The 72,089-nt window shown below is 46.6% G+C and overlaps 2 long non-coding RNA genes across 4 annotated transcripts; both read left to right on the top strand.

Moving 5' to 3' along the window:
- Nucleotides 1-43,394: 43,394 nt before the first annotated feature.
- On the top strand, nucleotides 43,395-46,792 carry LOC119960988. The gene is made up of 4 exons (XR_005459561.1): nucleotides 43,395-43,573; nucleotides 45,827-45,830; nucleotides 46,470-46,471; nucleotides 46,663-46,792. It is a non-coding gene; the product is annotated as an uncharacterized LOC119960988 (long non-coding RNA).
- A 2,791-nt stretch (nucleotides 46,793-49,583) lies between these two features.
- Nucleotides 49,584-54,496, top strand: LOC119960984. Of its 3 annotated transcripts, none has more exons than XR_005459556.1 (3): nucleotides 49,584-50,041; nucleotides 50,712-50,818; nucleotides 51,260-51,551. It is a non-coding gene; the product is annotated as an uncharacterized LOC119960984 (long non-coding RNA). The 3 variants fall into 3 exon arrangements; XR_005459555.1 differs by lacking the exon at nucleotides 51,260-51,551 and adding an exon at nucleotides 53,970-54,496 and having other exon boundaries at nucleotides 49,587-50,041; XR_005459554.1 differs by lacking the exon at nucleotides 51,260-51,551 and adding an exon at nucleotides 53,961-54,496 and having other exon boundaries at nucleotides 49,588-50,041.
- Nucleotides 54,497-72,089: the final 17,593 nt, after the last annotated feature.

Here is a 72,089-nt window from a genome sequence, read left to right as displayed (position 1 = left end):
GCCAGCAGCATGTTTCAATTCCCATACTAGCCTCCCTGAACAGGCGCCGGAATGTGGCGTCTAGGGGCTTTTCACAGTAACTTCATTGAAGCCTACTTGTGACAATAGCGATTTTCATTTTTCATTCATTTAACCTGCAGAAACACCACCGAGTTCACAAGCGATTACAGGGGTTGGATACTGTTATTGCTGCTGTTAATCACATCCAGGACTGAGCCGTGTTCATTCTGACAGTTGGAGTTTGTTTCAGTTGATGTTAATCATTCCGGTGATTCGGCCGGAGTTTAATATTCTGTATATAGATTAATTAAATTAGCTTTGTGTTAATGACAGTGTTCCGGTCCTTGATTTCTCTAAAATAGGAAGAGACTGATTGATGTCCTGTTACCGACTGTTCCATTGTTGGATCTTTTCTCATTTGTTTTGAAAGATGTGGTAAAGCAAAGAGTAAGACCAGAGAGAAAGGTAAGAACATGGGAAATGATAAACAGACTGAAGCAGGAAGAGACAGAGTGAACACATTTAAAATTACATCAGATAAACGCGACAAAAATAATAAAATGACAAAACTAAAAGGCTCTGTATCAAAACACAAGCAGCATTTGAAACCAAACTGATGAATTGACAGCACCTATAGAAATAAGTCAGTATGATCTGATGGCCATTCAGAGACATAGATTGGGACCTGAATTGTTTTATATTAATTCATGGCATGTCGGTGTCGCTGGCCAGTCCAACATTTATAATAATAATAATCTCTATTTTCGCAAGTAGGCTTCCATCAACACTGCCATGAAGTTACTGTGAAAAGCCCCTAGTCGCTACGTTCTGGCGCCCTTTTAAATGTGTTCTCGAGTACACCGAGGGAGAATACAGAATGTCCAAATTTCCCAACAGCATGTCTTTCAAGACTTGCTGGAGGAAACCGGAGCACCCGGAGAAAACCCACGCCAACACGTGGAGAACGTGCAGACTCACCACAGACAGTGACCCGAGCCGGGAATCGAACCTGAGACCCTGGAGCTGTTAAGCAACAGTGCGAACCACTGTGCTACCATGATGCCCAATAAATAATAAATAAATAAGTCCCAAAAGACATACTATTAGGTAAGTTGGACATTCTGAATTCTCCCTCAGTGCACCAAACAGGCACCGGACCAGGGCCTTATCACAGTAACTTAATTGCAGTTAAGCCTACTTGTGACAATAAATATTATTAATATTAATTTATTATTATTATTAATTGTAACAGCACAGTAGGACATAGTGTTAAGGAAGAGATAATGGGAGTTTGTCAGAAAAGGTACAGCGATAATCAAGGGGGATTTTAGTCGACTTATAGACTGGAAACATCAGATGGTTGAAGGTAGCGTAGGTGAGGAGTTCACAGAATGTTTTTGTGATAGTTTCTACAATAAGCACATTTTGGAGCCAACCAGAGGGCAGGTTATACCAGGCTTGGTATTGTGCAACAAGGATTAATTGATAATCTCATGGTGAAGACATCCCCAGGTAACAGCGATCATAATATGATTGAATTTGACGTGCAGTTTGAGGGGAAGAAGATTGAGCACAAAGGCAGATTTCAGGACAGAACATTGGGCAGATTATAAAGAATAGAATATAAACACAAAAATATTAATAAGGAGGGAATAATTGGGCTAAACAGGTGGCTTGTAATTCAGAACAAGGCCAGCAGGGGGTTGGGATGGCTGGATTTACACAGAAAACTCAAACCAAGAGAAATGTGTGTCTCTTCTCAGTGTTTAATCTTGGACTGACAGTGTGATGATTTCTGTTTACAGGACGTTGGAAGAGCAGAATTTGAAGACAGAAAACACAAACCAAACATCAGATCAAAATGTGACAGTCACTCGATTCATCAGAACCGAAATGTAAGTCTGTAGAAAAAAATATTCAAACATCTGTGTGACTGGAAATGGGGATGAGCAATGTCATGGAGAGAACAAGTGAAATGAAAATCGCTTATTGTCACAAGTAGGATTCAAATGAAGTTACTGTGAAAAATCCCTAGTCACCACATTCCGGTGCCTGTTCGGGGAGGCTGGTACTGGAATTGAACCCGCTCTGCAGGCCTGCCTTGGTCTGCTTTAAAAGCCAGCGATTTAGACCTGTGCTAAACCAGCCTCAGATTTGATAAGAAAGGTGAGAATTATAAATTGAGTTGCTGTTTGACCAGGACCCTGTGTTGATCAATGAGGACAGGGTGATGAGTGAGTGAATGGAAATTAATGTAGAGGCAGAGGCAGCAGAGATTGGGATAAACTCAAGCTTGTCACAGGTTGAATGTCGGAGGCTGGTCATAAGTGCAGGAATTGAAGTCTCGAGGTAATAAAGGAATCGCAAATCTGAGACAGAATCAAGTCCAGTGATGTGAATGAGACGAAAACTCATTTGAGGAGTTGGCAGAGATTGTGGTCTGAAACTCAGCTGCCGGCTCTGAAGATGTCAAATGGACTGAAACGTTAACTCTGTTTCTTTCTGCACAGATACTACCAAACTTATTGAGTTTATTCAGCATTTTCTATTCTTATTCAGCATTTTCTATTTATATATGGAATATGATGCTGTTCACATACGCCTGCCACCCTGGTCTTTCGAGGTGGTGGAGGTTGACGGTTTGGAAGATTCTGTCAAAGTTCTGGCTGAGTTTAGATATATACAATCCACTCCCCCATGCTGCTCCCACCTCTGTCTCTTCCCCGATAGAGGCGAGTTGTCATGCATCGGCCCAGACCACAGCTTCTCTTCCCTGAAGGATATTAGTGAACTAGTAGAGTTTTTACAACAATCCAGCAGTTTTCATGGTCACTTTTTCCCAGTGCCGGCCCCACAAATGACCAGAATCATTCAGCTCAATTTCACAACCTGCCTTTGTGTTTTTCTGGGCTCTCTCTCACTCCTTTTTCTGTTTTAAATTAATTTCTCAGTGTATTAGGAGAGCATTTGCAGCCAGGAATCTGAAACCAAACATCACATCAGGACCTGACAGTCGCTCAATTTTTCAGAACCTGAATATCATCGTATTTTGAAGTTGGAAATAAAAAGCACAGTTCACAGTGAGGAGAAACCATGGAGATGTGGAGACTGTGGGAAGGGATTCATTTACCCATCTACACTGGAAACTCATCGACGGACTCACACTGGGGAGAAGCCATTCACCTGCTCCACATGTGGGAAGGGATTCACTCAGTCATCTGATCTGCTGAGACACCAGCGAGTTCACAGTGGGGAGAGACCGTTCACCTGCTCTGTGTGTGGGAAGGGATTCACTCAATCATCCAACCTCCTGGCACATCATCAGCGAGTTCACACTGGTGAGAGACATTATAAATGCCCAGACTGCGGAAATGGCTACGTAAATTTCCAGGAACTGGTATACCACCAGCGTGTTCACACTGACGAGAGACCATTCAGGTGCTCTCACTGTGGGACTGGGTTCAAGAGATCAGCTGCACTCACTATACACCAGCGCACCCACACTGGAGAGAGGCCGTTCACCTGCTCCGACTGTGGGAAAGGATTTAATCAGTCTTCTTCACTCCGAACACACCAGCGGCATCACGCCAATGAAAGGCCGTTCATCTGCTCTGAGTGTGGCAAGGGATTTATAGATTCACCCAGCCTGGTGACACACCAGCGAGTTCACACTGTGGAGAGACCATTTAAATGCCCAGATTGTGGGAAGTGCTATAAAAGTTCTGGGGTTCTGATGCACCATCAACGTGGTCACACTGATGAGAGACCATTCAGATGCTCTCACTGTGGAACGGGATTCAGGCGATTATTTGAGCTTGTTCTGCACCAGCGCACTCACACTGGGGAGCGGCCATTCACCTGCTCCGAGTGTGGGAAGGGATTCAGTCAGTCATCCAATCTACTGAGACACCAGCGAGGTCACAAGTAACCACAGTGATGGGATCTTGTTGTTAATTACATCCAGGACTGAACCATGTTTTTTGGGGTCCAGTTATAGGGTTTATATCTGCATAAAGCCAAATAAACCAACTGTGTGTTAAGCAGTGTGTTGAGTCTTTTTCATATCCCAAACATGAATTAGTTCCTTTTGAAGTGTTCTCCCTGTCCCATCTCCAAAATCCTCACCTCCAACAAGTGTGAGGAGCTGATTGAGATTCTTTGTCACTGAGATTGAGACAATCCGATCAGCTGCCTCTCTCTCTCCCACTAACCCACCGGGGGCAGACTTTTGTTTCTGAGCCCTGAACTCACTCCTTTCTCCTGTTTCTCTGCCGTCTTCTCTTGTGCCCTCTCAGTGCTCATCTTGTCCATTAGACCCACCTTCTGCTGCTTTGACCGTATTCTCACTGAACTACTGATCACCCAACTTCCCCGTGTTCACTGATAATGTCAACAGGTCTCTCTCTCTTCTGGTACTGTCCGTCTCACCTTTAAATGCACCGACATCACCCATCTTAAAAAAGGATCTGTCCTCGGCCCCTCCTATTTCCCATCTACACGCTGCCACTAGGTGACATCATCCAAAAGCACTGTGTTAGTTTCACATGCACACTGCCAACACCCAGCTAAACTACAAGCTTATATTCCTAATGTCTTGGTTACATTCCATAGATAATATTCTAAAGCTACTGGAATGATCAGAATCAGCAACACAAACCCTTCAGCTGCCACCAAGAATAAATGTAAAATCTTTTCCAGTAAAATGTGATCATTATTGACTGAGTTTTAATTTCCCCACCTGCACTCCATCTCTCACAATTCTAAATTCTTGGCATCAGAAACACATCCGGTTCAAACAAAGGTTCATGCACAAACTTCAAAGATTCTCCAGCTCCCTGTTCACCTGCATCGACCTTGTGGAGATTAGATATCTCTCTCCACTTTAATTTCACTCCCTCTGATAGATTCCAGTGAGTTTAATTCTGTCCTGATTGTTTTAGTCAGATTCTCTGTGCAAGATATGTCAATGTCTTGATAACTTAACATGCTATCTCATTTTTAAAAATAAATTTAGAGTCCCCAATTCTTTTTTCCCAATTAAGGGGCAATTTAGTGTGGCCAATACACTTTCCCTGCACATCTTTGGGTTGTGATGGTGAGACCCATGCAGAAAAGGAGGAGAATGTGCAAACTCCACATGGACAGGGGCCAGGATTGAACCCGGGTCCTCGGCGCCATGAGACAGCAGTGCTAACCACTGTGCTGCTCATTGAGGCAACGGTGCTAACCACTGTGCCACCATGCCTCTTCTGCTCTCTCATTCTGCGTTAATCTCTCAATGTTGTTCTCTCATTGTTTAGCTGAACATGTCTGGGACCTGTTCTCCAGTGCATGGTCACCATGTGTTTCCACAAATTACTGACACTACATGTAACATATCACATCTGCACACTTCACATCTGAATCCCAATAGGATGTTCCATAAAGGGCAACATGGTGTCTAACTAAGTAGCCGCTCTGCGCATGCTCTGCATTACAATTCCCGACTGATTGACAGCATCTCCGGCCCAATAGGAAAAGGGGGTGGGGCTGGAGGACCGAGTGGGAGTGGCTGGTCCTCCAACCAATCAGTGAATGAGGGGCGGGGCTGTGCCCGGATCTCCCTCATTGGCTGAAACTCTGCATTATTTTGAAAGCAGATTTGTCTCAAACACCAGGAGAAAACTGGACCTTTCTGTTTGTGGCTTTAAACAGATGAAACCCTGTGGGTGTGGAGCAAACAGGTAGGGGCTGGTTTAGCTCACTGGGCTAAATCGCTGGTTTTTAAAGCAGACCAAGCAGGCCAGCAGCACGGTTCGATTCCCGTACCAGCCTCCCCGGACAGGCGCCGGAATGTGGCGACTAGGGGCTTTTCAAAGTGACTTAATTGAAGCCTACTCGTGACAATAAGCGATTTTCATTTCATTCATTTCAACATTTGTTACTGAAATGTGGCAGCAGGATGGAATAATTCACAAGCAATTTAAGGGCTGAGTTAAAAGAGTTAACTGGGTAGAAAGCACATGTCACCATTAGGGCAGCACGGTAGCATTGTGGATAGCACAATTGCTTCACAGCTCCAGGGTCCCAGGTTTGATTCCGGCTTGGGTCACTGTCTGTGCGGAGTCTGCACGTTCTCCCCGTGTGTGCATGGGTTTCCTCCGGGTGCTCTGGTTTCCTCCCACAGTCCAAAGATGTACAGGTTAGGTGGATTGACCATGATAAATTGCCCTTAGTGTCCAAAATTGCCCTTAGTGTTGGGTGGGGATACTGGGTTATGGGGATAGGGTGGAGGTGTTGACCTTGGGTAGGGTGCTCTTTTCAAGAGCCGGTGCAGACTCGATGGGCCAAATGGCCTCCTTCTGCACTGTAAATTCTATGATAATCTATGATTAGAACAGGGATAGTCCCTGGTTTCAATAAATTGTCTCTGGTTTCAATAAATTATCCGGCAGAAAGGTTAGGACAGGTGAGGAAGGTTAACAAGACCAAATGAAGTGGGAAAAACTCAGGTGCTCTGCCAGCATCTACCACGAGAGAAACAGAGTTAATGTTTCGAGACATGGAACCTTCGTCCGAACAGAGGAAGAAATTCAATACCGTTAATACTAATTCTGGGGGGTGGAGAGGACTGACTAGGGGAGGGGAGGAACATCGGGTATCGCTGTATGCGGATGATCTACTGCTGTACGTGGCAGACCCAGAAGGGGGAATGCCGGAGATAATGGAACTATTAGCAGAGTTTGGGGACTTTTCGGGGTACAAACTAAATTTGGGCAAAAGCGAGGTTTTTGTGATACACCCGGGGGACCAGGGAGAGGGTATTGGGAGACTCCCCTTCAAGCGAGCAGGAAAGAGCTTTAGGTACTTAGGGGTGCAGGTGGCAAGGAACTGGGGGACCCTCCACAAGTTGAACTTTTCCAGGCTGGTGGAACAGATGGAGGAGGAATTTAAGAGGTGGGACATGGTACCGCTGTCGCTGGCGGGGAGGGTGCAGTCAATCAAAATGACGGTCCTCCCAAGGTTCTTGTTTTTATTTCAGTGCTTGCCCATCTTCCTCCCCAGGGCCTTCTTCAAAAAGGTGACGAGTAGCATCATGAGCTACGTGTGGGCGCACGGCACCCCAAGGGTGAGGAGGGTCTTTTTGGAGCGGAGTAGGGACAGTGGAGGGCTGGCACAACCCAATCTCTCGGGGTATTACTGGGCGGCAAATGTGTCAATGGTGCGCAAGTGGATGATGGAAGGGGAGGGGGCAGCTTGGAAACGAATGGAGAGGGCGTCCTGTGGCAACACAAGCCTGGGGGCCCTAGTAACGGCACCATGGCCGCTCCCCCCCACGAGGTACACCACGAGCCCGGTGGTGGCGGCCACCCTCAAGATATGGGGGCAGTGGAGGCGACACAGGGGGGAAATGGGAGGTCTGTTGGCGGCGCCAATAAGAGGGAACCATAGATTCATCCCGGGGAACATCGACGGGGGATTTCAGAGCTGGTACAGGGTGGGCATACGGCAGCTGAAGGACCTGTTTATAGAGGGGAGGTTTGCGAGCCTGGGAGGGCTGGAGGAGAAGTTTGAGCTCCCCCCGGGAAACATGTTCAGATATTTACAAGTGAAGGCATTTGCTAGGCGGCAGGTGGAGGGGTTCCCCCTGCTCCCCAGTAGGGGGGCGAGTGATAGGGTGCTCTCGGGGGTCTGGGTCGGAGGGGGGAAGATATCAGACATCTACAAGATAATGCAGGAGGCGGAAGAAGCATCAGGGGAGGAGCTGAAAGTCAAGTGGGAAGGGGAGCTGGGAGAGCAGATAGAAGACGGGACGTGGGCGGATGCACTGGAGAAGGTCAATTCTTCCTCCTCGTGTGCGAGGCTGAGCCTCATTCAATTTAAGGTGCTGCATAGAGCTCACATGACGGGGACAAGGATGAGCCGGTTCTTTGGGGGTGAGGACAGGTGTGTCAGATGTCTGGGAAGCCCAGCGAACCATGTGCATATGTTCTGGGCATGTCCGGTGCTGGAAGGGTTCTGGAAGGGGGTGGCAAGGACGGTGTCGAAGGTGGTGGGGTCCAGGGTCAAACCAGGATGGGGGCTTGCGATCTTTGGGGTCGGGGTAGAACCGGGGGTACAGGAGGCCAGGGAGGCCGGAATACTGGCCTTTGCGTCCCTAGTGGCTCGACGAAGGATATTAATTCAATGGAAGGACGCGAGGCCTCCAAGCGTTGAAACTTGGATTAACGATATGGCTAGCTATATTCAGCTAGAAAGGATTAAATTTGCCCTGAGAGGGTCGGTACAGGGATTCTCCAGGCGGTGGCAACCTTTCCTTGACTTTTTAGATCAGAGATAGGCGTACGGGGTCGTGGCAGCAGCAACCGGGGGGGGGGGGGGGGGGGGGGGAGGGGGGGAGGGGGGGGGGAGGGGGGTGAGGGGAGGGGAAGGGGGGGGCAGCAATGGTCGTGGGGGGACATGCACGACTGTAACGCGGGCAAGTCTGCTCGCTGCTCATGTCTGAAACTGTAGGCTGCCTTGTTTGTTAAGTTGTTGCTTGGGGGGGGGGGGAGGACTGGTGCGCGCGAGAGGGCGGGCGAGGGAGGGATATTTGCCTAGAGGGATTGTGTTGTAAATAATTTAAAAATTAGTAGGGGTAAATGTCTGTATGGAAAAACTCTTTCAATAAAAATTATTTAAAAAAAAAAAATACAAATTCTGTATAGCATGCAAGAATTAATACTTTTCACTGTACACTAATACATGTGACAATAATAAATCAAATCATCATTCAGAAAAGCACAGGTGATAAATAAGGAACTGATCTTAAAGACAATCTCTTGTAGTTCGTCTGGAGGGGGATATGAGGAATCAGTTTTAATGGGGTTTTACATTTGTTCATGGGATGTGCACATTACTGGCTAGACCAGCATTCATTGGCCATCCCAAATTGTCCTTGAGGTGATGGGGGCTGCCTTGTCAAAGTGAAAATTTGGGGTTACTATCAGATCAGCCATGATCTTATTAAATGGCAGGGCAGAGTTGAGGGGCTGAATGACCTACTTCTGCTCCTATGTTTGTATATTCACCCATTGCTGTTGGCAAGACCAATGTAAATATTTAAAATGGAGGCCAGAGGTGTGTTGGAGGCACACAAGGAATTTGTGAACTATCTGAGGATAATAGTGAGGGGAAAGGCAGCGACCTGGAAAGCAGCAGACTCTTCATGTTGTTCCAGGAGAAGTGGCGTCTGATTGTGCAGATGTCAGGTATGACACAGCACACGGTCAGTCTGTGGATTGGATTTGTTTATTGTCACGTGTACCGAGGTACAGAGAAAAGTATTTTTCTACGAGCAGCTCAACAGATCATTAAGTATATGAAAAAAGAGAAAAAAAAGAAAATATATAATAGGGCAACACAAGGTACACAATGTAAATACATAAGTCCCGGCATCAGGTGAAGCATACAGGCATGTAGTACTAATCAGGTCAGTCCATAAGAGGGTAATTTATGAGTCTGGTAACAGCGGGGAAGAAGCTGTTTTTGAGTCTGTTCGTGCGTGTTCTCAGACTTTTGTAACTCCTGCCAGATGGAATAGTTGGAAGAGTGAGTAAGCTGGGTGGGAGGGATCTTTAATTATGCTGCCCGCTTTCCCCAGGCAGCGGGAGGTGTAGATAGAGTCAATGAATGGGAAGCAGGTTTGTGTGATGGACTGGGCTGTCTTCACGACTCTCTGACATTTCTTGCTGTCTTGGGCCGAGCAAGGCCCTGTAAAATTGCGGCAAGACATCCCTGCCCCTGTACATAAATCCTCTCGCTAAGAAGTCCAACAGACTCATTTGCTTCTTTACTGCCTGCTGTATCTGCAATGCTTACCGTCAGTGACTGGTGTACAAGGACATCCAGGTCTCGTTGCAGATTCAAACCGAAGGACCTCTGCATTCTCCTCACAGCTCACCCTCCCACCCAACTTGTGTCATCTGCAAATTTGGAGATATTACATTTTGTTCCCTCATCTAAATCATTAATGTATATTGTGAATAGATGGGGTCCCAGCGCCGATCCCTGCGGTACCCCACTGGTCACTGCTTGCCACTCGATAAAATACCTATTTATTCCTACTCTTTGTTTCCTGGCTGCCAACCAGTTTTCTATCTATCTGAATACACTACCCAATCCCATGCGTTTTAATCTTACACGCTAATCTCTTATATGGACTTTGTTGAAAGCCTTCTGAAAGTCCAAAAAAGCCACATCTACTGACTTCCCCTAATCAACTCTACTAGTTGCATCCTCAAAGAATTCCAGTAGATTTCTCAAGGATGAATTCCCATTCATAAATCCATGCTGACTGTCTGATACTGCCACTGCAAAAAGTCTTACACCAGGTTAAAGTTCAAAAGGTTTGTTTCAAACACTAGCTTTTGGAGCACTGCTCCTTCCTGAGGTGAGGCCAAACCTGTTGGACATTAACCTGGTGTTCTAAGACTTCTTACTGTGCTCACACCAGTCCAACTCCGGCATCTCCACATCATGGCCAGTGTCACTGACTGTGAATCACTTTGGAATGTTCTGAGGGTGTGAAAGCTGCTAAATAAATACAGGAACTTTCACCTTCACCTATATCCACAGGGGAGTTCTCCTGATGCAGTGTGACCAACATTTGTGTTTCAACTAACACCCAAAAAACACTGGATTAAGGGGCAGCACGGTGGTGCAGTGGTTAGCACAGCTGCCTCATGGCGCCGAGGTCCCAGGTTCGATCTCGGCTCTGGGTCACTGTCCTTCTGGAGTTTGCACATTCTCCCCAAGTTTGCGTGGGTTTCGCCCCCACAACCCAAAGTGTGCAGTCTAGGTGGATCGGTCATGCTAAATTGCTCCTAAATTGGAAAAAAAATTAATTGGGTGCTCGAAATGTTTTTTTTTAAACATTGGATTAATCAGTCACTGGTCTGCTTGCTGTTTGTGAAATCTTAGTTTGCATAAACTGACTGTGGTGAAACAATAACAACTTGTATTATATAACACAATTAATGTAATAAAACATCTCAGAGTGTTTCAGCTAACATGGGGAAAGTAGGCGGTCAGCAGTTTAGTCAGAGTGGGATTGAGGGAGAAGGCAGGTCTCATGGAGAAGATACTGAAGGAGCTAAAAGATAGGACAGAAACTGGATGACGATGCGAGTTCGGGGCTTGCACAAGCCAGAACTTTAAGGAGGCAGTTTGATCCCGTGGCAGGGAGGGAAGCAGCAGAGGCAGCTGATCGGATTTACTCAATCTCAGTCACAAAGAAGCTCCACAAGCTCCTCACACTTCTTGTTGGAGGCGAGGATGGAAGAGACAGGGCAGAGGGAGAGCACCTATTTCATAAGTTCATAAGATATAGGAGCAGAATTAAGCCATTTGACCCACTGGGTCTGCTCCGCCATTCGATCATGGCCAATCTTATCCCGGCCGTAACTCCACCGTGCTGCCCATTCTCCATAACCCATCACCAATTGAAACTCTGTCTAACTCCTCCTTAAGTTTATTCACTGTCCCAGCATCCACCGCACTCTGAGGTAGCGAATTGCATTTCACAACCCTTTAGGAGAAGTAGTTTCCCTTCAATTCTGTTTTAAATTTGCTACCTCTTATCCTAAGACTCTGACTTCTCATTCTAGAATGCCCCACAAGTGGAAGCATCCGCTACAAAAGGAACAAAATTCTATGAGAGTTATTGAAATAACTTGTATGAGTTATTGAAATATTCAGCACACTGTGTATTGAAAATAAAGCGGATTTATTCTTCAAAGAGAAATATTTTTAAATGTAAATTTAGAGTACCCAATTATTTTTTCCAAAAGGCAATTTAGCATGACCAATTCACCTACCGTGCACAGCTTTGGGTTGGGTTGGGGTGTAGGGGGGGGGGGGGGGGGGGGGAGGAGGGGAGGAGACCCACGCAGACACGGGGAGAATGTGCAAACTCCTCACGGACAGTGACCCAAAGCCAGGATCTAACCTGGGACCTTGGTGCCCTGAGGCAGCAGTGCTATCCGCTGCACCACATTGCTGCCCCGTTATACGGAAAATTAATCATTCTAATCGGGTTGGCCTTTATTAACATTAGCAGAAACAGACTCAATTAACATGGTTCAATCCTGGATGTGATTAACAACAAAATCCAGTCACTGTGGCTACTTGTGAATTCGCTGGTGAATCAGCAGGGTGGAGGGCTGGGTGAATTTCTTCCCACACTGGGAGCAGGATAATAGCCTCTCCCCAGTGTGGACTCGCCTATGTTTCTGCAGGGTGGATGAATCAATAAATCCCTTCCCACACACAGTGCAGGTGAATGGCCTCTCCCCAGTGTGAATCCGCTGGTAAACAGTAAGTTGAGAAGCTCGTCTGAACCCAGTCCCACAGTCAGAGCACCTGAATGGCCTCTCGTCGGTGTGAGCACGCTGATGGAGCATCAGGTTCCCAGCACTTTTATAGCATTTGCCGCAATCTGGACATTTAAAAGGTCTCTCGCCAGTGTGAACTCGTTGGTGTTTCAGCAGCATGAATGAGTGTTTGAATTTCTTCCCACACACTGAGCAGGTGAACGGCTTCTCCCCAGTGTGAACGCGCTGGTGTGCAATGAGTTCCGAAGATCGCCTGAACCCAGTCCCACAGTCAGAGCACCTGAACGGTCTCATCGGTGTGAACACGTTGATGGGATATCAATTCCCAGGAACTTTTAAAGCACTTCCAGCAGTCTGGACATGGGAACGGCCTCTCTCCAGTGTGAACACGCTGATGGCGTATTAGCTCCAGGGAACCTTTATAACATTTCTCACAGTCTGGGCATTTGAACGGTTTTGCGTCTGTGTGAACCTGCTGGTGTCTCTGTAGGTGCTGAGATCGAGTAAATCCCTTCCCACATTCAGAGCAGGAAAATGGCCTCTCCCCTGTGTGAACTCGCTGGTGTCGCAGCAGTCCTGATGATTCAGTGAATCCCTTCCCACACTCTGAGCAGGAGAAAGGCCTCTCCCCAGTGTGAACTCGCTGTTGTGTCTGCAGGCTGGATAACCGAGTGAATCTCTTCCCACACTTTGAGCAATTGAACGGTCTCTCTCCAGTGTGAATTCGCTGATGTACAGTGAGGTCAGACGATCGCCTGAACCCAGTCCCACAGTGAGAGCACCTGAACGGTCTCTTGCGAGTGTGAAATTGTTGATGGGGCATCAATTCCCAGGAACTTTTGACGCAGATGAATGGTTTCTCCGCTGTGTGAACCTGCTGGTGTGCAATGAGATCAGGTGATGAATTTAACCTCTTTCTACAGGATTTGCAGTTGGGGCATCTGAAAAGTCTCTCTCCGGTGTGAACTCGCTGGTGTCTCTGCAGGGTGAGTGACCGAGTAAATCCCTTCCCACACTCAGCTCGGGAAGTGGTCTCTCCCTTCTGTTACTGCACCGATGAATTTCCAGCACAGAGAGAGATCCAAATTCCTCCTCACAGTCCCCACGTTTCCACCATTTCTCAAAACATCTGATGATATTGAGATCTTGACGTGATGTTTGGTTTAAGTTTTCCACCCACAAATCTTCTTCTTTTAATGCCCTGTGAAATTGATTTAAAACAGAAAAAGGAAGTGAGAGAGAGCCCACAAAAACTCAAAGGCAGGTTGAGTTGAGTTGAATCAATCTGGTCATTTGTGGGGCCGGCACTGGGAAAAAGTGACCATGAAAACTGCTGGATTGTTGTAAAAACCACAACTGGTTCATTAATGTCCTTCAGGGAAGGGAACCTGCCACCCAGTCTGGGCCCACACAAAACTCTGACCTCTGCTGGATCATAAGAAATAGGAGCAGCGGTAGACCATTCGGCCCATCGGGTCTGCTCTGTTAATTAATACGATCATAGATGGCTTTGGTCTATTCACATCATCACCAAGACTGCCTATTTCTGCCTTAGTTAAATCACTCACCTCCACTCTGCTGCTGAAACCATCACACATTCTTTTGTTACCTCGAAATTTAATAATCCTAAAGCACTCCCACATTCAACCTCCTGTATTCTGAAGGGCATCAAAATCTCTGCTGCCCATGTGCTTAGTCACACCAAGTCGTGTTGCACCCCTACAAAGGTGATTAAGAAATCACTCCATCCTTGGTGTCCATTCCCCAGCTTCCAAGCCTATAAACTCTGGAATGTCCTCCTTAATCCTCTCCCGCTATCTTCCTTTCCTACTTTAAAATATTCCGTAAATTCTATATCCTGGGCCAAACCTTTGACAATCTGTCCTCATGTGTCCCTACATACTTCTGCAGCAAATATTGCTTTATAAAACTCCTACGAAACACCTTGGAATGTTCCATTGCAATAATGGTATGATATAAACACACATTGTTATTGTATGAGACAAATATCGCTGTTCCTTCAACATTGTTGCATGAATAACCTGTAACTACCTATCGAACAGCATTGTGGGAGCAACTTCTGCAGCGGTTCAAGAAGGTCAGATATCAACTTCTGCACAGGTAACTGGGGATAGGGAATATTTGCTGCTGGTCTTGTTAGTGAAAGCACAGGGGAGTGGGACGAGCTGCTTTGCTCTGGCAGAGAACTGGCACTAACAGGAAGGCTAAACAGTCTCCTTCTGTAATGTAATCATTCAATGATTCTACAACTTAACGAAAAAGAGACAAACATTGGAAGCCAGGTACTAACTTCTGGAATGCATGCCAACTGCCCCAAATAAAGATGGCACAGCACATGCGCCCTGCTGCCCATTGCCCCCAATAAAGATGGCGGCCGCGCTGCTCACTGTTGTGGAAAGATGGCGGCTACAACATCGGTCCCAACAAAGGGCCTCGATGTTCTTATTTGCGGTTGAGGTCTTCGTCCGGTGTTTATGAAACGTTCCATTCCTGCACCGGGTGTTTATGAAGCCTCCCTTCTCACACAGCGGCTCCATTTAACCTCACTCACCCGCTATCTCCAATTATTTTTTGCTCTGCCTGCAGCTCCAACAGATCCCGCCCGAACACTTCCAACACCCGCACTGCGCATGCTCCAGTGAGAGAGACACTGCGCCTGCGCAAATACTTCTGTACTGAAGATGGGGCATAATTTACTCTCGGTAAATGCTGGGTAACTGCATCTCCATGGGCAAGCCGCATTGTCCAATATAAAATCATCCGTCACCAATTAGGATTTCAGACATAGATATAAAAAAAATTAAGTAAGCTGATACAGCATCCCAGTGAATGGGATCCGCTCCATAGTTCTAGCCTGGATTTGATTAAAAGCAGTAAAAACCAAATGTCAGATGCCAACTCATTTGAACCTTAGCAGATAATGTGAACAGATGTCTCTCTTCTCACAAAGAGAATATTAAAGCGTCGCCTTCGCACTCATAAGCAGTGACTGTATATTAATTGCTTTGGACTTTCAAAGCTCAAGTGTTAACAGGTAGAGAAATGGAATAAATCTATTTGCATATATGAAGTTCCATCGTTAAACAAAAGCAAAATACTGCAGATACAATAAATATGAAATACAAATAGAAAATGATGCAAATACTTCAGAATTTGTGCAACTTCCAGGTCAAAACTTGAATTGAAGTGATGTGTCACAACTTTAGCATGTAGAAATTGGTGGGCATTAATATGATTCACAGCAATGGCATCTGCAGTAAATGCAACACCAGGAATGTCAGCTCAGGGTTGAGCTGTAGCCTGAACTATAGAAATTAAACTGCATTGGGGAAGCAGAAAGTTTCCTGGATAATTTTATCCAGAAAGTCTTAAATTACATAATTTATGATTTAGTGTCTAGTCAGGGTTAGGAGGATCATAGAATCCTACAGGAGGCTATTTGGCCCATTGAGTCTGCACTGCCGCTCTGAAAGAGAATGACACCTCTGCCCAAATCCCACACTATCCCCGTAATCCTACCTAGGGCCAATTTAGCATAGCCAATCCACATAACATGCAAATCTGGGACTGATTTAGCACAGTAGGCTAAACAGCTGGTTTGTAATGCAGGACAAGGCAGCAGCATGGGTTCAATTCCTGTACCGGCCTCCCCGAACAGGTGCCAGAATGTTGCAACTAGGTGCTTTTCATAGTAACTTCACTGAAGCGGACTTGTGAGAATAAGTGATTATTATTATAATTATTATCTTTGGATTGTGAGAGGAAACCAAAGTACCATGCAGACATGGGGAGAAAGTGTAAACTCCACACAGACAGGCACCTGAGTTCAGAATCGAACCCGGGTGCCTGGCAGTGTGAGGCAGCTATGCTAACCACTGTGCCACCATGTGACCGCACTAGGCATACTCCAGTAAGAGAGGCACTGCGCCTGTACAACGACATTTGTAGTAATGATAAAGCATATTCACATTCTTGGTGAATGCTGGGTAACCGTATCATTGTGGGTTGTGATTACTAGTGAAGCAGGAATGTGTATCTAGAAGGTAGCACTGGAGGAGTTTGCAATTGTCCAACAAGTTCAAACTTCTTGAAAGCTTTGTGGACAGCAGCATGATGGAGGAACAAACTAACCACAGTACCAAGCTCCAGGTGAGAGTAAAACGAAATGCAGTAGCTAATAGTGTGAGCCCCGTTGTGCAGCCTGCCTGATAATAGAGTCATAGAGGTCTATAGCACAGAAAAGTCCCTGCCACCCTTCACATCTGCGTTGGTCAAAAATAACCATCTAAGTATACTAATCCCATTTTCCGGCAATTATATGATTTAAGTACATTTTAAAATTTACTCATGGGATGTTTCCATTGCTGATAGGGTATCCTTGAGGACATCACATTGCCGTGGATCTGGAGTCACATGTAAGCCAGATCAAGTGAGGGTGGCAGATTTCCTTCTTTAAAGAGGATTAGTGAACCAGTACGACAATCATTCCAGGGCCATTCTTAAACTTTTAGTAACAGATTTTATTGAATTCAAATTTCACCAAATGCCTTAGTGGGTTTCGAACACTGGTCCCCAGAACATTACCATGGGGCCCCTGCATTATGAATCCAGGAACAATTCCACTGGCCACTGCCTCACCGAATGGCCTCCTTCTGCACTGTAGGGATTCTATGATAAATGTTCTGACCGTGAGAAGAGCTTTAAAACTACAAGGGACCTGCTGATGCACCAGCGAACCCCCAGCCAGGAGAAACGCCCTTCCTGCATCCACCCTGTCGAACGCTAGATTCGCCTTTGCTGTGACCTCTGTTTGTCCCTGGCATTGTTCTAGTTTCACCTTTGCTGTGACCTCTGTTTGTTCCTGACATTTCTCTAGATTCACCTTGGCTGTGACCTCTGTTTGTCCCTGGCATTGCGCTCGATTCTCGGGCAGCACGGTGGCACAGTGGGCTAGCACTGCTGTCTCACTGCGCCGAGGTCCCAGGTTTGATCCCGGCTCTGGGTCACTGTCCGTTGGAGTTCGCACATTCTTCCCGTGTTTGCATGGGTATCGCCCCCACAACCCAAAGATGTGCAGGATAGGTGGATTGGCCAGGCTAAATTGCCCCTGAATTGGAAAAAAAAATCGAATTGGGTACTCTAAATTGAAAAAAGAAATGCTCTTGATTCTCCTTGTCTATGACCTCTGTTTGTCCCAGGCATTGTTCAAGATTCTCCTTGGCAATAACCTCTGTTTTTCCAGAGCATTGCTCTAGATACTCCTTGGCTGTAACCTCTGTTTGTCCCTGGCATGGTTCTAGATTCTCCTTGGCTATAACCTCTATTTGTCTTTGATTTGATTTATTATTGTCACATGTATTAGTATACAGTGAAAAGTATTGTTTCTTACATGCTGTACAAACAATGCATACCGTACATAGGGAAGGAAGGAGAGACTGCCTCAAACTTTAGTATCTTTTTCCTGACAGAAGAAGGTGGAAGTCCTTGGCATTGTTCTAGATTCAGCTTGGCTATGACCTCTGTTTGTCAGGTATATGCTGCCCTTGCCCTTCTCGATCATAGCAGTCATGGGTTTGGAAAGTGCTGTCGAAGGAGCCTTGGTGAGTTCCTGCAGAGCATCTTGTAGATGGTACACACTGCTGCCACTCTGTGTCAGTGGTGGAGGAAGTGAATATTTGTGGGAGGGGTGCCAATCAAATGGCTGCTTTGTCCTGGATGGCGGCGAGTTTCTTGAGTGTAGTTGGAGCTGCACTCATCCAGGGAAGTAATGAGTATTCCATCACCCTCATGACTTGTGCCTTGTAGATGGTGGGCAGGCTTTGGGGAGTCAGGAGGTGAGTTACTCACCACAGGATTCCTAGCCTCTGGCTTGTTTTTGTAGCCACAGTATTTATATGGCTAGTCCAGTTCAGTTTGTGATCAATGGTCACCCCCAGGACGTTGATTGTGGTGGATTCAGTGATAGTAATGCCATTGAAAGTCAAGGGGCAATTGTTTGATTCTTACTTATGGCCGATGATCATTGCCCGGCATTTCTGTGGTGCGAATGTTGTTTGCCATTTGTCAGCCCAAGCTTGTATATTGCCCAGGTCTTGCTGCATTTGGACAAGGTTTGCTTCAGTGTCTGAGGAGTGGGGAATGTGCTGAATATTGTGCAGTCACCCACAAACATTCCCACTTCTGACCTTATGATGAAGGCAGATCATTGATGAAGCAGCTGAAGAGGGTTGGGCCTAGGATACTGTCCTGAGGAACTCCTGCAGTGATGTCCCGAGACTGAGATGACTGACCTCCAACCATCACAACCATCTTCCTAGGTGCCGCTTCATAGCGCTGTTGATGACCCCTTCCATCACTTTACTGATGAGATTAAGACTAGACTGATTTGGTGGCAATTGGCTGGGTTGGATTTGTCCTTTTTGTGTACAGGACACGCCTGGGCAATTTTCCACACATAATAATAAGTAGTCTGACATTAATGCTGCAATGAAGTTACTGTGAAAAGCCACCAGTCGCCACACTCTGGCGCCTATTCAGGTACACAGAGGGAGAATTCAGAATGTCCAAATGACCTAACAGCACATCTTTTGGAACTTAAGCAAGGAAACCAGAACACACAGAAGAAACCCACGCAGCGACGGGGAGAACATGCAGACTCTGCACAGACAGTGACCCAAGCCAGGAATCGAACCTGAGACCTTGGTGCTGTAAAGCAACAGTGCTACCCTCCAGTTGCCGGGTAGATGCCAGTGTTCTAGCTTTATTAGAACAGCTTGGTTAGGGGTATGGCATAAGTCTTCAGTTTATTGCCAGAGTGATGTCTCTGCGGTATCCACTGCCTTCAGCCATTTCTTGACATTACGTGAGGTGAAACAAATTGGCTGAAGAGTGGCATCTGTGATCTTGGGGACCTCTGGAGGAGACCAAGCCGGATCACCCACTCGGCACTTTTGGCTGAAGATTATTGTGAATGTTTCAGCCTTGTCTTTTGCAGAAATGTGCTGGGTTCCTCCAATATTGAGGATGGGGATATTTGTGGAGCCTCCTCCTCCAGTGAGTTGTTTAATTGCACCACAATTCAAGATTCGATGTCGTAGGACTGCAGATCTTAGATCTGATATGTTGGAAGACCTTCTCCATTCACCTTTTGCCCTGATGAAGGAGCTGCGCTCTGAAAGCTAGTGACTCCAACTAAACCTGTTGGACTTTAACCTGGTGTTGTAAGACTTCTTACTGTGCCCACCCCAGTCCAACGCTGGCATCTCCAATTCTGATATATCAGATCGATATTGTTGTGACAGTGCCGTCTGGCGTGTGTAATTGGATTGAATGTCCAAAGAGCCAGCACAGGGATAAAGAGCCGCATGATTTCCATCTATAATGGAATGAACAGTCAATATCAGGGAATAGAGAGAAAAAGAGAGGGATAGCAATGATTCTGGGACAGGGACCAGTCCAAATAGAATCCAGGGAGATGAAAGCAAGGTTGGAAACGTTTAAAAACCTCACCTTATTCCCAGAAATAAAATATAAGAGAGCACTGCGATGGAATGGTGGTGCGGTAGTTAGTACTGCTGCCTCATGGTTCCGAGATCCTGGGTTCAATCCCGGCCCCGGGTCTCATTCTTCCAGTGTCTGCATGGGTCGTACCCCCACATCCCAAGAATATATGTAGGGTAAGTGGATTGGCCACGTTAAATTGCCCTTTAATTGGAAAATGTATATATATAAGCAAGCACCTATTCACAAAAATGGATGTGTTTTTTTTTGAAAAGCAGTTGATCTCAATTGGGTAACAAATTTATTTTCTCTGCAGTTTCATCGTTCAATGGCGCTGTAATTACCCAGTATTCCCTGCGTATGTGCAAGTGCCCAACTCACGCCACAGGAGCCCACCGCGCAGGCGCAATGCTGGGCTGTATGTGGAGCATGCGCAGTGTCACTTTTCTCGGGGTCCTGTGCGTGCGGGAGACGCTTTTCTGAACGGGTGAGAGTCGGTGGGCCAGAGGGAGGAATGGAGCCGGGAGTGGGGGTGGGGAGGGAACCGAGGCTTCATAAACACCCAGTGCAGGTCTCACAACCTCAATAGGAACCTGGAGGCCCCGGGTTTGTAACACCCAGGCTTTTCCGCAGGAACAGGCCCAGGTGACCGGCCGCCACCTTGGATCAGTGAGGAGTGAAGCGCATGCGCCGTTTTGGGACGCAATAGTGTGGGCGGGGCCTCAGGGTTCCGGTGACCAGGGGAGAGTCTCCTTTGCGACCTTTCTGTTCTCAGAGCTGAATTCAGGTGGACGCAGAGGCGACACTGGTTCAGGTGTGATGGACATCCTGGTGCATCCTCAGCCACCGAGAGTAAATATACAACATGTGGATTTGAAAGAGAGAAACATGCCCCAATTTGATGCATTTTTTTAATGAGGCATCGAGGTGTCGCTCAATTCCAGTGGCGTGCAGAGGTCTGGTGATGCCCGGGGCAAATCTTGATTGTATGCCCCAAAGACTCAAGTATAAGGCCTAATATACTGAGAAATATTATGAGAAAGGAAAACATTTTGAATATATAAACACAGATGAAACATGAAATAAACGCTTTATTCGATTTTAATATAAATCAATCAAATTTATTAAGTTCTTTTCCCCAAATGATACCTCCTGTCACAAAACACCTGAACTACTTCACTTTTTACATCAGCTGTGAGAAATTCTTTTTCAATGCTTATTAAAGCCAGGTTGGTCAGTCGCTCCTGTGACATAGAAGACCTCAGATATATTTTTATTAATTTCAGTTTTGAAAATGACCTTTCACAGCTTGTGACTGAAAATGCGATTGTAAGCAGTAATCTGTATGAAACACACAGCGTCGGAAAGACATCCCTCCCATACTGCAGTAAAGACTCCAGAGCATCTTTAGGATCAGGGGGAACTCTATTTCCTCCAGCTCGAAGGAGCATCACAAAATCAATAATTTTGTCATATAACTGAATTGCAACCACATCATTGTCATAATAATTTGCAAAGTCTGAACATTCCTTTTTTAATTTCTCTCTTTCTTGTTCATCTTCAATCACTCCTGAATTCAAGTTCAGAAGAAAAGAAAATCGGTCACTGAGTCTTTGAAGACGGACACTGCGGTATTCAATTTCAGTTTTTAATCTGTTTACAATCTCTACCATTACTCTATTCATTTCTTCTTGTGCCGTCAGTCCACTATCTCTTGCTGACTCTCCAGGCATTATTCTTCTTCTCCTTGTTCGTGCAATTGGTATTCCCCAATTTTGACAATATTCATTGGCTAAATCTATTGCATTGTGGATAATTTCGTCATTCTTCAAATTCAAGATATGAATAAGTCCGCTCAGATCACAAGAAGCTTCATGGAACCCCATTTTCGGATCCTGCAAACGTTTTGAGACTTTATCCACTGATGATAAAACTGAGTACCAAAAATTTAATAAAGCTATAAACGGGAACTGTTGAATAGAGTTCAGTAGCGATCCTGCATCAGATTTAGTTTCCCTTGAAAATTCTCCTTCCAGCAGGTGTTGAAGGCTTGCAATAACGTTGTCACACTCTTCGTGGATTACTTGCACAGCATCATGGCTGGAACTCCATCTTGTGTCACACTGTCTTTTCACAGTCCGAGTGACAAATGATTTTAACACTTCCCAACGAGAAGTAGATGAAGAAAAAAAAGTAGAGTTTTTCTAGAATGCCAAAAAATGTAACAACAACAGGTTGCACCTCACTTGCATGGACACAGGACAAATTGAGGCTGTGGTTCTCGCAGTTCACAAACACAGCTTTTGGGTTAACTTCAAGAATTTTTTGTTGAACACCTCCTCTCACTCCAGCCATAACTGCTGTGTTATCATATGCTTGACCACGACAGTCATTCATGGAAATTTTGTCTTCTTCCAATTTTTCCTGAATTTTATTTACCAGGCTGACTGCATCTTTCTTGTTGACTTGAAAAAATCCCAGAAATGTCTCCTTTATTTCTACTTTTCTGTTTTCATCAATATGAATGTAACGCAGAATTTCAGAAACCTGATCTTCATGGGCAATATCTGGAGTTGAATCCAGCATTATGCTAAAATATTTTGCGTCCTTAATTTCGGAAATTATATTTTTCTTGACAGTTTCACCAAGAAGATTGATTATTTCGTTTTGAATTCTGTTGGACAAGTAGGTGACACTTTTTGGTTTCTCTTTCCCTCTCTGCAAGTGTTTTGCTAAGATGTCATCATATTTGGCCAAAAGTCTGATTGTTGCTAGAAAGTTTCCTGTATTTTCACTGACTGTCTCCCCTGGCTCTGATAACCCAGATATTCCTTCTCCTCGATGTCCACGATAGGCCAGATTCTGTTTTGCCAGAAAGGATATAACCTCGACAATCCGTTCAGTTATAGCTTTCCATCTTTTCTTTTCAGCAGACATTTGCTGTTGAAGTTCAGCATCTATCGTAGTTGAATGATGGAGTCGAACTACAAGGTTCAGGTATTCCCTCATGTCAGCTCTATGAGAAGGGCTTTTCTCATGGTCAGGTATTGTTGGATTTAATTTTCTCCAAGTGGAGAAACCGCCTTCCTTTCCAAAGTTTGACACAGACGACAAATGCTCCTTTGAAAACAAAAAGCAAACAAAACAGTAGCATGCTTTCCGATATGGAGAGTATAACAACCATTTTCTCTCCACAATTTCTCCGTTTGTGGAAACTTTATCAAACCACTGTTTGGAAAATGATCTCCCATCCTTCTCAGCAAATGGACCACTTTTATTATGATATCTTTCAGGGCCATGTTGTAATATTGTCATCTTCAAATGATCTGGAATCGGTTTCTTCAAACAGCCAAAATCGCTTCTTTGCAAAAATATGCAAATATCTTCTTTATTTTCTTCACATGGATCATCATCCTGACAACGAGACTGAGGAGAGAGAGTATTATGTTCTGACCGAGCTGAATCCGTATCAGAAAAATCCTTCTCTGCACCCACATCATCTTTTACTTCTCCAGCTCCTCCTACTTCTTCTTTACTTCTTTTTATCCATGCATCTAATGCCCCTCTTTGATGGGACTCTTCTTCGACTCTGGCCCTCTTTTTTTTCCTGTTCTGTGCTCCACTCGGTTGTACACGAAATACTCGTAACATTTCATTTTCTATCTCAAAAACCGTAAGACGCATGAGAAAATGGGAAGAAAATGGTAAACAATCGGTCAGTTGCAGACGGATAAACCATATTTCATTTCTTTGTTCCTTCGTATCAAATTATTTCACACTGATTCTCCACTGATAATTTTATGCAATTTATATCATAGACTTGCAAATTAGTGGTATCTGTATTCGAATATTAGCATGTTAAGGAATAAATGTCTCCTATTCCGAGATTAAATGCCATAGCAGTCCTCTGATCATCCAGGCTTCACTCTTACTACATCCCACGTAAATATTTCATTAAATATCGCCAAAAAACCTATAAAAACCGTAGTTGCACCTGTTCTAGAGCTATTCACTGACCTGAGTAGGTAAAAGAACTAATCTAGATGCACAAAAAGCTGAAGAAAAGACGAGTTATGACTCGAGGAAACGCAGGAACGAACAGCCACGTTTGCTTGTTGCTTTTGATGGTTGGACCACGTACATCATGCGCATGCGTGTGGGGGGGATGGGGAGAAGGACCATTTTCTCTAGACAGAAAGGGTACACCATGTTAAAGGAATAAAGGGCTAACAACTGCCTCTGCAGTGTGGTGAGCCTCCAAAAATTGATTTATCACCGCTGAAATTTTAAAATTACTATCTTATTTCCTTCTCTGGGGCAGCACGGTGGCCTAGTGGTTAGCACAACCGCCTCACGGAACTGAGGTCCCAGGTTCGATCCCGACTCTGGGTCAATGTCCGTGTGGAGTTTGCACATTCTCCCCGTGTCTGCGTTGGTTTCGCCCCCACAACCCAAAAAATGTGCAGAGTAGGTGGATTGGCCACGCTAAATTGCCCCTTAATTGAAAAACATAATTGGGTAATCTAAATTTTAAAAAAAATTTAAAAAAAAAAAAAAATTTTTTTTTTTTTTTTCCTTCTCTGATTGGATGCCCCCATCAAATGGATGCCCGGGGCCAACGCACCGTCGCCCCCCCCCCCCCCCCCTCTGCACGCCACTGCTCAATTCTCAGCAACATTTGACACTGAGCCATACAGGGAGATATCAGAGTAGGTTAACAAAAGCTTGTATACAAAGTAGGTTTTAAGGAGATTCTGAAAATAGGAAAGTGAAGGAGTGAGCAGGAGAGGTTTAAGGAAGAATTTCCACAGCTTGGCTCTCAGGCAACTGAAAAAACAGGCACCAGTCATCGTCATTAATATTGCAAATGCTAAGTACAGCATTGTGGCGCAGTGGGTTAGCCCTGCTGCCTCACAGCGCCGAGGTCCCAGGTTCGATCCCGGCTCTGGGTCACTGTCTGTGTAGAACTTGCACATTCTCCCCGTGTTTGCTCGGGTTTCGCCCCCACAACCCATCTTTGGTGGATTGGCCACGCTAAATTGCCCTTTAATTGGAAAAAATGAATTGGGTACTCTGAATTTATTTTTAAAAAAGCAAAAAATATTGAGAATGCTCATGACCATAACATGTAAGACGTAGAGCAAAGTAGGCCATTCGGCCCATCGAGTCTGCCCTGCCATTCCATGAAATGGTGGCTGATATGATATCCTCAATTCCACTTTCCCGTTTTATCCCCATAATTCCCTTGATCCCCTTCCTGATTAGCAATTGTCTATCTCAGTCTGAGTCCAGAATTAGATGAGAGTAAACATCTCAGTGGCTGGATGAGATGACAGAGATAGGGAGACACAACCCTGGAGGAAAAGGTGCTTCTTAAATGGGAAATTTTATAGGTCAGTAAGCCACTGGATTAACTCAATATTACAGGGGAGTTGAATGTGGGGGGTCATCTGAGGGTGCGTTAGGATAGTTGGGTCGAGTGGAGATAAAAGAATAGATTGGGTAGCACAAGTTGATAGCACTGTGGCTTCACAGCACCAGAGTCCGAGGTTCGATTCCCCGCTGGGCCACTGCCTGTGCGGAGTCTGCACGTTCTCCCCATGTCTACTTGGGTTTCCTCCGGGTGCTCCGGTTTCCTCCTACTGTCCCAAGATGTGCATGTTAGGTGGATTGGCCATGCAAAATTGCCCTTATTGTCCAAAAAGGTTAGATGGGGTTATTGGGTTACGTGGATAGGGTAGAAATAAGGGCTTAAGTGGGTCGGTGCAGACTCGATAGGCCGAATGGCCTCCTTCTGCACTCTATGTTCATGTCGGCCAAGGATGGCAGATTTTCTTTTCAGTTCATTCACGGGATGTGGGTGTCGCTGGCTGGGCCAGCATTCACTGCCCAGCCCTAATTGCCCTTGAACTGAGGGCATGTCAGAGCATTTTAAGGGTCAACCAGCTGACTGTGGATCTGGAGTCACATGTAGGCCAGACCAGGTAAGGATAGATTTCCTTCACTGAAGGACAGGAGTGAACCAGATGGGTCCTTATAACAATCAACATTGGCTGACCAAGCCACTCAGTTTAAGGGAAATTAGGGATGGGCAATAAATGTTGGCTCAGCCAGTGACTCCCACAAATCATAAAATATCACCCTGGAGTCTCCAGTCAGTCAATCCGGGAGAGTTGGCATCCGGTCCAGGCTCGCAGCGCATGCCATCGTGGTCATCAGTAGACTTCCAATGAATTAAAATGTTACCTTCTGCCTTGGTGAGATTCATGCCGGGGTCTCTAAAATCATTAGAACAGTAAAAAAGATTTTTGGGTCTCTGAAAAAAATAGTTGGCCCCTCAAGCCTGCTCCTACACACAAATTAGGAGTCGGCCCCTCGAGCCTGCTCCTTACATACAAACTAGGAGTCGGTCCCTCGAGCCAGCTCCTTACACACAAATTAGGAGTCGGCCCCTCGAGCCTGCTCCTTACGCACAAACTAGGCGTCGGCCCCTCGAGTGTGCTCCTTACACACAAACTAGGAGTCGGCCCCTCGAGCCTGCTCCTTACGTACAAACTAGGAGTCGGCCCCTCGAGCCTGCTCCTTACACACAAACTAGGAGTCGGCCCCTCGAGCCTGCTCCTTACATACAAACTAGGAGTCGGCCCCTCAAGCCTGCTCCTTACACACAAACTAGGAGTCGGCCCCTCGAGCCTGCTCCTTAATACAAACTAGGAGTCGGCCCCTCAAGCCTGCTCCTTACATACAAACTGGGAGTCGGCCCCTCGAGCCTGCTCCTACACACAAACTAGGAGTCGGCCCCTCAAGCCTGCTCCTTACATACAAACTAGGAGTCGGCCCCTCGAGCCTGCTCCTTACATACAAACTAGAAGTCGGCCCCTCGAGCCTGCTCCTTACGCACAAACTAGGAGTCGGTCCCTCGAGCCTGCTCCATCATTCAAAAATTTTAACCTCAACTCCACATTCCTGCCGACCCCGATAATCTTTCACCCTCTTGCTTATCAAAAATCTATCCATCACTGCCTTAAAAATATTCAAAGACAGGGCAGCACGGTGGTGCAGTGGTTAGCACTGCTGCCTCACGGCGCCGAGGTTCAAGGTTCGATCAAGGCTCTGGGTCTCTGTGTGGAGTTTGCACATTAACCCTGTAGTTGTGCAGGTTTCATCCCCCACAACCCAAAGATGTACAGAGTAGGCGGGTTGGTGACGCTAAATTGCCCCTTAATTGTTAATAAATGAATTGGGCACTTTAAATTTTTTTTTTAAAGTATTTACGGAATCTGCTTCCACTGCATTTTCAGGACAGAAGTTCCAAAGTCATAGAATCCCGACAGTGCAGAAGGAGCCCATTCGGCCCATCAGGTCTGCACCAACCCTCTGAAAGAGCACCCCACCCAGGCCCACCCCATCCATGCCCACTCCATCCTCATAACCCCACCTAACATCCACGTCCTTGGAGATGAAGTGGCAATTTAGAAAGGCCAAATCCACCTAACCTGGCCAATCCACCTAACCCGGCCAATCCACCTAACCCGGCCAATCCACCTAACCTGGCCAATCCACCCAACCCGGCCAATCCACCTAACCTGGCCAATCCACCTAACTTCGCTAATCCACCTCACCTGGCTAATCCACCTAACCCGGCCAATCCACCTAACCCGGCCAATCCACCTAACCCGGCCAATCCACCTAACCTGGCCAATCCACCCAACCCGGCCAATCCACCTAACCTGGCCAAATCCACCTAACCTGGCTAATCCACCTAACCTGGCCAATCCACCTAACCCGGCCAATCCACCCAACCCGGCCGATCCACCTAACCCGGCCGATCCACCTAACCCGGCCGATCCACCTAACCCGGCCGATCCACCTAACCTGGCTGATCCACCTAACCTGGCCGATCCACCTAACCTGGCCGATCCACCTAACCTGCACATCTATGAACTCTGTGAGGAATCCGGAGCACCCGGAGGAAACTCACACAGACACAGGGAGAACGTGCAAACTCCACAGTCACCCAGGGCCGGAATTGAACCTGGGTCCCTGGTGCTGTGAGGCAGCAGTGCTAACCACTGTGCCACCTCCTGTCTTACAACCCTCAAGAGAAAAAAATACCTTCATCTCCATCTGAAATGGGTGACCCCTTATTTTGCACCAGTGACGCCTTGTTCTAGATTCTCCCACAAGAGGAAACATCCTCTCCACATCCACCCTGTCAAAACCCCTCAGGATCTTGTATCGTTCAATGCAGGTTTTACCCAAAACTTTAAATCTGTGTCCTGACTGCTTGTACGATCAGTGAATGGAAACAGAGTTTCTCTGTCCACCTGATGGAAATCAGCCATAATCTTGTGTCCCTGAATCAAATCTCCCCTCAACCTCCTTTGCTGGAACCATTCTGGTAAATCTCCTCTGCACCTTCTCCAAGAACCTTCACATTCTTCCTGAAGAGTGGTGACCAGAGCTTTATAAAGATTCATAGAACGGAATTGGAGCCATAGAATTCCTACAGTGCAGAAGGAGGCCATTCGGCCCACCGAGTCTGCAGTGATTCTCGGAAAGGGCACCCTGCCTCGGCCCACACCCCTACCCTGTCCCTGTAACCTCATAGCCCCACCAGACCCGCACATCCCTGGACACTAAGGGACAATTTATCAAGGTCAATCCACCTAACTTTCCCTTCTTTGGACTGTTAGAGGAAACCTGAGCACCGGGTGGAAACCCACGCAGACATGGGGAGAAAGTGCAAACTCCACACACACAGTCACCAAGGCCGAAATTGAACCCGGGTCCCTCGCGCTGTGAGGCAGCAGTGCTAATAATCGTGCCACCAGAAGCATAGTTTTGGGATCAATATTACTGCTTATGAATAAAAGCAAATTACTGCGGATGCTGGAATCTGAAGCCAAAGAGAAAATGCTGGAACATCTCAGCAGGTCTGGCAGCATCTGTAGGGAGAGAAAAGAACTAACAAAGGACCATCTGGACTCAACATGAGATCTTTTCTCTCCCTACAGATGCTGCCAGACGTGCTGAGATGTTCCAGCATTATCTCTTCGGTTATTGTTTATGAAGCTCAAGATCGAATTAGCTTTGCCATCTATTCTCTTTAATATGACTTGCAGATGGACAAAATCCCTCTTCACCTCTTTCTCACTCCTCCCAAAGAGGCCAGTTGGGTTTTTGTGACAATCCAGCAGTTTTCATGGTCACTTTTTCCCAGTGCCGGCCCCACAAATGACCATATTCATTCAGCTCAATTTCACAACCTGCCTTTGTGTTTTTGTGGGTTCTCACTCACTCCCTATTTTCTGTTTTCAATCAGTTTCACAGGGTGTTCGAAGGGGAGGCTTCAAAGTCCGGAAACTCAAACCAAGCATCACATCAGGATCTGACAGAGCCCTCAATTTATCATATCCGGAATATCACCGGATTTTGAACATGGAAGGAAAAAGCATCGTTCACAGTGGGGAGAAACCGTACACATCATCAGGCCCCATGAGACAGAAATGCAGCCGCACTGAGGAGAAACCGTGGAAATGTGCGGACTGTGGGAAAGGATTCATTTACCCATCCAAGCTGGAAACTCATCGACGTGTTCACACTGGGGAGAGACCGTTCACCTGCTCCACGTGTGGGAAGGGATTCACTGAGTCATCCACACTGCGGAAACACCAGCGTGTTCACACTGGGGAGAGACCGTTCACCTGCTCCACGTGTGGGAAGGGATTCACTGAGTCATCCACACTGCGGAAACACCAGCGTGTTCACACTGGGGAGAGACCGTTCACCTGCATCGAGTGTGGGAAGGGATTCACTGACTCATCCACACTGCGGAAACACCAGCGAGTTCACACTCTGGAGAGACCGTTCACCTGCTCCACGTGTGGGAAGGGATTCACTGAGTCATCCACACTGCGGAAACACCAGCGTGTTCACACTGGGGAGAGACCGTTCACCTGCATCGAGTGTGGGAAGGGATTCACTGACTCATCCACACTGCGGAAACACCAGCGTGTTCACACTGGGGAGAGACCGTTCACCTGCACCGAGTGTGGGAAGGGATTCACTCGGTCATCCCACCTGCTGATTCACCAGCGAGTTCACACTGGGGAGAGACCATTCACCTGCTCCACATGTGGGAAGGGATTCACTCAGTCATCCCACCTGCTGATTCACCAGCGAGTTCACACTGGGGAGAGACCGTTCACCTGCTCCGTGTGTGGGAAGGGATTCACTTGGTCATCCCACCTGCTGAGACACCAGCGGGTTCACACTGGGGAGAGACCATTCACCTGCTCCACGTGTGGGAAGGGATTCACTCAATCATCCAACCTGCTGAGTCACCAGCGTGTTCACACTGGGGAGAGACTGTTCACCCGCATCGAGTGTGGGAAGGGATTCACTGAGTCATCCACACTGCGGAAACACCAGCGAGTTCACACTGGGGAGAGACCATTCACCTGCTCCACGTGTGGGAAGGGATTCACTCAATCATCCAACCTGCTGAGTCACCAGCGAGTTCACACTGGGGAGAGACCATTCACCTGCATCGAGTGTGGGAAGGGATTCACTTTGTCATCCCACCTGCTGAGTCACCAGCGTGTTCACACTGGGGAGAGACCGTTCACCTGCTCCACGTGTGGGAAGGGATTCACTCTGTCATCCCACCTGCTGAGACATCACCGAGGCCACAAGTAACCACAGTGATTGGATTTTGCTGTGAACTCACATTCAGGACTGAACCATGTTCATTTGGGTCTCTTTCTGCTGATAACAAACTCCGGCCCATTTACAGGGGCTAATATTCTGGCTGAAAGTTAAATAAATTAGAATTATGTTAAATTCAGTGTTGAAATGTTTTAATATCTCTGACACAAGTTAGTTCCTTTTGAAGTACTCTCGCTCTCCCCTCACCTCCAACAAGATGTGTGAGGAGCTTGCGGAGCTTCTTTGTGACTGAGATTGAGTAAATCCGATCAGCTGCCTCTGCTGCTTCCCTCCCTTCCACGAGCCCACCGGACCGAACTGTCTCTAAATTTCATCCTTGTGACTTCTGGTGGCGGCCATGGAGTAGGAGGTCGCGCATTTGGGAGCTCCCGCTCGTGACGGACCCTTTGAACCTTTTCTCCCGATTTGTTTCGGAATTCTATTAGAAACATCGGTGGAGAGTGAGACAGTGAGGAGAAATCCCCACCAGTATGTGGAGCCGTGGACCAGAAATGGTCGTCCAAGAAGAAGGAAGTGCAGTGGGGGAGGGGGTGGTGAGCAGGTGGTAAGTTTGTTAAGGGGGGTTGGGATTCTTGTGCTGCTAAGAGTGGGGCGGAGGGGGAAGAGGGAGCTGCTCTGCTGACAGAGGAGAAACTGTTGCTGAGAGACAAAAGGGGAGGTCGAGGACAGTGAATGCCCGAAGTCGGGCCAATGGAGGTGAGGGACACGAGCTGGAGGCTGGCCTAAGAAGGGTGATCAGTACATGGAACGTTAGAGGGCTGAATGGGCTGGTTAAGAGGGCTCACATGTTCACACATTTGAAGGGATTGAAGAAGAAAGTGGCAATGTTACAGGAGACACACCTGAGAGCAATAGATCAGACCAGATTTAGGAAGGGATGGGTCAGCCAAGTATTTCATTTCAGTGCTGGACTCTTAAGACGAGGGGGGGGGTCGCCATCCTGATCAACAAACGGGTGGCATTTGAGGCAGGGAGAATAGTGGTGGACGTAGGGGCAAGTTCATCATGGTGAGGGGGGGGGGGGGTTGAGGTCAACGACAGGGAGGGTGCCAGCAGTAGCGAAGGAACTAAAGGGGTTCATGGAGTAAATTGGGGGGGGGGGGGGGGAAAGAGATCCGTGGAGGTTCGGACGGCCAAGAGTGAAGGAATTTTCTTTTTTTCTCCCATGTGCACAAAGCGTACTGCCGGATCGACTTCTTTATTCTGAGCATAGTTCTGCTGGTGGGGGTGGTTGATACCAAATATTCGGCAATTGCTCTGTCGGACCATGCCCCACATTGGGTGGATTTACGGGTGAGTAAGGAGAGAGGCCAGCGCCCGCAATGGAGGTTGGGTGTGGGACTGTTAGCGGATGAGGGGGTGTGCGGGCGGGTGAGGGAATCTATCCAGAACTATTTGGAAATAAATGACACGGGAGTGTCTCGGCAGCAACGGTTTGGGAAGCGCTGAAGGCAGTGGTTAGGGGGGAGTTAATGTCGATACAGACCCATAGGGAAAAGGTGGAGCGAGCAGAGAGGGATAGGATAGTTGGGGAAATACTCCAGGTGGACAGGACATATCCGGAGGCGGGGTTATTGAAGGAGTGGCAGGGGCTACAAATGGAGTTTGAGCTGTTATCTGGAGGGAAGGCGGAGGAGCAACTGAGGAAGGCGAGGGGGGAGCGGTATACGAGTATGGTGAGAAGGCCAGTACGATGCTAGCGCACGAGCTGAGGAAAAGGGAGGCGGCCAGGGAGCTTGGAAGAGTGAAGGACAGAGGTGGGAACCCGGACTTGGACCCAGCAGGGGTGAACGGGGTGTTTAAGGAGTTTTATAGCAAGTTATATGAGTCGGAACCCCAGCTGGGGTAGAGGGGATGAGGCAGTTTCTGGGTGAGTTGAAGTCCGAAGGAAGGGCTGGTGGAGGGGTCGGGAGCCCCGATTGGAATTGAAGGCCCCGGGACCGGACAGCTACTCAGTGGAATTTTATAACAAGTTCTCGGAGATGCTGGGCCCGTTGCTGGTGAGGGTATTTAATAAGGCAAGGGAGCAGGGTGCCCACCCCCCAACAATGTCACAGGCCTCGATCCTGAAGCGGGAGAAGGACCCTGAGCAATGCGGGTCAGATAGGCCAATCTCCCTATTGAATGTGGATGCCAAACTGTTGGCCAGAATATTGGCCTCAAGGCTAGAGGGCTGTGTCCTTGAGGTGATAAGGGAAGACCAGACGGGGTTTGTGAAGGGCAGGCAACTTACGGCCAATGTCAGAAGCCTCTTAAACGTTATGAGAGGTGGGAGAGGGAAAGGTATCGGATATCTACAAAGAACTCATGGAGTCGGGGGAAACTCAGATAGAGGAGCTAAAGGGCAAATTGGAAGAGGAACTCTGGGGAGGGATAGAGGCAGGTCTGTGGGCGGATGCCTTGAGCAGAGTCAATACGTCCTCATCATGTGCCAGGCTCAGCCTGATACAATTTATGGTCGTTCACAGGGCAGACATTTAAAAACCAATTTAGATTACCCAATTTATTTTTTCCAAATAAGGGCAATTTAGCGTGGCCAATCCACCTAGTCGACACATCTTGGGGTTGTGGAGGCGAAACCCACGCAAACACAGGCAGAATGTACAAACTCCACACGGACAGTGACCCAGGGCCGGGATCGAACCTGGGACTTTGGCGCCTGAGGCAGCAATTCTAACCACTGTGCCATCGTGCTGCCCCGTTCACCGGGCACACATGCTGGTGGCCCGGATGAGCAGGTTTTTTGGGGTAGAGGAGAGGTGTGCCGGGGGGGGGGGGGGGGGGGGGGGGGGGTAACAGCAAGTCTTGTCCATATGTTCTGGGCCTGCCTGAAGCTGGGGGAATTTGCAGATGTCATGTCCACGGCCCTAAAAACACGGGTGGTGCTGAGCCCAGAGGTGGCGGATTTTGGAGTGTCGGCAGTCCAGGGGGGCGAGAGAGGCTGATGTCTTGGCCTTTGCCTCCCTGGTAGCCCGGAGACGGATATTGCTGGCGTGGAGGGACTCAAAGCCCCCGGAATCAGAGATCTGGGTTAGCGACGTGGCTGGATTTCTCAGACTTGAAAAATCAAGTTTGCCCTCGGAGGGTCAACGCGAGGGTTCATCAGGAGGTGGCAGCCGTTTGTCGACTTCTTTAGAGAAAATTAACTGTCAGCAGAGGCAAAAAACTTAAAGGGGGATAGTTAGGCTATTCTCTGTTGAGAGTAGGAGGGACTTGTTAGGGATGGTGATGATTTATGCACAATGTTTTATGTGGATTTGCATTGTTTACTGTTGTCACTTACTATTATAAAATTACAAAACCTTAACAAAATGTATTTTTTTAAAAATCGACATCACCAAAATCAGATCATCTGCACATTGTCACATTGCTGTGTGTGGGATCTTGCTTTGTGGAAATTGGCTGCTGCATTTCCTCTAACAGTGACGTCACTTCCGAAGCTCTTTGGGACAAGCTGTGGTTGTGAAAGGCGCTACAGAAGTGCAAGTTTTAAATTGAAGATTGATGCTTTCTGATCCTTAATTGATTTCAGACATCCTCGATTAATAGATTTGCTTTGGTTCGGACTAGACTTTAACCAATTAAAGCAAAGACGAAATTCTGGACAGTAAATTTTAAAAGGAGTTTTTTAAAGACAAGCTTTACTGACTGACTTGAAGACATTAACGTTTACAACTTCATGCAGGTGATCAGTCTGTGGAAGCGTAACCCTCCCTGGCTCCTCCGTTGACAGTAATTTCTTTGGAACTCGGCCTCGAGAGTCTTCCGTACTTGACCATCAAGGAAGGCCTTCGGAACGTCGACCTTTATCCCCAAAGTGACCATTACCTCATGTCAGAGTTGGGCCTGTTGTAACATGACCATTGGTGAATTGGGCACTAGTTTAATTTAATTGGATCTTTAATTACTGACACCACCTTCTCTCATTACCTTTGACAGGAATACAATTGAACAGTTTCATACTATCCCTTTATCTGATTCTGTACAACCCCTTATTCAAACAGTTTCAAATGTTGAGGCTAATCAGAGTTGGAAGGTCTCCCTTGCCGGTACATTTATCCTCATCGCACATTCTTTATATACACAGCGATTAAGCTTTTATATTTTTACAACAAATAAAACTCAGACTTTTACTAGAACTACCGATTCATTATTGTTTAATTAATTGTAACTCAATTAAGGATCACAACTTATTTAATCATGTTACAGACTGGTAGCTAATTAATACATTAATATTTAATTTATACATTTGGTTTATACACACACTGGTTATCTACTGAGTAGTACTACACTCAGTATGCTTCACACGGTGTCTATGTCTATGTATTTACACTGTGTATTTATCGGATGTCCTAGATTGTTTCATGTCTGGAACGATCTGTCTGGACTGTAGGCAGAACAATACTTTTCACTGTACCTCGGTACACCTGACAATAAATCAAATCCAATCAAAGAGACAGTTTCTGACCAATGTTCAAATTGAACAATGAGCCTTCTTAAAAATTATTCATTCCTGGGAGGTGGGCTTCACTGGCTGGACCAGCATTTACTGCTCATTCCAATGCCCTTGAACTGTGTGTCTTGTGAAGCTATTTCAAGGGACACTTACAAATCAACCACCATTGCTGCAGATCTGGAGTCACGTGTCGGCCAGGCCACGTAGAATGGCCATAAATTAGGAGAGGGGAATGTGCAACAGGACCTGGGTATCCTCGTACACCAGTCACTGAAGGTAAACATGTAGCTACAGCAGGCGGTAAAGAAGGCAAATGCTATGCTGGCCTTCATTGTGAGTGGATTCGAGGACAGGAGCAGGGATATCATGCAGCAATTGTGCAGGGCCTTGGCGAGGCCGTACCTGGAATATTGTGAGCAGTTTTGGTCTCCTTATCGGAGGAAGGATCTTCTTGCTTGAGAGGGAGTGCAGCGGAGGTTTACCAGACTGATTCTTGGGATGGTGGGACTGACGTATGAGAAATTGAATCAGTTAGGATTGTATTCTCTGGCTTTCAGAAGAATGAGGGGGGCTCTCATAGAAACCTATAATACATATAGATACATAGAAGACATGAGGCCTTTTGAGCCTGCTCCGCCTTTTATCATGATCATAGCTGATCATCCAACTCAATATCCTAATCCTGCTTTCTCCCCAAAGCCTTCGATCCCATTCTTCCGAAGTGCTATATCCAGCCGCCTCTTGAATATATTCAATGTTTTAGCATCAACTACTTCCTGTGGTAATGAATTCCACAGGCGCACCACTCTTTGGGTGAAGGAATGTCTCCTCATCTCTGTCCGAAATGGTTTACCCTGAATCCTCAGGCCCCTGAATTGGAAAAAATGAATCTCAGAACCCCTGGTTCTGGACACACCCATCATTGGTAACATCTTCCCTGCACCTCCTATCTAGTCCTGTTAGAATTTTAAAGTCTCTATGAGATCCCCCCTCATTCTTCTGAACTCCAGCGAGAACAATCCCAACCTCGTCGATCTCTCCTCATATGACAGTCCTGCCATCCCTGGAATCAGCCTGGTAAACCTTTGCTGCACTCCCTCGAAAGCAAGAACACCCTTCCTCAGAGAAGGAGACCAAAACTGCACACAGTATTCTCGGTGTGGTCTCATCAAGGCCCTGTGCAATTGCAGCAACACATCCCTGCTTCTGTACTCTAAACCTCTCGGAATGAAGGCCAACATACCATTAGCCGGGGCGGCATGTGGCGCAGTGGTTAGCACTGGGACTGCGACGCTAAGGACCCAGGTTTGAATCCCGGCCCTGGGTCACTGTGGCGTTTGCACATTCTCCCCATGTCTGCTTGGGTTTCAGCCCCACAACTCAAAGATGTGCAGGTTAGGTGTATTGGCTATGCTAAATTGCCCCGTAATTGGAGAAAAAAATAATTGAGTACTCTATTTATCTTAAACAAAACATACCATTAACCTTGTTGACCGCCTGCTGCACCTGCATGCTTACCTTCAGCAACTGGTGCACAAGGACACCCAGGTCCCGCTGCACACTTCCCTCTCCCAATTTACAACCATCCAGGTAGTAATCTGCCTTCCTGTTTTTGCTTCCAAAGTGAATAACCTCACACTTATCCAAATTATACTGCATCTGCCATTGATTTGCCCACTCGCCCAACCTGTCCAGATCATGCTGCAGGATCCCTGCATCCTCGTCACAGTTCACCGTCCCACCCAACTTGGTATCATCTGCGAACTTTGAGATGTTACATTTTGTTCCCTCATCCAAATTATTAATATATATTGTGAATAGCTGGGGTCCCAGCACCAATCCCTGTGGTACCCCACTAGTTACTGCCTGCCAATTTGAAAAGGACCAATTAATTCCTACTCTTTGTTTCCTCTCTGCCAACCAGTTTTCTATCCACCTCAATACACTTCTCCCAATCCCATGCGCTTTAATTCTGCACAATAATCTCTTAGGCAGGACTTTGTCAAACGCCTTCTGAAAGTCCAGATATACCACATCGACTGGCTCCCCCTTGTCAACTGTACTGGTTACATCTTCAAAGAATTCCAACAGATTTGTCAAGCATGATTTCCCCTTCATAAATCCATGCCGACTCTGACTGATCCTGCCACTACTTTCCAAATGTTCCGCTACAAAGCCCTTGATAATGGATTCAAGAATTTTCCCCACTACCGATATTAGGCTTACTGGTCCATAATTCCCTGCTTTCTCTCTACAGAACCAAAGTATGTATTCAATTGCTCAGCCATTTCTTTGCCCCTTATTAAGCATTCCCCTGTTTCTGTCTGTAGGGGGCCTACATTTCTCTTTACCAATCTCTTTCTCTTCACATATAGAAACTCTGAGTGTCAGTCTTTATGTTCCCTGCAAGCTTACTTTCATACTGTACTTTCCCCTTCTGAATCAATCCCGTTGTCCTACTTTGCTGAATTCTAAACTGCACCCAATCCTCAGACCTATTATTTTTCTTGGCCAATCTGTATGCTTCTTCCTTGGATCGCATACTATTTCTAATTTCCTTTGTAAGCCATGGATTGGCCCTCTTACCCATTTTGCTTTTGTGCCAGACAGGAATCAACAGTTGGTGTAGTTCCCCCATACGGTCCTTGAATGTTTGCCGTTGCCTATCCACTGTCATCCCTTTAAGTAACTCTCCATAATCTATCAAGGCCAACTCATGCCTCATATCTTCATAGTTCCCTTTATTAAGATTCAGCACCCAAGTCGCCGAATCAACAACTTCACTCTCCATCGTGATAAAAATTATCATGTTATGATCGCTCATAATATTCTAACAGGACTTGATTTTCCTGATGGTGGGAGTGTACAGAATAAGAAGTCGCAATCTGAGGATACGGGGAGACCATTTAGACACAGATGAGGAGAAATTTCTTCAACGTCAGAGTGGTGACCCTGTGGAATTTTTTAACATGGGAAATAGTTGAGGCCAATACATTGTATGTTTTCAACAAACAATTAGATATAGCGCTGAGGGCGAAGGGGATTTAAGGATATGGAGGGGAAAGCGGGATTTAGATATTGAGTGGGATGATAAACCATTATCATAATGAATGGCATAGCAGGCGCAAAGGGCCAAATGGCCTTTTCCTGCGCCTATTTTCTATGTAATCCTTCCCACACTAAGAGCAGGTGAATGGTCTCTCCCCAGTGTGAACTCGCTGGTGTGTCTGCAGACTGGATAACTGTGTGAATCCATTCCCACAGAGGGAGCAGGTGAATGGCTTCTCCCCAGTGTGAACTCGCTGATGTCTCTGCAGGATGGATGAATCAATAAATCCCTTCCCACACTGAGGGCAGGTGAATGGCTTCTCCCCAGTGTGAATTCGCTGGTGTGTCTGCAGGGTGGATAACTGAGTGAATCCCTTCCCACATTGAGAGCAGGTGAATGGCCTCTCCCCAGTGTGAAGTCGTTGGTGTCTCCGCAGGGTGGATGCATCAATAAATCCCTTCCCACACTGAGCGCAGGTGAATGGCCTCTCCCCAGTGTGAACTCGCTGATGTTTCCGCAGGGTGGATGCATCAATAAATCCCTTCCCACACTGAGAGCAGGTGAATGGCCTTTCCCCAGTGTGAAGTCGTTGGTGTCTCTGCAGGGTGGATGAATCGCTGAATCCCTTCCCACACTGAGAGCAGGTGAATGGCTTCTCCCCAGTGTGAACTCGCTGATGTCTCTGCAGGGTGGATGAATCAATGAATCCCTTCCCACACTGAGAGCAGATGAATGGCCTCTCGCCAGTATGAATTCGTTGATGTTTCCGCAGGATGGATGAATCAATGAATCCCTTCCCACACTGTGCGCAGGTGAATGGCCTCTCCCCAGTGTGAACTCGCTGATGTCTCCGCAGGGCGGATGAATCAATGAATCCTTTCCCACATTGCGAACAGGTGAATGGCCTCTCCCGAGTGTGAACTCGCTGATGTTTCTGCAGAGTGAATGAAGCACGGAATCTCTGCCCACACTGAGAGCAGGTGAATGGCTTCTCCCCAGTGTGAACTCGCTGGTGTGACTGCAAGGTGGATGAATCAATAAATCCCTTCCCACACTGAGAGCAGTTGAATGGCCTCACCCCCGTGTGAATTCGCTGATGTTTCCGTAGGCTGGATGAATCAATGAATCCCTTCCCACACTGAGAGCAGGTGAATGGCCTCTCCCCAGTGTGAACCCGCTGATGTCTCCGCAGGATGAATAGAGCACGGAATCCCTTCCCACATTGAGAGCAGGTGAATGGCCTCTCCCCAGTATGAACCCGCTGGTGTGACTGCAGGTAAGATAACTGAGTGAATCCCTTCCCACATTGAGAGCAGATGAATGGTTTCTCCGCAGTATGAACTTGCTGGTGTGTCTGCAGGTGAGATAACTGAGTGAATCCCTTCCCACACTGAGAGCAGGTGAACGGCCTCTCCCCAGTGTGACTGCGTTGATGAATCTCCAGCTTAGATGGGACTCTGTATCTCTTTCCACAGTCCCCACATTTCCACGGTTTCTCCATGTTTTGGGTCTCCTCGTGTCTCTCCCGATTGGAAAATCAGCGGAAGCCTTGTCTGTACACGGAACATGTGCACTGTCTCTCCTCACTGTGAATAGCGTGATGGTTTTTCAGGCTGTGTAACCAGTTGAAGCTCTTTCCACAATCAGTTCACTGGAACACTCTCACTCGGGTGCGTGTTGTGTGGGTCTCGGTGCTTTTCCAGTCACACTCATGTTTAAAATCTTTTGAACCTGACAGATCGGACAAACATTTCTCCTTCTCACCAATGATATTCAGAGCCCGTTGTTTTCAGATGAGAAGGAATTGAGCGAGTTTGTCACATCGAGACGTGATGTTTGAGATTTCTGTCTATAATTCCTCCTCTTCCAGTATCCTTTAAAAACAATTTACAAAAGTCTTCATTGTTAGTTCAGGATAGTAATGCAGAACAGACAACTCCACTTCCTCTCTCATTCTCCAAAAGCTGTAAATCTCCATCCCACACAATCTCCCTCCATTCTCACTCTGCTGTATGTACTGTTCACTCTCCCAATTCTCCTGAAGATGCTGATTCATGCTGATTGACACATTCAAGGTCAGCTCACTGCTTCCTGAACAGGACACAGAGATTATAATACGAGCAAAAGTAGGCCATTCGGCCCGCCGAGTCTGCTCAACGAGACAATAAGACCCTTGGACGATCTACCTCAGCACCATTTTCCCACACAATCCCCATATCTGTCAATATCTTGAATATCTGGAAACCTATCAATATTTGTCTTGAACATACTTGGTGACTGAGGCTCCATATTCCTCTGGGGTAGGGAACTCAGAAGCTTCACCACATCCTCAAATGAAGAAATCCCGCTTATTCTCAGCTTTTACTCTATTTTCCTATCTGTTCCCCATAACCCTTAACTCCATTGACAATAAAATATCTGTCAAACTTGTGCTTCAATATATTCAATGACCCCCAGATACAACTGGTCCCTGTGGAAGGGAAATCCAAAGACTAACAACCCTCTGAGGGAAGAGATGACTGGAAATCTATAATGTAGCTAGTCTGATATTACAATACGAGAAGTAATTATACGTTTACTTTATTACAGAACCGCAAATAATATATCAAATCTGTTCCATATAGGAACACGAGACATATCTCTGTCCATTATAATGTCCCTTGAAATGTCAGCCATCCCCTGGGGAACTCACCCCTTTAATTGAGAACATTAGGAAAGAGACAATTCTTTTTAAAAATAAATTTAGAGTAAGCAATTTTTTTTTCCAATTAATGTGCAATTTAGCATGGCCAATCCACTTACCCTGCACATCTTTGGGTTGTGGAGGTGAGATCACGCAGACACGGGGAGAATGTGCAAACTCCACATGGACAGTGACCTGGGCAGGGATCGAACCTAGGTCCTCGGTGCCATGAGGCAGCAGTGCTAACCACTGCACCACCATGCCGCCGACAGGAAACGATTTTCACCAGACAGGCTGGTGAATGGGAGTGAGAAGGGGGTGAAGCTGCAGCGGTTGAACCAGTTTTGGCTGGTTTGACAAGCTGAGCTTCTCGGTCGGAACCTGGAAGGTTGGGTTTGGATTCAATTTGTGTGCCTCGGTCGGGCGCTGATGGGAAATGGGAGGGGGGTGGTGGTTGGATGGGTTTGCTAGCTGATGACTATCAAACTGTTTTTGTTTTACTCTGAGGGTATAGGTGTGTGTGGCTGTCATCTTTGTGGACCCTTGGCCCGTACTTTTTGAAGAATTACTGGATAGTTCCTTAAGGCTGATTCCGTGATGGGGAAGGGGAGGCGGGAGACCCCTGATTCGGGGCTGGTCACCTGGAACGTAAGGGGTTTGGGTGGACCAGTGAAGAGGTTAAGGCCAAGCTAAATTGCGCTTAGTGTGCAAAATTGCCCTCAGTGTTGGGTGGGGTTACTGTGTTTTGGGGATAGGGTGGGAATGTGGGCTTGGGTAGGGTGCTCTTTCCAAGAGCCGGTGGAGACCCGATGGGCTGAATGGCCTCCTTCTGCACTGTAAATTCTATGATTCCAGACCAGACTGCGGAAGGGTGAGCCAAGTGTTTCACTCGATCTTTGACAAAGGGCTCGAGGTGTTGTAATTCTAATCAATACACTTGTCCCTCTTTCATTCACTATGATTGGCTTCCTTTTCTTTCCATCTCTTCCACCGCTTTGCATCATCAATAAGACATTGGGATTCAAAGACTAATCCAGTTTGATGGACAAGTTGTCTCCATTCTGAACAATGGGGAACAAGCCCCTCCCACTTATTGAAACTTCACCTCGACAAAGATGAGAAACGCGCATGCGCCCTGAGCACATCCAATAAAGATGGCGGCCGTCAATCCGAGCCGAATATGAGGAGCTGCAGCTCCGCTCGGTACAAACTGGGTCCGGTAACTTTTCCGAGGTTTGCAGCTTACAATAACTTAACACAACGTTTCCGCCCATCCCCGCGATCTCTCGCTCCCTCCATATTGCTAAACGCCCCTTACGAATTCCGGATCTGAAGACACAGCCTTTCTCCTCCGCCATTACCCACACTGCGCATGCTTCAACCACAGCAGGCCCCGCCCCTCATTCACTCCGATTGGTTGGTGGAAAGCCGCTCCCGGTCGGTCCTCCAGTCCCGCCCCTCCTCTTCCTATTGGTCCGGAGCTGCCGTCAATCACCCGGACATTGTGACGGTAAGAGCGGCCACAGGCTCAGGCTGACTGGCTGATTGTCCAATAATAACAGTGAGAGTCTCAGTGGGACAATCAGACAATAATAGTGGAGATGGGGCCCAGAGGGGAAACAGAAAAGGATTCACTCACTTTGAGAGTGACAAACACAGTATCTTTCCAGTAATAAGTCAGACTGTAGTGTGTGAGTGAACATATCAGGGGCTGGTTTAGCTTACTCAGCTAAATCGCTGGCTTTTCAAGCAGGCCAGCAGCACGGTTCGATTTCTGTACCTGCCTCCCCGGACAGGCGCCGGAATGTGGCGACTAGGGGCTTTTCACAGTAACTTCATTGAAGCCTACTCGTGATAATAAGTGATTTTCATTTAATTTCATTTTCATTTTCATATCATTAGATCGAATGTAGAATCATGTAGCAGCATGGTAGCATTGTGGATAGCACAATCGCTTCACGGCTCCAGGGTCCCAGGTTCGATTCCGGCTTGGGTCACTGTCTGTGCGGAGTCTGCACGTCCTCCCCGTGTGTGCGTGGGTTTCCTCCGGGTGCTCCGGTTTCCCCCCACAGTCCAAAGATGTGCAGGTTAGGTGGATTGGCCATGATAAATTGCCCTTAGTGTCCTTTAGTGTTGGGTGGGGTTACTGGGTTAAGGGGATAGGGTGGTGGTGTTAACCTTGGGTAGGGTGCTCTTTCCAGGAGCCGGTGCAGACTCGATGGGCCGAATGGCCTCCTTCTGCACTGTAAATTCTATGATCTATGATAAGAGTCCCTACAGTGCAGAAGGGGGCCATTCGGCCCATTGAATCTGCACCGACCCTATGAAATATCACCCTATCTGGGCAAATTTAGGGCAGCATGGTAGCACAGTGGGTAACACTGTTGCTTCCCAGATCCAGGGTCCCAGATAATAATTCTGTCACTGTTATTATTAGACAATAACCTGCCTGAAATGAAAATCGCTTATTGTCACAAGCAGGCTTCAAATGAAGTTACAGTGAAAAGCTCCGAGTCGCCACATTCTGGCGCCTGTTCGGGGGGGGGGGGGGGGGGGGGCTGGGACGGGAATGCCTGTTATTCCAATGCTGGTGTGTATTACTCTGTTACTATTATCATTAGACAATAATAGGAGGGCAAGATGCAAGGTAGCAATGATAATTTGATGTTTCTGTGTTATAGTCAGTGTCACTGGGAGATGTGAGATAAAATAGGAATGGAAACATCATGACAGAGGCACGTGTGACTGACTCCACCTGATTCAGAGCTGTTCTACCCAAGGTGAGAGCAATGAGTACATGGGGAAGTCCAGAGATTTCTGGTATCTGAGGTGCATCCTTAGAGGAACTGAAATCATTCTAGTAGTTCTCGATTTATACAGGAAATATATCTTCTCTTTGAGACACATTGTGATTGAAAAGATCAAATGTTAAAACATCAGGAGAGGAAAATTCAGATTGTCGCAAAGGGCATCATTGCTACCTCACAGCACCATGGACCCTGGTTCAATTCCAGCCTTGGGTGACTGTCTGTGTGGAGTTTGCACTTTCTCCCAGTGCCTGCATGGGTTTCCTACCACCATTCAAAGATTTGCAACTTAGGTGGATTGGCCATGATCAACGTCCCCTTCGTGTGCAAAAATAGAACATAGAACATAGAACAGTACAGCACAGAACAGGCCCTTCGGCCCTCAATGTTGTGCCGAGCCATGATCACCCTACTCAAACCCACGTATCCACCCTATACCCGTAACCCAACAACCTCCCCCTTAACCCTACTTTTATTAGGACACTACGGGCAATTTAGCATGGCCAATCCACCTAACCCGCACATCTTTGGACTGTGGGAGGAAACCGGAGCACCCGGAGGAAACCCACGCACACAGGGGGAGGACGTGCAGACTCCACACAGACAGTGACCCAGCCGGGAATCGAACCTGGGACCCTGGAGCTGTGAAGCATTTATGCTAACCACCATGCTACCCTGCTGCCCTGTGCTGGTTAGGTGGGGTTACAGGGATAGGATGGGGGATTGGGCCTAGGTATAGTGCAAATGCAATGGGCCGAACGGCCTCCTTTTGCACTGTAGAGATTCTATCAGCGAACTGTCGAATTCATCTGATTCACCATAATACTGCCAATTTACCCTCTACAAGTGTAACTCCCTTTGAAAGTTACTGTAAATCTGCTTCCAGCAGCCTGTCAGTGTGAATTTCAGATCACATCACATCACTGTGTAAAAACAATTCTCCTCATCACCCCCTTGGGTTCTGTTGTCAAATCTCTTAAATCTCTGTGACCTCTGGTTACAAACCTTCCTGCTCTTGGGAAATAGTTTCTCCCCATCGACACTATCATAAATCCTTCCTCATTTTAAACACCTCTATTAAATCTCCCCTTCACCTTCCTTGATCTCAGAGGGACAATCCCGGTTTCTCCTGCTCTGAGTCACAAGGACTCGAAACGTTAACTCTGTTTCTCTCAGTACCAATGCTGCCAGAACTAGTGAAGTTTTCCAACATTTTCTGTTTTTCTCCCTCTTTTTCCTTCTTCAATCTATCGCAAACACTGTATGATTTGAACACCTCAATTGATTAGGAACAGACAGAGATTGAGAGAGATACAGAGGAAAGGAGAGACTGAGAGATTTAAAAAAAAAAGAAAGACGAGGTGGCGAGAGATAAAAGCTGAGAAATAGAGGAAACAAGTAACACAGAAAGAATGATATAAAATATAAGGGAGCAGGTTATCAGTTCCCAGCTACAGAGAGCAGAGGGAACTCAGTGACTGATTCACAGACACAGCCGGTTCTGTCCGGGAATGGAGACTCTGAACAGAAATAACCGGCTCATTTGTAAATGTCACCACAATGTGATCTGTGTGACTCTGCCCTGACTCTGTGGACAGATATAGGCGGCATTGACAGATGTTCTCACCAGACTGTGGTCCCTGGATTTATTTTCTGCTCAGAAGTGAGATGTGTGGTTTGGAACCGGCAGCAGAGAAACAGGAAGTTGTGTTACCTGAGAATGAAACAGCAGGCGTCAGTTTCATGTTATCACCGTGAACAGTCTTCCTGCCTGTGAGGGTGAACTCACTCTGACAGCATCAAGAACACCCACACAGATTGCTGCCGGCCTCAGCATTACATTCACATCCATTCCCATTTTAAACATTAAAATGTGAGGTTATTTAGATTTTTAACATATTCACTGAATTGGAAGATGGACTGAGGATTATCACTGGGAGAAATGAGGGGACATTATAGAAACTTAAATTTTCCTCAAAGAGGGTTATTAGAAAATAGGAGATTAAAAGTGAGTCAGGGCCAGTCAGGGAGAGAGAGAAAGTGAGAGGTAGAGAGAGAAAGGATTGAGTCTCCAGAAATGAGATGTTCACTCAGAAAGCGGAGAGGTTCAGTGTGTTCGTCAGAGAGAGATAATGAGAGAGAGAAAAGTTTAGTGAATTTAGGCGCTCTGTGAAATAGAAAGGTGAAAGGAGAGAGGGCAGAGAGAAAGATAGATAGAGGTGGGAGGTCTGTGAAATAAGTGAGTGTGAGAGCGGAGAGAGGTTAAGTGAGAATCTGAGAGAGAACAGAGATGTGAATGAGAGACAGGAGAGCAGGTTCACATACCCGAGGATCACTGAGAATGATCAGAATAAGGAGACCACCCAGAAAACAGCCAATAGGAATTTTCAGCTGAACACATCACTCATTCTTAAAGGGACAGCCGGGGCTCTGACAATGTTCAGCTCCCAGTTAAAGGGGCAGACACAGCTCCGCCCTTTTCTCTGTTCTGTTTATGATTGTTTAAGGGTGGTAGGGGTGAGGTTTATTTAAAAGGATGGAATGTGGGAAGCACAATAATATCAATAAAAGTGGGAATTCTTGAACACAAGCTGCAGCTCCTTCTTTATCTGGTAATGAAACTATTGTCTAATTCTCCCTGCTGTTACCAGGTTCCTGTGATACCCTCCTGCTGTTATTTTAATGCAAACTTCAAGCAATCTATTTAAATAGGTTTCAATTCAAGGAATTCATTGTCACCGTCACACAAACACATTAAAATCTTTTAGACAGATTCAGATGCATTTTCAGCCTGGTAACTGAAACCAGCTGCTTGACATTCAATCAGGAAAATCACAGTTTTACACCAATCGCTGATTTGACAGCACAGTGGTCTAAACCACTGGCTTGTAATGCAGATCAAGGCTAGCAGCGCGGATTCCCATACCGGCCTCCCCGAACAGGCGCCGGAATGTGGCGACTAGGGGCTTTTCACAGTAACTTCATTGAAGCATACATGTATAAGCAATTATTATTATTACATTTCCAGCATTCACCATTGTTCTTCCCGACTCTGAACACAGTTGTAAAGAAGACTTCTGTTCCGTGTCTCGGGGTTCTGTGATGTGGAAGAGAGCGGCTGGAATACATTTCGTACACACCCCAGGATTAACCCACACGGGGACTTTGCTGACAGTGAAGAGAGATGAGAAAGAGCAAAGTGTCATTTGTCCCTCTCAGTGTGACCCTGAAGGATTGTGTCCAGGCTGAAGTTCTGTTCCTGCCGTGTGATCCTCCCCCAGATTGTCCTTTCTGAGCTCCAGACAGGTCATGTTCAACACTCAGGTGGGAAAGACAAAAATCTGCAACAGCATTGCAAACAAAGTTGATTTATTTCACATTTATTCAGAATAATAAACCTCATCAGCAGATTAAGACAATCAGAGTGAACATTATTCAGTCCTGGACATGATAAACAGCATCTTTCCAAGAGCCGGTGCAAACTTGATGGGCCGAATGACCTCCTTCTGCACTGTAAATTCTATGAAAATCAATAAGGGCATAATCTAATCCTTGTAGTCGCTTGTGAACTCGTTGGTGTTAGCATGTGGGATGAGTGAGTAAACCCCTTTCCACAGACATTGCAGTTGAATGGCCACTCCCAGTGTGAACTCGATGATGTTTCAGAAGATAAGATAAATGAGAAAATTCCTTCCCACATATGGAGCAAGTGAACGGCCTCTCCCCACTGTGAACTCTCTGGTGTGTCAGCAGGTTGGATGACTGACTGATTTCCTCTCCCCAGTGTGAACTTGCTGGTGATTCAATAGGTTGGATGACTGACTGAATCCCTTCCCACACACTGAGCAAGTGAATGGCCTCTCCTCACTGTGAACCTGCTGATGTGTCAGAATGTTGTCTGAATGTGTGAATCCCTTCCCACTTTCAGAGCAGGTGAACGGTCTATCCCCTGTATGAAGTTGCTGGAGTGTCAGAAGGTTGGATGAATTAATGAATCCTTTCCCACAATCAGAGCAAGTGAATGGTCTCTCCCCAGTGTGATCATGTTGGTGTGTTACTAAATCCTTGTTGTTTTTAAAGCTCTTCTCACAGTCAGGACAGTTAAAATTTTTGTTATCAGTGAACAAGTTGATGTGCCTGCAGGTGGGATGACTGAATGAATCCTTCCCCACACACAGAGCAAGTAAATGGTCTCTTTCCAGTATGAATACATTGATGTGTCAGCAGATCCTTTTTTCATTTAAAACTCTTTTCACAGTCAGGACATGTAAATGGTCCCTTATCAGTATGACCAAGTGAATCCCTTCCCACACACCGGGCAGGTGAATGGTCCCTCCTAAGTGTGAACTCGCAGGTGTGTGCGAAGGTTGTGTGAATGGGTGAATCCCTTCCCACAAATGGAGCAGATGAACAGTCTCTCCCCAGTGTGACTGCGCCGATGAACCTCCAGTTGTGATGGTAACTGAATCCCTTCCCACAGTCCACCCATTTCCACAGTTTCTCCATGGTGAGGGGTCTTTATGTCTCTCCTGCCTGTGCCTTGTCGACACACGCAACAGAAGTATAGTTTCTCCCGGCTGTGAATGGTGTGATTTTCTTTCAGGCTGTGTAACTAGTTGAAGCTCTTTCCACAGTCGGTGCAATGAAACACTCTCATTCGGGTGTGTGTGTGTCTCGGTGCTTTTCCAGTCACACTGATCTTTGCAATTTTTTTCCTTAAACGGAAGAGACAAATATTTCTCCTTCCAAATTCAAAGACTGATCATAAGAACTAGGAGCAGGAGTAGGCCATCTGGCCCCTCGAGCCTGCTCCGCCATTCAATGAGATCATGGCTGATCTTTTGTGGACTCAGCTCCACTTTCCGGCCCGAACACCATAACCCTTAATCCCTTTATTCTTCAAAAAACTATCTATCTTTACCTTAAAAACATGTAATGAAGGAGCCTCAACTGCTTCACTGGGCAAGGAATTCCATAGATTCACAACCCTTTGGGTGAAGAAGTTCCTCCTAAACTCAGTCCTAAATCTACTTCCCCTTATTTTGAGGCTATGTCCCCTAGTTCTGCTGTCACCCGCTAGTGGAAACAGCCTGCCCGCATCTATCCTATCTATTCCCTTCATAATTTTAAATGTTTCTATAAGATCCCCCCTCATCCTTCTAAATTCCAACGAGTACAGTCCCAGTCTACTCAACCTCTCCTCATAATCCAGCCCCTTCAGTTCTGGGATTAACCTAGTGAATCTCCTCTGCACACCCTCCAGCGCCAGTACGTCCTTTCTCAAGTACGGAGACCAAAACTGAACACAATACTCCAGGTGTGGCCGCACTAACACCTTATACAATTGCAACATAACCTCCCTAGTCTTAAACTCCATCCCTCTAGCAATGAAGGACAAAATTCCATTTGCCTTCTTAATCACCTGTTGCACTTATAAACCAATCATGTTCAGCTCCTAATGAAAAGAGTGGATGTCATATTTCGATGTGTTGTTTGTTTTGAGTTTTCTGTCGGCCAATCCTCCACTTCTAATATCCTGTAAAAGGAGTTTACAAAAGCCATCACTGTCAGTCCAGGATAGAAATTCTGAAGAGGCAATTCTAGTTTCTCTGGAACATTTTTTCATCTCTTGTTCCCCCAAAGCTGTAAATCCCCGTCCCACACACTCTCCCTCCTCCCTGGGCTGAAATCCAAACCCATCTCGCCATCTGCACCATTTCTTGCCTCCACTCCCAGTTTTCTCCCTCCCTCTCCTCTGCCTGGGTTCAGTTCTCCAGCTCCTGTCTGCAGACTGACAATAAAACCAATGGGTCTTATTGGGGGGTTTGGGTTCTCACCATTGTCCCCGCTCGCGGCGGCTCTCATTCAGCCTCTGGGAGCCGCACTCACTCTCACTGCGGCTGCGCTCAGCCCGGAGCAGCACTGCGCATGCTCCACACAGAGAGGCCACTTCCGGAGGCGGGGTAACTGGCGCCAGCGCGTTCTGACTCCTGTGTTGGAGATAGGGCGTATTCAGCCGCGCCCGGCATTCCGGTTAGCCTTATCCGCCATTATTCCACTCAGTTCCTCAGGGTGATAAATTGGTTCCGGCAATTTTGATCCAGTTCGGTGTTTGTACCGAATGGGGCGGCGGCATCGATGTTTTTCTGTCTGGTCGGCCCCTGTTAACGACTGTCATCTGTTGAGGGGCGATAGGCAGCAGGGCGCATGCGCGGCCGTCATCTTTCTGACCGGAAATGTGCAGCAGGGCGCATGCGCATCATCCAGGAACCGGAAGCCAGAAGAGAGAATCTCCTGAATTTCTGTCCTGGACTGAGAGTGAAATTCTTTCGGAAACTCCTTTAGAAAGAGGAGGATTCACTGACGGGAACTTCAAACCAAACATCACATCATCCTCTGACTGAGTTACTCGATTCATCAGGACCTGAATATCATTGGGAGGTAAAATGGTTTGTCTGTTCTGTCTGGACAAAGATTTCAGATATCAGAGTGACTGGGAAACTTTTAATGACCATTCCAGGTTAAATTTGAGACTAATTACACCGATCACGTTGGGGAAGATAAATAAGTTGCTGTTGTACTCTTTGTCGGGGTGATGTTTCAATGAGTGGGAGGAGCTTGTTCCCCATTGTTCAGATTGGAGACAACTTGTCCATCAAACTGGATTAGTCTTTGAGTCCCAATGTCTTATTGATGATGCAAAGCAATGGCAGAGATGGAAAGAAAAGGAAGCCAATCCAGCTCTCCGGATTTCACTGTCTCATTGGACATCCTGCCCCACAAATCTCTGTGACTCTGTTCAGCCACATGAAAACCCCGTGTAGAAATTCACAACCCTGAGTCAACATCACCCTCAAATTAGGGGACTGCTGATGACAAGAGGGTGAGTGTGCAGCGGGGGGCAGAGCTGTCATCCTGGACCAGGGAGCAGGAGGAGAGAATATTGTGAATTTCTATCCTGGACTGACAGTGATTAATTTTGGAAACTCCTTTTACAGGGGGTTATTAGGGGAGGATTTACACACAGCAAATTCAAACCTGGAGAAATATTTATCTTTCCTGAAGTTTATTTCTGGACTGACAGTGATGCCTTTGCAAACTTCTTTCACAGGCACTTAGAAAGGGATTCGGAGGCAGGAAATTCACAACCAATCCTCACATCAAATTCTGACAGCACCATTCGGATTATCAGGACCTGGAGATTATCGACCTTTGTGTGTAAGCATTGAGTTCCATATCATTATCACTCACTCTGTAAAATTTCTTCCTCATATCCTCCCTGTAGATCTTACTCACAATCTTAAATGTATGTCCCATAATTCTTTTACAATCTACTGATGGGAACAGATTGATTTATCTTTTTTCCGGGTTTGCTGTTGTCGTTTCTGGTGCCTGGGTCATGCCAGATGGTCCCTCCAGATTCCACTCCGTTATTGTGTATTTATAGCGGTTGAATGGGCTTGGACCAGTCCATTTCCAGATCCAGTACACAAGTGAAGTCTCCACCAAGCATTGATTGATGTGTATCCAGGTCTGGGATGGATCCCAACAATATTTTTTACAAATGCCATATTGTCCCAGTTAGGGACTTAGCCATTCACCAGCACCACTAATGATCCTGGTGACTGAAGACTGAAAGAGTGACTGTTTATTGATTAGAATTGCAGCACCTCGAACCCTATGTCAAAGCCCGAATGAAACAGTTGGCTCATCCTTCCGCAGTCTGGTCTGATCTCTAACCCACAATGAATCTCCTGCAAGAACACTACACCAGCATTTAGATTCTTTAGGTGAGTGACAACCCTTGACCTTCACTGGTCCACCCAATCCCCTTGCGTTCCAGGTGACCAGTTGAATCAATGGTCTCTGTACCAGCCCCCATCACGGAATCAGCCATTTCCACCGTGTGACGAGTCCCCAGCTCACATGGGGACTTGAATCCCTTCTCACAGTCCCCACGTGAAAAATGAAATGAAAATCGCTTATTGTCACAAGCAGGCTTCAAATGAAGTTACTGTGAAAAGCCCCTAGTCGCCACATACTGGCACCTGTTCGGGGAGGCTGGTACCGGAATTGAACCCGCGCTGCTGGCCTGCCATGGTCTTGCTTTAAAAGCCAGTTATTTAGCCCTGTGCTAAACCAGCCCCTATTTACACGGTTTCAGCATGCTGCTGGTGTCCTTGTCCCTCTCCACGTTTGACGATCAGTTGAATAATAAATAATAAACATTATTAGTGTCACAAAAAGGCTTACATTAACACTGCAATGGTTACTGAGAAAATCCCTTAGTCACTGCACTCCGGCGCCTGTTCGGGTACTCGGAGGGAGAATTCAGAATGTCCAAATCACCAAACAAGCACGATTTTTGGGACTTGTGGGAGGAAACAGGAACACCCGGAGGAAACCCACACAGACACGGGGAGAACGTGCAGACTCCGCACAGACAGTGACCCAAACCGGGAATCAAACCCGAGTCCCTGGCGGTGAGAATCAACAATGTTACCCACTGTGCTGTTGTGGCACCCTTGTCCCCACAGAGAGCATGAGTACGGTCTCTCCCCACTCTGAATGGAGTGGTGTTTTTTCAGACTGTGTAACTGGTTAAAGCTCTTTTCACAGTCAGTTCACTGGAACACTCACTCAAGTCGAGTGTGTGTGTATCGGGTTTTCTTACAGTCACACTGATCTTGGAAAATCTTTCCCTACGGCCGGACCAGACAAACATTTCTTCTTCCACATTCACAGGTCAATGATATTCGCGTCCTGTTGGATGGAGTGACTCTGTTAAATCTTGATGTGAAGTTTGATTTGAGTCTCCATCTGTAAATCCTCCCCTTCTAACCCCCTATAAAAGGAGTTTACAAAAGCCATCACTGTCAGTCCAGGATAGAAATTCTGAACAGGCAATTCCAGTTTCTCTGGAAAATGTTTTCCTCTCTTGTTCCCCAAAGCTGTAAATCCCCGTCCCACACACTCTCCCTCCTCCCTCGGCTGAAATCCAAACCCATCTACCGTTTCTTTTTTTTTAAATTTAGAGTACCCAATTCATTTTTTCCAATTCAGGGGCAATTTAGTGTGGCCAATCCACCTACCCTGCACATCTTTAGGTTGTGGGAAGAAACCCTCGCAAACACGGGGAAAATGAGCAAACTGCACACGGACAGTGACCCAGAGCCGGGATGGAACCTGGGACCTCGGCGCCATGAGGCAATAGTGCTAACTACTGTGCCACCATGCTGCCCTTCTGCACCATTTCTTTCCTCCACTCCCAGTTTTCTCCCTCCCTCTCCTCTGCCTGTGTTCAGTTCTCCAGTTCCTGTCTGCAGACTGACAATAAAATCAATGGGCCTAATTGAGGGTTTGGGACCTCCAGCGGGTTTTTGTGAATCCTCCCCGCCCACCTGCCAGGGTTTCCTTCCTTGCCATCGGAGAGACCTCTGATTTATTGTTCTCCCTTGTGGTCCAGGTCTCTCCCTCAGCTTGACATATTTATTTGTCTGGAGAAAAGGATGGTCTCTTTCCTAATGTTCACAATTAAATGTGTAGGTTCCCCAAGAGATGGCTGACATTTCAGGGCAATTAAATGAATAATGGACAGAGATATGTTACATGGTACAGGTTAGATATATTATTTACGGTTCTGTAATAAGTTATATTTATTATTATTTCTCGCCTTGCTTGAAATATAAGACTGTAGCTACATTATAGATTTCCAGTCATCTCTTCCCTCAGTGGGTTGATAGTCTTTAGATTTCTCTTCCACAGGGACCAGTTGTATCTGGAAGTCATTGAATATATTGAAGCACAAGTTAGACAGATGTTTTATTGGCAATGGAGTTAAGGGTTATGGGGAACAGGTAGGAAAATAGAGATAAAGATGAGATGAGGAGGGATCTCTTCACTCGAGCATGTGGTGAAGCTTTGGAATTCTCTACCCCAGAGGAATGTGCAGCCTCAGTCATCAGGTATGTTCAAGACAAATATTGACAGGTTTCTAGATATTGAAGGATATGGGGATCGTGTGGGAGAATGGTGCTGAGGTAGATCGGCCAAGGATCTCATTAAATGGTTGTGCAGACTTAGTGGGCTGAATGGCCTACTCTTACTCCCATTCTAATCTCTGTGTCCTGGTCAGGAAGCAGTGAGCTGAGCTTGGATCTGTCGATCAACATGAACCAGCACCTTCAGGAGAATTGGGAGGGTGAATATTAGATACAGCATAGTGAGAATGGAGGGAGATTGTGTGGGACGGAGATTTACAGCTTTTGGAGAACAAGAGAGGAAATAATGCTCCATAGGAACTAGAATTGTCTGTTCTGAATTTTCATCGTGTACTAACAATGATGACTTTTGCAAATAGTTTTTAAAGGAAATTGGAAGAGGAGGAATTATGGACAGAAATCTCAAACTGCACACCTTGATGTGACAATCGTACTCAATTCCTTCTGATCTGAATACCATTGTGAGAAGGAGAAATGTTTGTCCGAACTGTCAGCTTCTAAAGGTTTCAAACATCAGTGTGACCGGAAAAGCACCGAGACCCACACAACACACACCCGAGTGAGAGTGTTCCAATGAACTGACTGTGGAAATAGCTTCAACCAGTTACACAGCCTGAAGAAACATCACACCATTCACAGTGAGGAGAGACAGTGCATATGTTCTGTGTATAGACAAGGCATCCACTGATTGTCCAATCTGGAGAGACACGAGGAGACCCAAAACATGGAGAAACCGTGGAAATGTAGGGACTGTGGGAAGGGATTCAGAACCCCATCGAAACTGGAGACTCATCGACACAGTCACACTGGGGAGAGGCCATTCATCTGCTCTCAGTGTGAGAAGGGATTCACTCAGTTGTCTCACCTGAAGACACATCAGCGAGTTCACACTGGGGAGAGGCCATTCGCCTGCTCCGTCTGTGGGAATGGATTCAGACAGTTATCCATCCTGAAGACACACCAGCGACTTCACACTGGGGAAAAGCCATTCGCCTGCTCTCAGTGTGGGAAGGGATTCACTCAGTTAACCAGCCTGCGGAGCCATCAGCGAATTCACACTGGGGAGACGGCATTCACCTGCTTTGAGTGTGGGAAGAGATTCACTGGTTTATCCAGTCTGCGGAGCCATCAGCAAATTCACACTGGGGAGACGGCATTCACCTGCTCTCAGTGTGGGGACGGATTCAGTGATTTATCCATCCTGCAGAGACATCAGCGAGTTCACACTGGGGAAAAACCATTCACTTGCTCTTAGTGTGGGAAGGGATTACATAGAAAATAGGAGCAGGAAGAGATAATTTGGCCCTTTGCACCTGCTCTGCCATTCATTATGATCATAGTAAATGAAATGAAAATAGTTTATCATCCAACTCCACAGCCTAATCCCGATTTCCCCTCCATTTCCTTTGATCCCCTTTGCCCTCAGTGCGATATCTAACTGCTTCTTGAAAACATGCAAGGTATTGGCCTCAACTATTTCCTGTGTTAACAAATCCCACAGACTCACCACTCTCTGGGTGAAGAAATGTTTCCTCATCTCTGTCTAAATGGTCTACCCCGTATCCTCAGACTGCGACCCCTGGTTCTGTACACTCCCACCATCGGGAAAATCTTTCCTGCATCTGCCCTGTCAAGTCCTGTTAGAATATTGTAGGTTTCTATAAGATCCCTCATTCTTCTGAACTCCAGCGAATACAATCCTAACTAATTCAATCTCTTATACATCAGTCCCACCATCCCAGGAATCAGTCTGGTAAACCTTCGCTGCACTTCCTCTCGAGCAAGAACATCCTTCCTCAGATAATGAGACCAAAACTGCTCACAATATTCCAGGTGTGGCCTCGCCAAGGCCCTGTATAGAACAAAGAACAATACAGCACAGGAACAGGCCCTTCGGCCCTCCAAACCTGCGCCGATCACGTGTTCTATCTAGACCAACCGCCTGTATCCTTCTATACCCCGTGTGTTCATGTGCCTATCCAGATAAGTCTTAAAGGTCGCTAACGTATCTGCCTCAACCACCTCACTTGGCAGTGCATTCCAGGCCACCACCACCCTCTGTGTAAAATACTCTTCCCGCACATCTCCACTGAACCTTTCCACCCTCACCTTGAATTTGTGCCCCCTTGTAATTGCCATTTCTGCACTGTTCACTCTGTACCCCTAATAATTTTATAAACTTTTATCAGGTCACCCCTCCACCTCTCTCGGGAAAACAATCCCGTTTATTCAATCTCTCCTCGTAGCTAATCCCCTCCATACCAGGCAACATCCTGGTAAACCTTTTCTGTACTCTGTCCAAAGCCTCTACGTCCTTCTGGTAGTGCAGTGACCAGAATTGGGACACAGTATTCCAAATGTGGCCGAACCAAGATTCTATGTAATTGTAACATAATTCTTGAGTTTCTATCCTCAATACCCCGTCCTATGAGGGCAAGCATGCTGTCTGCTTTCTTCACCACCATTTCCACCTGTGCTGCCACTTTTAAGTATCTGTGGACCTGCACGCCCAGATCTCTCTGTGTCTCTTTGCTCCTGATGGTCGGCATCTCCACATGATGAGTGTTAAATGCTCTCAGTTCTGTCTATTATGAATCTTTGTTGGACCTTATCCAGTGTCTCTATTTTCTTTTTCTAAATGGAGATCACCAATGTTGTCAGTGCTCCCAGTGTAGTCTAACCCTGGTTGTAAACAAGTTGAACATTTCCTCCGTGCTTTTCAATTCTATCCCCTATGGAACCCTAGATATGGGCCCCACACTTTAGGAAAGATGTGAAATTCTAAGTTAGGGTTGTAGAGGACATTTACGAGAATGGCACCAGAGATGAGGGACTCCAGTTAGTTGTAGTGACTGGAGCAGCTGAATTTCTCTCCTGAGATCACAGCATCTGGAGGGTGAAGAATGAGATCATTCAGCCCTTTGACACCATGTCGGCTCCCTGTCGAGGAAGCCAGTCTGTCCATTGCTCCGTTCTATCCCCGAATCCCTGTGGGTTTATTTCTCTCAGTGCCTGTCCAATTTCCTATTGAAATCCTTCCGTCATCTCTGCATCTCCTACCTCATATGCAGTAGGTTCCAGGTCGTTACCACTCGCTTTCAATGTACACAAGGCTGCTAGAGCACAGAGGAGTCTATTTGGCCCATTTTCCCCGTGCCAGCTCTTTGTACAGCGACCCATTTAATCCGAGTTCTATTATTTTGTTTTATTTTTCACAATGTATCAAATTCCCTTTTGGAAGTTACAGTGCAATGAGATTCCAGGACCATTTATAGACAGTGCATTCCAAATCACAACAACAGTAGCATGGTGGCTAGCACAATTGCTTCATAGCTCCAGGGTCCCAGGTTCGATTCCGGCTTGGGTCACTGTCTGTGTGGAGTCTGCACATCCTCCCCGTGTGTCCGTGGGTTTCCTCCGGGAGCTCCGGTTTCCTTCCACAGTCCAAAGATGTGTGGGTTAGGTGGATTGGCCATGCTAAATTGCCCTTAGTGTCCAAAATTGCCCTTGGTGTTGGGTGGGGTTACTGGGTTATGGAGATAGGGTGGAGGTGTTGACCTTGGGTAGGGTGCTCTTTCCAAGTGCTGGTGCAGACTTCATGGGCCGAATGGCCTCCTTCTGCAGTGTAAATTCTATGAACTCGCTGTGTTTTACAACAAATAATTGCATATGGTGTGTCGTAGTTTCACAGAGTATTAAAAATGGTGTTAACACCGTGGTTATTACGCAAAATTAAGACTCCAAACTTTATCAATGATTCTGGTGAGGTCCCTGAGTGTAATATATCCTAATTTACGAACAATTAGAACAAATGTACATTTTTATAAAACCTCAAACCCACTTGACCTTCTAAAGTGTTCTAAAGCCAATTGAGTACTTTTGAAACATATTCACTGTTGTAATGTAGGAAGCTGTAAGTACACATGAATAATCACATTTAGTTTTAAAATTGTTATTTTCATAGTGTATTCACTGTCATTAGTAACAAGGTTAAGGAAGCCCTTTTATACCTCAAACATGTGGCTTCCTGCAACCATTTCACCTTCTGTGCCTTTTCTATATTAACTATGTATTGATTTCATAGCAAAAAACAACGATTAAATAATGATTATTCTGTAGTGTACCTTGATTATCATTAGTGAATTGGTGTATTCGGTAATTATATTAGAAACACTAGATCTTTGTTTTTAAAAAAACATTATCAACCTGAAACTGCAGAGCTATCCGAATTTGTTTGAAAAAATAAATTTGTTTATCATTTCGTGAAGTTACAAGACATCATATTCTGCCAAGACTATGTGGGCTAGGCAGTTGTATAATGGTATTGTCACTGGGCTAGTAATCCAGAGACCCAGGTAAATGCTCTGGGGATCTGGGATCGAATCTGGCTACGACAGATACTGAAATTGAATAAAAGTCTCAAATTAAAAGTCTCATGATTGTTGGGAAAACCTGTCTGGGTCACAAATTCCTTTCGGACATCTGCTCTCCTGATGTGGCCTGGCCTACATGTGACTCCAGATCCACAGCAATGTTGTGGTTGACTTGAACGTGTCCCCTGAAATAGCCTCACAAGACACACAGTTCAAGAGCAATTGGAATGAGCAGTAAATGCTGGTACAGCCTGTGACCCCCACCTCCCATGAATGAATACTTTTTAAGGCGGCTCTTTGTTCAATCTGAAGACTAGTAAGAAACTGTCTCTTTGATTGGATTTGATTTATTGTCACGTGTACCGAGGTACAGTGAAATGTATGGTTCTGCATACAGTCTAGACCGTTCCATACATGAAAAAAAAGTGCGGGTCTTGGCAGTTTGCTCCAGTTCACAAAAGAATTTAATGGCTTTGTAGACGCAGATTAATATTTTAATCACCGCCAAAGCATATTGAATGGTAATGTGTACTCACATAGACAGAAATGAATTGGAGGAAATAGCAGAGATTTAACTGGACCACCTTTTTGAAAGATTCGGCCTTAATGATGGAGAAACAGGAAAAGCCACTCAGGGAGATGAGGAAATCCAGGCTCAGTGCGGATTTGCTGTCACCCCTCCTTTCTTATACATGAACGGTATTTAGGCTGCAGAACGTTTCACACCAAAACACAGGGGTCACATATCGGCGGCATAATTCTCATTTCTCTTCCATTTGACTATATTTGACTTTGTTCAAAATCTTGGGGGGGGGGGGGGCAATTTAGCGTGGCCAATCCACCTAACTCACACATCTTTGAGTTGTGCGGGTGAAACCCACACAGACACGGGGAGAATGTGCAAACTCCACACTGACAGTGACCCAGGGCCGGGATTCGAACCCAGGTCCTCAGCGCTGTAGGCTGCAATGCTAACCACTGTGCCACATGCCACCCTAAATGCTTCCCATTTATGATGTGGCGATGCCGGCGTTGGACTGGGGCGGGCACGGTAACGTGTCTTCCAACACCAGGTTAAACTCCAACAGGTTTGTTTCGAATCACTAGCTTTCGGAGCGCAGCTCCTTCCACGGGTAAATGAAGAGGTGGGTTCCACAAACACATATGTAGAAAAATTCAATGATGCGAGATGATACTCTTTTTAAAAAAATAATTTTCATTGGAATTTTTTGAAAAATATATATCAACAAAACAATAATATTAATAATAAACACCCCCCCGGCACCCGTCACAACGCATATAACAAACCCCCCCCATCCCCCCCAAACCCAATAAACAACAAAATAAATTAACAATAAGCAAATTAACTCCTAAAGAACCCTTGTACCTACCCCCTCAGGGCGAATTTGACCCTCTCCAGCTGAATGAATCCCGCCATGTCATTGATCCAGGTCTCCACGCTCGGAGGTCTCGCATCTTTCCACTGCAGCAAGATCCTCCGCCGGGCTACTAGGGACGCAAAGGCCAAAACATCGGCTTCTTTCGCCTCCTGCACTCCTGGCTCCACCCCAACCCCAAATATCGCGAGTCCCCAGCCTGGCTTAACCCTGGATCCCACCACCCTCGACACCGTCCTCGCCACCCCCTTCCAGAACTCCTCCAGTGCCGGGCATGCCCAGAACATATGGGCATGGATCGCTGGACTCCCCAAACACCTGACGCACCTATCTTTGCCCCCAAAGAACCTACTCATACTAGATCCGGACATGTGGGCTCGGTGCAGCACCTTGAACTGGATGAGACTAAGCCTCGCACATGAAGAGGAGGAGTTCACCCTCTCCAGGGCGTCCGCCCATGTCCCCTCCTCAATCTGCTCCCCCAGCTCCATCTCCCACTTAGCCTTCAGCTCCTCTACCAACGCCTCCCCCACCTCCTGCATTACCTGGGAGATGTCAGACAGCTTCCCATCCCCAACCCACACCCCCGAAAGCACCCCATCCCTTACCTCCCGCGAGGGCAGCAAAGGGAACCCCTCCACCTGTCGCCTAGCAAACGCCTTGACCTGAAGGTACCTGAACATGTTCCCCGGGGGAGCTCACACTTCTCCTCCAGTTCACCAAGGCTCGCGAACCTCCCGTCAATAAACAGGTCTCCCAACTTCCTAATGCCCGCCCTGTGCCACCCCAGGAACCTGCCCTCCATGTTCCCTGGGACAAACTGGTGGTTCCCCCGCAGCGGGGCCTCCACCGGGCCCCCCACTTCCCCCCTGTGTCGCCTCCACTGCCCCAAATTTTGAGGGTAGCCGGCACCACCGGGCTCGTAGTGTGCGAGATGGTATTTTGAATGCGAGTCTTTGCATGTAATTAAGTCTTTACAGGTCCAGATGGTGCGACTGGAGAGAGGGATAATCACAGGTTGAAGGGGGGTGAATTGTCTCAAGCCAGGAAAGTTTGTAGTATTTTGTAAGCCCAGGCCAGATGGTGGGTGGTGAATGTAATGCGACATGAATCCAAGGTCCCGGTTGAGGCCATAGTCATGTGTGTGGAACTTGGCTATCAGTTTCTGCCCAGCGATTCTGCATTGCCATGCGCCCTGAAGGCTGCCTTGAAGAACGCTTACTCAAAGATCAGAGGCTGATTGCCCTTGGCTGCTGAAGTGCTCCCCGACTGGAAGGGAATATTCCTGCCTGCCGATTGTCATGCAGTGGTTTAGCTCAGTGGGCTAGACAACTGGTTTGTGATGCAGAACAGGTCCAGCAGCGTGGGTTCAATTCCTGTACCAGCTTACCCAAACAGGCGCCAGAATGTGGCGACTAGGGGCTTTTCGCAGTAACTTCATTCAGCGTCTGCATGGTCTCGCCAACGTACCACATCTCGGGACATCCTGTCCTGCAGTATCTGAGGTTGACAACGTTGGCCGAGTCACACGAGTATGTACCGCGTAGCCGGTGGGTGGTGTTCCCGCGTGTAATGGTGGTACCCATGTTGATGATCGGGCACGTCTTGCAGAGGTTGCCATGGCAGGGTTGTGTGGTGTTGTGGTAGCTGTTCTGAAGACTGGGTAGTTTGCAATGGTCTGTTTGAAGTTGCGCGGTTGTTTGAAGGCAAGTAGTGGGGGTGTGGGGATGGCATTGGCAAGATGTTCGTCTTCATCGATGATGTGTTGAAGGCTGTGAAGATGATGTCGTAGTTTTTCCGCTCCAGGGAATTCATCAGGCAAATGAGGCTCTGGGAGTTCTTCCACAGACCCCAGGAGGCCTACAGCGAACCCAATGAGACAACCAGTGAACCGGAACAGCAGTCCGAGAGATCTGTGGAAGATCCAGCCAGCAGGAAGGACTGGAAAACCAGACCCATTGAACCAATCCAACCAGCTGATTCTGCTGCTCCTCTTGCACGAAACCACTCAGTAAAACTGCCTCAAAAGTCCTTTTTTGTCCAAATTCTGAACTCACATCTTTCTCCTCTTTTCCTGCTATCTCCCATCATGCTCTCTCAGAGCTCATCTTGTCTCTGATACTTACCCTTTGCTCCTTTGGCTCGATTCTCATTAAACTGTTGAACATCCAACTTCCACATGTTTCCACGGTGTCTCCATGGAGTCAGTGTCTTTGTGCATTTCCTCTTTAGACAATCAAGTGAAGCTCTGTCCTCACACAGAACACGTGTATGGTTTCCCCCCCCCTTAGTGAATGGTGTGGTGTTATTTCGGGCTGTAACTGGTTAAAGCTCTTTTCACAGTCCGTCCACTGGAACACACTCACTCAGGTGCGTGTGTGTCTTGGTGCTTTTCTAGTCACACTCATGTTTGAAATATTTTCCCACAAACAACAAACATTTTTCATTCCACATTCGTAGTCTGAGGATATTCAGGTCCTGATTAATTAAGTGATACTGCCGGATCTTAATGTGATATTTGGTTTGTTTCCTAATGCCCTGGAAAAGGAGTTTACAAAGGCCACACTATCAGTACAAGATAGAAATTCAGAGCAGACAATTCCAGTTTCTGGGGAACAGTTTTTCTCTCTTCTTTCGCCAAAGCTGTAAATCTCCAGTCCCACACACTCTCCCTCCTCCCTGGGGCTGAAAACCAAATAAAGTATTAGATCATTATTTTTGTATCTTTTTACCAAAGTTATATAATTAGAGGTAAGAATATGCTTTATAAGTCACTTCATTCCTGTACCAGCCTCCCCGAACAGGCGCTGGAATGTGGCAACTAGGGGCTTTTCACAGTAACTTAATTTGATGCCTACTTGTGAAAATAAGCAATTTTCATTTTAATTTCATTTCATTCATGACTTGTGACAGACTTTAATCTGAATCATCCTGACTGAGCAGACAGAATAACAAATGTTAACCTTGTGTCCAGAACTGACTGTGGAGATTTGATGAGCAATCGCAAAGGTTGTTTCTCCAAATCTTCCAGGGTTTCCTTTGTTTAACCTCTCCCTCTTGAACTAAGTTATACCAGATATCAGACTCGGGGCCCATTCTGGTTCTCTTCCTGTTGACTAAATAACTTCAATCAAATATGGAGAAGACTGAATCCACTGTTCGGTCCCTGCACCAATCTCCATTCCTCACATACCGACTCTATCCCTCTCCCTGGCAACAGTCTGAGACTTAGCCAGTCTCTTTGTAAACTTGGTTTCACATTTGATCCCAATATGAGCTTTTGACCTCATAGAATTTACAGTGCGGAAGGCCATTCGGACCGTTGAACTGCACTGGCCCTTGGAAAGAGCACACTAGCTAAACCCACACCTCCACTTATCCCTGTAGCCCCCGCTAACCTTTTTAGATACTAAGGCAATTTACCATCTTCACCTCCCGATTCGACAATTCCATTACACACCTGGCTGCTCTCCCACATTCTACCTCTGGAAACTTAAAGCCATCCAAAAGTCTGCGATCCATGTCTTAATTCACAGCAAGTTCCTTTCCCCTATGATCCCTGTGCTCCGATACGTGCATTCACTCCCAGTCAATTCTCATCCTTGTTTTCAAATCCCTCCATGGACTTGTCTCTTCCTGTGTCTGTCATCTCCTCCAGCTCCACAACCCCCTGAGATATCTGCACAGCTCTGATCCTCGACTCTTGTACACCCCCGATTCTAATTACTCCGCCATAGTTTTCAGTTCCCTCGGCCCCAAGCACTGAATTCCCTCCTTGAACCTCCCTGTCTCCACCTCACTTACCACCTTTCAGACTCTTTAAAACTCACGTCTTTGACCAAGTTTTTGGTCACCTGTCCTAATATCTCCTTTTGTGTCTGGGTGTCTCACTTTGTTTTATAATGTTCCTGTGAAGTTGACTGGGATGATTTATGATGTTAAAGGTGTTATATAAATAGAAGTTGTTGTTGTTGACTGTAACCCTGACCTCCTGTTTTACAATATCCCACTGGTTTCACAACAAACTCTATCTCTGATGTTTTTCCCCCTGTGGGTTTGCAGCCTCTATAAAGACGGCGGCCGTTAACTCAGGCCTGTCACCGGGAGCAGGCCGCAGCTGTCCCCTCGCTCGATGCAAACCCGGGTCGGGAAACTTCTTATTGGGGTTTGGAGCCTCCACCGGGTTTCAGTGAAACCTGCCACTTCGCGGCTCTGCCAGAGACCTGCTCCTTTTGCGGCCTGGTGGAGACCGTGGAGCACGTTTATGTTGTCTGTCCCAGGCTGCACCCCCTCTTTGATTTCTTGACTATGTTGTTGAGGTTTTATTTGCACTTCAGCCCCACGTTCCTGATCTATGGACATCCGGTGTGGCGAGGGGCGGGGAAGGCGGAGGACGTCCTCGTGAACCTGCTCCTGGGCCTGGCCAAACTAGCCAGTTATCGGTCCAGGCAGCGGGCGAGCGAGGGGGTCGTCCAGCCCGACTGTCTGCCCCTCTTCCGCGGCCTCGTTCGTGGCCGGCTGTCCCTGGAGAGGGAGCATGCGGTGTCCACGGGCACACTGGAAGATTTCCGTGCTCGGTGGGCGCCGCAGGGGTTAGATTGCTTTATTGACCCCGGTTTTCACACTCTAATTTGACAGGTTTTAGATAAGTTTCTGTTCCCTTTCTTGTTCCATTTGGGTTGTGCTCCACTCGTTGTTTTAGCAGCACTCCCTTCTTTTGTTTTATAGAACATAGAACATAGAACAGTACAGCACAGAACAGGCCCTTCGGCCCTCAATGTTGTGCCGAGCCATGATCACCCGACTCAAACCCACGTATCCACCCTATAGCCATAACCCAACAACCCCCCCCCTTATCCTTACTTTTATTAGGACACTACGGGCAATTTAGCATGGCCAATCCACCTAATACGCACATCTTTGGACTGTGGGAGGAAACCGGAGCACCCGGAGGAAACCCACGCACACAGGGGGAGGGCGTGCAGACTCCACACAGACAGTAACCCAGCCGGGAATCGAACCTGGGACCCTGGAGCTGTGAAGCATTTATGCTACCCACCATGCTACCCTGCTGCCCCATCCATTATTTACTTTATTTTCTTTTGCTTAGTTCTTTTCACACCCAGTATCATGTTAAGGCAGATGCTGGCTTAATCCTGCATATGAACATAAATGTGCAGGTCTCAAAACTCACAAAATCATTAACAAAAAACGAACATCAACATCAGACATAAACCAAAGTAGTGAAGCACCAAAACAGCTTCAGTGAAACCTCCCGGCCGAGTCCAGCATGGGCACTGCGCATGCCCGAACTCACAATACCCTGGGAATGATTGACGGCAGCTCTGATCCAATAGGAAGAGAGGGATGGGCCTGGAGGACCGAGTGGTTGTAGCGGGTCCTCCAACCAATTGGAGTGAATGAGGGGCGGGATCTGAGCCCGGTCTCCCACGTGAGGTGGAGCATGCGCTGTGCCGAGTACAGTTCAGGATTCAGGCGGTGGGTTGGAGATCCCTGGTCAGATCCCGCTCAGTGAGTCATGAGGGAGGGATGGAGCCGGCGGATGGGTCGGGAGGCTTCATAAACACTCCGTGTCACCCCGAATACGAATCTCGGATTTGCAGTTGAACCGGCGAAAGGTGCTCGAGCTTTTCACCGAGATAGGCCCGGGTGGCCTGGCGCATGCGTACGGAGCGAGAGTCCCGGCTTTGCTCCGCCTCCCATTCACTGATTGGCTGGAGGACCAGCCGCCCCCAGTTAGTCCTCCAGCCCCGCCCCCTGAGTTGGAGCAAAACCTTCAGCTTCATCCAACAGACAGACCATCGAAACATACAGCACAGAATAGGCCCTTCGGCCCACGATGCTGTTCCCAACCTTTGTCCAAGATTAATTCTAGATTATCATAGAATCTACAGTGCAGAAGGTGGCCACTCGGCCCATCGAGTCTGCACCTGTCTTGGAAAGAGCACCCTACCCGAGGTCAACACCTCCACCCAACCCCATAACGCAGTAACCACACCCAACACTAAGGGCAATTTTTGACACTTAAGGGCAATTTATTATGGCCAATCCACTGAACCTGCACATCTTTTGGACTGTGGGAGTAAACCAGAGCACCCGGAGGAAACCCACGCACGCATGGGGAGAATGTGCAGACTCCGCACAGACAGTGACCCAAGCCAGGAATCGAACCTGGGACCCTAGAGCTGTGAAGCAATTGTGCTATCCACAATGCTACCGTGTTGCCCTTAAGAACAAATTAATCTACACTTCATTATTCTACACTTCATTATTCTACCATAATCCATGTACCTCTCCAATAGCCGCTTGAAGGTCCCTAATGTTTCCGACTCAACTACTTCCACAGGCAGTGCATTCCATGCCCCCACTACTCTCTGGGTAAAGAACTCTCTGACATCCCCCCTATATCTTCCACCGTTCACCTTAAATTTATGTCCCCTTGTAATGGTTTGTTCCACCCAGGGAAAAAGTCTCTGACTGTCTACTCTATCTCTTCCCCTGATCATCTTATAAACCTCTATCAAGTCATCCCTCATCCTTCTCCATTCTAATGAGAAAAAGCCTAGCAGCCTCAACCTTTCCTCATAAGACCTACTCTCCATTCCAGGCAACATCCTGGTAAATCGCCCTTGCACCTTTTCCAAAGCTTCTAAATCCCTCGTAAAATGAGGTGACCAGAACTGCACATAATACTCCAAATGTGGCCTTACCAAGGTTTTGTACAGCTGCATCATCACCTCACAGCTCTTAAATTCAATCCCTCTGCTAATGAACGCTAGCACACCATAGGCCTTCTTTACAGCTCCATCCACTTGAGTGGCAACTTTCAAAGATCTATGAACATAAACCCCAAGATCTCTCTGTTCCTCCACAGTGCCAAGAACCCTTCCGTTAACCCTGTATTCCGCATTCAGATTTGTCCTTCCAAAATGGACAACCTCACACTTGTCAGAATAGAAGTCTTACAACACCAGGTTAAAGTGCAACAGCTTCAAATCACTAGCTTTCGGAGCACTGCTCCTTCCTCAGGTGAATGAAGAGGTATGTTCTAGAAACATATATATAGTCAAAGATGGAAACAATGCTTTGAATGCGAGCATTTGCAGGTAATTAAGTCTTACAGAGATAGGGGTATATCCTAGTTTGCGGGCTACTTGAATAAATGTACATTTCTATAAAACCTTGCACTGCCACTGGACCCTCTGAAGTCTTTTAAAGCCAATGAAGTACTTTTGAAACAAATTCACTGATGTAATGTAAGAAGCTGTAAGTACGCATGTGTAATCACATTTAGCTTTAAAATTGTTATTTTCATAGTGTATTCACTGTCATTGGTAACAAGGTCAAGGAAGCCCTTTTATACCTCTAACACGTGGCTTCCTGCAGCCATTTCACCTTCTGTACCTTTTCTATATTAACCATGTATTGATTTCATACCACAAAACAATAATTACAGTGATGATTATTCAGTGGTGAACATTAATTATCATTAGTGAATTGGTGTATTCGGTAATTATATTGCAAAGGCTAGATCTTTATTTTTAAAAATAACACCTTCAATCAAAATGTTTCCAGAAATTGCAGAGATATCAGAATTTGATTGAAAAAGTAAATTACTCCATAATTTTGTGAAGTTACTGGACATCATATTCTGCCAAGACTGTGTGGGCCAGGCAGTAGAGTAATGGTATTGTTACTGGGCTAGTAATCCAGAGACCCAGGTTAATGATCCGGGATCGAATCTGCCTATGACAGATATTGAAATTGAATAAAAGTCTCAAAGTATAAGTCTAACGGTGACTTTGTCGATTGTTGTAAAAACCCGTCGGGTCCTTCAGGAAATCTGCTCTCCTTACGTGGCCTGGCCTACACGTGACTCCAGACCCACAGCAATGTTGTGGTTGATTTGTAAGTGCCCTCTGAAATAGCCTCACAAGACACGCAGTTCAAGGGTAATTGGAATGTGCAGTAAATGCTGGTCCAGCCAGTGACCCCCACCTCCCATGATTGAAGAATTTTGAAGAGGGCTCAGTGAGGTACAGTGAAAAGTACTTTTTCCATATAAATTTAGAGTACTGCTCCAATAAAGCTCAAAGGAAACTTGAGAAACAGAACCTCATCCTTGATCAGGCAATTTATCTTTTATTTGTATAAATTTAGAGAACCCGATTATTTTTTTTCCAAATTAAGGGGCCATTTAACGTGGCCAATCCGCCTAACGTGCACAATTCTGTGTTGTGGGGTTGAAATCCATGCAGACATGGGGAAATGTGCAAACTCCACACGGACAGTGATCCAGGGCCGGGATTCGAACCCGAGTCCTCGGTGCCGCAGTCCCAGTGCTAACCACTGCGCCATATGGTGCCCTGTATTCATTAAAAATTACTGTATTAATTAGCTAAAATTCTGCAACAGATGATTAAATAGGTGGTGATCATTAATTGAGTTACAATTAGTGAAACAATTTTTTTAATGCATTGGACGTGGGCATCGCAGGCTGTGCCAGCATTTATTACCTATCCCTAATTGCCCTTGAGGGCTGGTAAGAGTCAACCACATTGCTATGGGTCTGGAGTCACATGTAGGCCAGACTGGGTAAGGATGGTAGATTTCCCTCCCGAAAGTGCATTAGTCAACCAGCTGGTTTCATAGACTTTTAATTCCAGAAATGTTATTGAGTTTAAATTCCATCACCTGTGGTAGTAGGATTCAAACCCGGGTCCCCAGATCATTATCCTGGGTTTATGGATGACTAGTCCAGCGACGATACCACTACACCACTGCCTCCCCACTGTGTAACTGGTTAAAGCTCTTTCCACAGTCAGTTCACTGGAACACTCTCACTCGGGAGTGTGTTGTGCGAGTCTCGGGCTTTTTCAGTCACACTGATGTTTGAAATCTTTTCTCATTGAGAACAGAGAAACATTTCACCTTCCACATTCGAAGGATGATATTCAGGGCCTGATGAATCAACTGACTTCTGTCCGACCTTGATGCAATATTTAGTCTCAATTTACCGAATACAAACCTTCTATTGTCCCGTAAAAAGAGTTTACAAAACTACGGTACTGAGGACCCAAGTTTGAAACAAGGCCCTGGGTCAATGTCCGTATGGAGGTTCTGTTCCTCGAGTTTCCTTTGAGCTTTATTGGAGCAGTGAAGGAGGCTGTGGACAGTCGGAGTGGGGCAGGGAATTAAAATGTTAAAATGATCATAAGCTCAGGATTATGTTTGCAGACTGAATGGCGATGTTCCACAGTCACCTAATCCAGATTTAATCTCAGTGTAGGGAAGACCAAATCGTGAACAGTGAATACACAACACTGGATGGCAAGAAGTACAAGTAAATCACTGTCACCTGGAAAGTGTGTTTGGAATCCTGGAATATGGGAAGGATGGCGATGAACTGGTGGTTGTTGCATCTGTTGTGTCTGCATGGAAATGGTTTACAATGATGTTCATAAGAACACATGAAATGGAAGCGGGGGAGCCTAGATGGCTCCTCGAGCCACTGCTTTTCTTGCTGTTTGTAACCTGCCCGTTCAGGCATCATTCTGGTACACTTTCCCGTATCGTCCACAGTCCTTTCAGATCCATTTTATGATATGGATACATTAGCTCAACAATCCTGTGAACTAATTTAATCTGGCCCGGTGTCACCAAGCTGAAATGCAGTCTTTCTCTGAACATTATTCTTGATGCCACAGCTGACAGGTTAAGAGTTTAGCAGTAAGGGGAAGAGGCAAGTTTGTAGATGCTCTGCAGTGTTACAGACTGGCTCGTTGGATCTTGTTCTGTCCCATCTTACATTCTACTAACAGTAAAATTACTAAAAGACTGCAACATACAGGCATTTGTGGACAACGGTGAGTTTGCTGCTCAGATTAGTTAAAGTCTCCATATTGTAAAATAGATCTCGAAGGACTGGAGAAGATGCAGGAAAAGATATTTGAATTATGCCTGGACTGGCAGGTTATACCCAGCAAGAAAGATTGGACAGGGCATCACCTTTTCTTTGGAAAAGGGAATGAAGGATGGCCTGATCCTGTAAGATTATGAAAAGGTTTGATATGATAGACAAGCGGAATATGTTTCCACTGGATAAGAATAAATATGAGTTAGTCATTAATTAATTAAGTGCAGTTCAGAGGGAGATCACTCATACACTTCATGTGTGCAAAGAAATGGAGCCGGGGGGTAGCCGGAGAGTAATAGAAGCTGCGGAGTGACCTGGGAAGGCTTCAGAAAAACCCTGAGGAGGCTTCAACTCCCGAGTAAAATGTTAACGGTGCGATCTTAACGGGCACTGAATAGAGTGAGAGCTGAGCGGTGACAGGCCCGGGTTACCGGCCGCCATCTTTCCAGAGGACAAGGAGCCGCAGGACGCATGCGCTGCGAGCCTGGACCGGTTGCCAACTTTCCCAGATTGACTGACTGGAGTCTCCAGGATTTTATTTTATTAATTTGTGGGAGTCACTGGCTGGGCCAACATTTATTGCCCATCCCTAATTTCCCGCAAACCGAGTGGCTGGCTCGGCCATCTCGGAAGGCATTTAAAGAGTCAACCACATTGCTGTGGTTTGGAATCGTGTCGGCCAGACCAGGTAAGGATGGCAGATTTTATTTTCTATTCATTCCCGGGATGTGGGTGTCGCTGGCTGGGCCAGCATTCACTGCCCAGCCCTAATTGCCCCTGAACTGAGTGTATCTCAGAGAGTATTTTAAGGGTCAACCAGCTGACTGTGGATCTGGAGTCACATGTAGGCCAGACCAGGTAAGGATGGAAGATTTCCTTCACTGAAGGACATGAGTCAACCAGATGGGTCTTTGCAACAATTGACAATGGTTTCAGGGTCTTCAGTAAACTTTCAATGAATTCAAATTTTACCTTCTGCCTTGGTGAGATTCATACCTGGGTGTCTGGGAAATCATTAGGACAGTAAAGAAGATTTTTTTGAAATTTTCTTTGAACATTTCTCTTCAGCGGATATAAAAATATTGAAAATGTGATAAAGGTTGTTTGGCTGACAGTCAACCACTGTCCTGTAAGGTAATGAGTCCTTTTGCTTCCCAATTGGCCGAGGAAGGCAGTGTGTCACAAGGATGGATGTGTTGACCGATTAATGGCTGGAGGATGGGGGCAGGTCATGTGATCAAACCTCCAGGAATACAAAGTTGGTGAGGAGAGAATGTTGTGAATTTCTATCCTAAGCTGACAGTGAGGTTTCTGTAAATTTATAGGATGCTGGAAGTGGAGGTTTAACAGACGGGAAACACAAACCAAATGTCACATCGCGATCTGACAGAGTCACTCGATTCATCAGAACCTGAATTGCAGCAGCATCTGGGTGTGGAAGGTAAAAGGTTTGACTGTTCTGTCTGTGAGGGAAGATTTCAGGTCTCAGTGTGACTGGAAAAGCCCCGAGATTCACAAACCCTGGTTAGACCAAACCTGGAGAACTGTGTTCAGTTCTGGGCAACAAACCTGAGGAAGGATAGAATGGCCTCGGAGGGAGTGTAACACAGATCTACCCGAGTGATATCTGAACCCTCCGGGGATAAATTACAAAACTAGATTATACAAAAGAGTCAGAGATATGATGGCACAAGAAGGAAATTCGGCCCATTGAGTCCATGCTAGCTCTCTGGAGCAATCCAGTCAGTGCCATTCTCCTGCTCTGTCCCTGTATCCTCGCAGGTTTATTTCCCTCAGATCTCTATCTAATTTCCTTTTGTAATCAAATCATTCATTGTGACTATTTTCAAACTCCCTCAAAGGCAGCAAGTTTCAGGTCATTGCCGCTCGCTGTGTAAAAACATATCTCCTATCACCTCATATCACCTGTACCTTTTGCGTAGAAACTAGGAACAGGCCACTCGGCCCCTCGAGCCTGCTCAGCATTCAATAAGATTGCGGCTGATCTCATTCTAACCTCAACTCCACATTCCTGCCTACTCCTGATGACCTTTCCCCTTGCTCATCAAGAATCTATCCAGCTCTGCCTTAAACATATTCAAGGATTCTGCTTCCACTGCCTTTTAAGGACGTGATTTCCAAAGTCTTACAACCCTCAAGAGAATAAAAAATCCTCATCTCCACCTGAAATGGCAACTCCTTATTTTGCAACAGTGATGTCCTCGATCTGGAGGAAACATCCTCTCCACATCCACCCTGTCAAGACCCCTCAGGATCGTGTGTAGCTCAATCCAGGTTTAACCCAAAACTTTAAATCTGTGTCCCGGCTGCTTGTACGATGAGTGAATGGAAACAGAGTTTCTTTGTCCACCTGATGGAAATCTGGCATAATTTGTGTCCCTGAACCAAATCTCCCCTCAACCTCCTTTGCTGGATCCATTCTGGTAAATCTCCTCTGCACCTTCTCCAAGAACCTTCACATCCTTCCTGAAGAGTGGTGACCAGAGCTTTATAAAGATTCATAGAATAGAATTGGAGCCAAAGAATTCCTACAGTGCAGAAGGAGGTCTTTCGGTCCATCGAGTCTGCACTGATTCTCTGAAAGGGCACCCTGCCTCGGCCCACACCCCTACCCTGTCCCTGCAACCCCATAGCCCCACCTAACCTGCACATCCCTGGACACTAAGGGACAATTTATCAAGGTCAATCCACCAAAATTTCCCTTCTTTGCAATGTTGGAGGAAACCTGAGCACCAGGTGTAAACCCACGCAGACACCGGG

This window comes from Scyliorhinus canicula, unplaced genomic scaffold, assembly GCF_902713615.1.
Source record: "Scyliorhinus canicula unplaced genomic scaffold, sScyCan1.1, whole genome shotgun sequence".
NCBI classification, from domain to species: Eukaryota; Metazoa; Chordata; class Chondrichthyes; order Carcharhiniformes; family Scyliorhinidae; genus Scyliorhinus; species Scyliorhinus canicula.
Note: the sequence above shows the minus strand (reverse complement) of the source record. Positions and strands in the feature narration are given on the sequence as shown.